Source organism: Dipteris shenzhenensis, chromosome 18 (assembly GCF_047967505.1).
Source record: "Dipteris shenzhenensis isolate YYH24624 ecotype China chromosome 18, Dip_SZ_1.0, whole genome shotgun sequence".
NCBI classification, from domain to species: Eukaryota; Viridiplantae; Streptophyta; class Polypodiopsida; order Gleicheniales; family Dipteridaceae; genus Dipteris; species Dipteris shenzhenensis.
The window spans coordinates 15,918,356-15,990,444 of NC_141613.1; the positions used below are offsets into that span (position 1 = coordinate 15,918,356).

The 72,089-nt window shown below is 41.7% G+C and overlaps 2 protein-coding genes across 2 annotated transcripts in view; both read right to left on the reverse strand.

Annotated features, from left to right (window-relative positions):
• Positions 1-25,154: 25,154 nt before the first annotated feature.
• LOC147890855 (uncharacterized) lies at positions 25,155-27,381 on the reverse strand. Its single transcript, XM_087389425.1, has one exon. It carries the CDS (start codon positions 27,284-27,286, stop codon positions 25,544-25,546), a length of 1,743 nt encoding a protein of 580 aa, XP_087245551.1. The 5' UTR covers positions 27,287-27,381; the 3' UTR covers positions 25,155-25,543.
• Positions 27,382-64,722: 37,341 nt separating this feature from the next.
• The window catches only part of LOC147890856 (O-glucosyltransferase rumi-like protein (DUF821)), a 17,286-nt gene continuing 9,919 nt past the window's right edge, over positions 64,723-72,089 (reverse strand). Inside the window, exon 7 of the mRNA XM_087389620.1 lies at positions 64,723-65,476. Coding sequence (XP_087245746.1) covers positions 65,123-65,476 — 354 coding nt within the window. The 3' untranslated portion in view covers positions 64,723-65,122. The remainder of the gene's footprint in view (positions 65,477-72,089) is intronic.

Here is a 72,089-nt window from a genome sequence, read left to right on the forward strand (position 1 = left end):
GCAAAGGAAACTCCCATCAGTATTTCCAACTGGTTCAAACACTGCAATTTTGAAGTAATTGATGTTTTGCTACCTCCATACCATAACAAGTATGTGGGTGACTACTTCTTTTAAGTTTCTTCTTTAAGATTGAGAACTCTTGTAGCCTTTGATTTCCTAATGCTTTTTTCCTTATGCAGTGACCACTGGAGTTTTGTTTCTATTGACATCTAGTAGAAGCAATGCTTTATTTTCAACTCTCTTAAAAACACACATAGAGAGCTGAAATTGTAAGTGCTGTGTGTGCTTTTTGAACTTAAAACTTCATTATTTTGATATCATACTAACTAAATTATATATATTGAAGTTGTATTAAAAGGCTTCTAGATGCATTGGATCACTGTCCTCCTAATGTCTCTCTTTTGGATTCAATAGAGCCAATAAATTTAGAGGTAAAAAGTCGTTCCCTCTACTGATGTCTATTTCATGCTATGCCTTTGAACTTATTGAATAATTTTGTTTTGTTCAAATGTTAACAGTTTCTAACATATCTTTCCAACTGTACAGACACCACAATAAGATGATTCAAGTAGCTGCGGATGGAGAGTGCTGATCAGTGCCAAATATCTACTTTCAAGCTATTTTAAGAAAGAACAGCCAGACCTTGTAAGAAAAAATAATTTTCATTTAGCTTGAAGATAATTCATAATGATACAAAGTGTTCTAAATCATTATATGCCATTGCAGATGAAAGAAGATAGCTTCAGCTCAAACTATGTATATAATTTTAGAGCTCATAAAATTTGGAGGTTTTTGAGCTATGCCTCCCCCAAACTTATTGTACCAGCTACTGTCGAGTTGGGTGAGAGCTCTAAAGTACAAGAAGGTGTCATACACCTTGATGCCACAGATGAAGCTGATGTGGTGCCATAGGAACAAGCACCTAGTGCTGAGGAGGAGAAGCCACAAGAGCAAGGACCTGCTGCTGATGTTGTTGAGGAGAAGATGGAGCAGCAGCAAACAGATGCTCTTGGGGCAGTAGAGGAGACAATGGAGCAGCACCAACATACTGTACAGGATAGGCTGGAGCAGCAGAAAATAGATTCTCCAAAAAATGATGATAGGGAGATCTTGGACCATGTAGAGCAGCCTCTGGATCAAGCTGTACATATATAGAAAATGGATGTCAAAAATATGTTCTACATGTACAACTAAATACTTTTGTACAAAATTTTACTTGATTGAATACAAAACCTTTGTTTATGGAGTCTGTGTTATCTCAATTTTCAAATTTTCAATGTCTTTGCATTTTATTGAGCTCTCTCTTCTTTTGAGCAACTGCAAAAAAGCAATATGAATCAGAATGGTAAAGTAAACTAATAGCAATGCTTAATGAGACTAGGATAAATCAGATGGTGTACCTTTTTATTGTTGTAGATAAATAAAAGTTCGTTTGAAATAGAACCTTCTGTCTCAAACAGAATGTCATTGCGCAATTGAGCTAGGAAGCAATATTCTCTTAATGACATATTGACTAGCACATCACCATTCTCAACAACATCAATATCAAGAAGTTTATTTTCTGCACCAAAAGAATTTTCATCTTGATCCATTGGGACTAGTTTTGTGCCTAGCATTCGACTGCGCTTATAATAAAAAGAAAAAATAAAATTTTGTGATGCAACCATGTACTTCAGTTGTATAGAAGGTTGGACAACCTCACAAAACACTGAACTACATGTCTTCTTATCCCAACCTTTATCCAAAAATTGTGGCATGCATGCTAACTTGTTGCTTTAACTGTGAACATTGTTTTTGAAACCTTCACTGGAAAGGTATTAAACAAGTCCACAAAAACTGTGAGAGGCATGCATAAAGAAATTTTTATTATCCTTGTGGCAATATTGGGCCTCAGAGCTTTCTGTACTTCTTTGAAAAGCTTGACCCTATATGCCTCTGTAACACTAGAATGTGGGTGAGGCCAATCCACTGAATTCCATGCCGAAAGGTCTTGTTTTATTAACACACCATGTGTGTTAGCATTGTCCAGCAATTGATAAAAATGATCAATAAAAAATATATGCGATTGAGCTAGCTTTGTTGCACATCAACCTTGGTATTGTTGTTCTCCTATCGATCCATGCAGAACATCTATAAATCCCAAAATACAATCGATGTTTTGCCATGTCTCATACGATGAAGGATATAAATATGAAATAAAACAACACAAGAATGTCAATAAGCAAAGAAAGAAAGCTTCATCTTAAAAATCCATACACCTCGTAAAGAAAAAGCCCACAATAGAAAAATATACAATTAGGCCTATGTTGCAGAATATCTTTTGGATAGTCTCGCAAGACAAGTTCTTTATGCATGTACACATGCTGAATCAAAACTTCTTTCACCGATATCTTCCCTCTGGTGATTTTAAAATCTCGTACTCTTCCCCTCCATGCCAAGAAAATGTTTTTTCTCTGGGGTCTTTTTCTTTTGCTAGGTTGCATGAGCAACCATGCTCCTTTCGAAAAACTAAACCTTTCCCAAGTTCCTTCCGTTTTGACTGTACTTGAATTCTCTACCAAAGAAATAGAAGAAGCAGGTCGATGGGGTAAGGATGTGTGGTATAATTCTACCTTCATAGCATTATCATCCATAGAGCGTCTTCCACAAGAACGGCCATGGTTTTTCTTCACCATGGAGATTTTTTGAATCTGTAACAATAGCAAAGTAATGTAAATAAGATAACAAATTGAAGTTTCAAGAAAGAGAAAGTGGGCAAACAGACAGTTGACAAGAAACATCTTACTCTACGCCAAACAGGATCAAGGGAGTAGTTTTGGAAAAGAAGAGGCTGCTGCACAATGAGGCAGTGGTGTAGAATGGTAGACCTTTCGAAGGAAAGGTGGCACAACATTTCAAAGTTCAAAGGAAGGTGGAAGCGGGAAGGCCCTTGTCAGATAAAATGTCAGTTTAAATTCTATCTTCTTGTCCAAATATCTTGTGAGAATAAAAAACCAATCTCCACATTAATGTAGCACGCTTGTACCTACATAAAGTATTGTTTCTTTTTTCTATTTTCTCTTATTTTCGTGAATTTCCAACGTTACATTGGCCCTCTATTGATTGGTTGAGAGCTTATTTTTCCAAGCTGTAAAAGGGCCCAAAATGAGCTCCCTTTTTTCCTAATGTGTAGCCCATGCTCGTGTTGCTACTCGAAGCTCTGGTGCTTGCCTTCCGTGTCGATGTTCATCTGTTTGGAGCTACTGTTGTGGTCGTCCCTTTGAAGAGGTTGCCTGGAGCCTGCAAGGCATTCGTTGAAGGCAGTTGAGGATTGTGTGCAGTCTCACCATAGAGGTGCTATTGTTGTGTGGCTTAGTTGCCACCAATCGAGGTTGCTAAAGATTTTAAGGGACTCGCCACTTGCCCTTGCACATTAAAAAAGTTGTGCCTGCAGTCGTTTGTGTGGCTCACTTTTGTTAGAGAGCCGGGCTAGAGCTAGGGAGCCATTCTGCTTGCCTTAGGTCACTCGCCCATAGATATAGGAGCCTTCAAGCAAGGCGTTGTCATCTAATCACTTGCTTTTGGAGGTGTAGTCCTAGATGCTGTCACCTTTGGATGTTGTCACCTTTGGTTGCTGCTGTAGAGGCTTTTTAGTCAACCTTGCATCAAGCAAAGACAACCAAGAAAAGCAAAACTCCTCACAAAGAACCTTACAGAAACGACAAACTCAGAAACCTTATAAGAAATCTCTCATGAGATGAACCTCTCACGAAAATGACCATATCTCACTCTCCATGGCTTGGAATGATGAGCTTGGAACCTCTTTAATGCTAGAGGCAAGAGTGGTATCATTCTTTCTATGGAGAGCACCTCCCCCATTAGCTCTCTTCCTTTTGATGAGCTTGAAAGTCTCCTTTGTTGGCTTGTCAATCCTTCTCTGGTCTCATTAAGTCTGATTTGTTTTTAGAACATGAGCTCTCTTCTTGCATTGATGAGATTCTCTTGAAGCAAGGGTAGTAATTTGGGGTCTCCTATGAACAAGGAAGAACATTTCTTCCCCAATCACAAAGCAAAAAAACAACCTTATGGTCTAAGAGAGTGACAAAGAGTGAGTCTGGGTAGTTAAAGAGCTTGCCCTGCTCATCAAACCCTGAGATAAATAGATTCTATCCAATGTGGCGTCTCTTGTATTGATGCCAACTTAGCTATTACACCAAGTGAACTCCCTAGAGATGAAGAGAGTCCTTGACTTAATTCCAAGATTGTAAAAGCTCCCCCTTGATTATAGCTCCTCTTTCCAACCATCTATCACAGTTGTCCTCTGTCTCCCCATAAAAAATGTTACCTTGAATTCGTATTAAAGAGTCCCATGTGAATGGAGACCACCAAAAACTTTATCCAGCAACTTCACACTACATTGAGACCCATTTAGAAAGAGGATCATGACTCACTTGTGTAATCATGTAATGACCTCATTGTAGTTAGATAGCACCCCAATGGTAGTTCCTCCTTTTCCTTCCTCATGATTAGTACTTCTTCTATCAACAGATTGCAGTCTGGCTTCTAATAAGGATCCAATGGTCTTGACCTCTTGTAAGGCCAAAAATGTGGGGGAAAGAGCTTTGGCTCTCAACTAGGGAGTCAACTCTTCACCGCTACCAAGGTCAATGAGTCCCCTAACATTAAGTGTAAAAAAAGAGATGGGCTTGCTTACCATTCTATTTTTAAACCTTTTTTAGCCCTTGGATTGGGGCTATTAGTATGAGCTTACCTTGAGATTGTCTTCTTTTTATAGAGAAGGGCTGTAGCCTTCCCTTGTAAAGAGAAGTCTTTCTCACTTGGATCAAAGGGAGAGAGTTCTTCTTTGGACTTAGTCTTTTTTTTGAAGAAGATCAATGACGATGTCATCCCTTCAATTGACTTTGTTCTCAAGTTCTTTTGACCACCCTAGATCTACCATAGTATCTTCCATGCTATCTTGGTTCTCTTGGATCCACTCCTTAGTCTTTTTCACTGAGGCCTCAAAAGCATTCTTAGCAACAAAAGATATATGTCTTTTTCCCTTGTCCATAGACTTTGAAGCATTAAGTGGGTTACCTCTTCTTTGTTTAGTGAACTTGATCCTACTTTTATGTGGGGCCCACAAGAGGCTTGGGAGTAGGAGCTAGCTATTTGGGCCTACCCTTCTTCTAGGTAAAATATTATACAACATTAGAGAGCCCACAGAGAAAGCAAGAGTTAGGAATGTTCTTGTAAATAAGCTACTACTCCTTAAACACAATTTATTTTTTGTTAAGGATGACGAGGGAAGTTGGTAGTTCCTCTTATAAACTCATTTGAAGGCATACCTAGGGGTTTCCCTTGGTGTCTCAAAACCAAGAACTTTACCCAAACTACTACACAAAGAAGGGACTTGATTGCATAGAGACAAGTTGAGATTAGGGAGGGAGCTCAACCCAAACCTAGGGTCTTAGTTGAACTTTGGTTATTTCTTGGGACTACCGTTCCAGGTAGAGAGAATGGTTTTCAAAATTCCAAAGGCCTTGTTGTAGTGCCATGACTACCATATCTCGCCTCTCAAAGAGAAATAAAAATAGCCCTTCCTCAGGAATTAAACATTTGTTGAATTCATTCCTTTCCTCACATTGTCAGTTCTCAGCCATGTTTCTATCACAATTGCTAGGGGATGGGAGTTGGGCAAGGATACTACCAACGCATGGGTTCTAATCCAGTTGATGGAAACCTAAAGAGGTCAATGTGAAGAGATGCAGTTACATGCGTACCTAGTTGGGGAGGCGCCAGCCTGTCTACATATTCAACACCCTCTAAGGCAAATTCTCGTGCTTTTGCTTGAGCTTCTCTTCTATCGTCAAAGACAAAGGTACCTTCTTGGGGACCCGATGATACATTTTCTTTGGTTTATCTCTTTTCCAAAGGCCTCTCTTGCTTGTTCAGCATGGTCAACAGGTTGATGTCTTGTGCTAGTTCATGCTTGGCTACAATGATCTTCACAATGTTGTCATGAGAGCAGTCTTGGATCTCTGGTTTGATGTTTGTATTCTCCCCTCAAGCTACTAAAGCTAGCACCCCGTTTGGATCTTGTAATGCTAGCACCACCCTTGGATTGACGAGCGGAAATGGAAAATAACCCTCCTCTAAAGGTCTTAATCATCGTCAAGTACCTAGGCTTGGAGGTAGAAGGAGAGGCCCCATTCTTGCCTCCTTGGGCTACAAGTCCTCGTCAATGAATAGTTTGAAGTTGAGGCATTTGGAGTAGCCCCTCTATCAATGTTACTTATTTGTCCTTGGAAAGAATTGGGCCCATTGCATTTTGGTAGAGTAGTAGCAGCTATCTTGTCCATAAGAGACAACAAACTCATCCTCCCAAGAAATAGGAGCATGGGGAAGCCTGAGGCTATTGGGGGGTTGCTGCCACATGTGACATCACTCTTAACACTATTGTTGCAAGCTCATAAGGCTTAAAGGTGTTCAGGAATGTGGGAGGAGGAGGGGAGAAAATGGGCTTTCCCATCCAGGTTGCCTCCATCTCCATCTCATCTCCCATCTCTCCCTCTGCATAGTAGATTTTTCTTAGATTTTTGCATAAAGTAATCAACTTCTGATAATAATCCTATAGTGAGCCATATAGTAATTTGTAAATTTTTTTGTGTCGTCAAAGTAATCTATGTTTGAAAATAATTTACTAAGCCATGTAGGCTCACATGCACTTACTATGAGTGCTCTATATCCTCTTTTTGGATAAGACAAAGAAGCAGTTGGTTGCTTGTTTGGAAACCATGATATAGAACCTTGACAATGGAAAAATGCATATCCTTGTGTGGATCTTCTACCCATGAGCTCTCGCATAATTACTATCATAGTATCCATGCAACCTTATATGAATTCCTCTATGCTCTATTCAAATGTCTTGTACCTTTGATATATCTTAAGCCTCCATTGGCTATTCTAATGAGACTATTTGGATTTGCATACCAAATATTGGGCATTGGCATAGTGAAATATATAAAAGATATGATGAGCTACCAATGGTACCTGTCGTTGACTAGGCCTTCTTGGATCTTTAGTAAGTTCCAAATTCTACTCCATGGGATTGGTTGCAATCTTACAATCTGAGACATGAAATTTCTTTAGGAGACTATCCTGCTATTCAAGACTCTACAAAATGCAATGTTGAGACTATAATGCATATGTCCAAGATCTTTCATGTTAAACTCTACAAACATGTCTTGTTTAGATTTATGATGATGCTCTCATTGCTTCCTACACCAATTAAATCATCTACATAAAAAAATGCAATAATGATGTCTTCCCCATACACATTGTGGTACAGTGCATGGTCTACATTGGAGCTGATGTAATTGAAAATAGAAAAACACTTGTTGATTATGTTGCTTCTATCTGATGCTTGAACATGTGAAGAATGATATTTTGAAATGCCATTAATAACGTGGAATTTCATTAAGCTTTTTAGTTCAGATCATTATTGAATATAGGTAATCCAAATATGCATGAAATTAAGGGTGGTAGCTAGCCACCACCCTGCCACCCCCACTTTTCCCTCCTCTCGATTGATTTCCTTCAAACCGCTTTGTTTTTACTTTGTACTCAAACTCCACAACCCTTGGCAAGAGCCTTATTTTGAAAGATAATTTTTATTTGGCTATTGACACAATGCGGTTGCTAAAGTACATCAACTTTGTCTCGACGCAACTCTCTCTCTCTCTCTCTCTCTCTCTCTCTCTCTCTCTCTCTTTCTCTCTCTTTGCATCACTCTATCTCCGTGTCTCTCCCTCTTTCTATCACTGGCTTGCTCTTTCTTGTTTAGGTATTTTGTGGTTGGTGTTGTATTCATCTTTACAATGAATAAATTGTGAACATTTGCTCTCCTTATTTTGTTGTCTATGGCAAGCATTTGTTAGAGATGCATGACTTATCCTTATGGTAGATTGATGTACATGCACCCTTAAGCTTTTTCACATGTTAGTTTGACGTGGATGTTCTTATTGAGGAATGGCTTCATTGGTATTTGACATTCCTCCAAGACCTCGGCTTGATCAGTGGTTGGATATGAATTGGTGGCAAACTATTCTTTGTATAGAAGGAACTCCTTTTGAGCTCCTCAATGCAAAAAGTGCATCCTTGTACAAGTTCCTCCATGTGCTGACTAAGGTTAAGTGGTCATTGGCAGTTTGTAGAATTGTTGTAGCATGAACTTCTATGCTGACAGTTGTATTTGGCTTTGTTGGAGCTCTCTCTCTCTCTCTCTCTCTCTCTCTCTCTCTCTCTCTCTCTCTCTCTCTCTCTCTCCCCCCCCCTCTCCCCCCCCCCCCCCCCCCTCTCTCTCTCTCTCTCTCTCTCTCTCTCTCTCTCTCTCTCTCTCTCTCTCTCTCTCTCTCAATCTATCTATCTATCTATCTATCTATGTATCTAATCAATCCATCTATCTACACACACACACACACACACACACACACACACACACACACGCACGCACGTGCATGCACACACACATACACACATATCTTTCCCCTTCGCTGAGGTGTGTGATATTGGCAACATCTATGCTTGCAAGCACAAATGTTATATATATATATATATATATATTCCCCTTCATCGAGGTGTGTGATGTTGGCAACATTTGTGCTTGCAAGCACCCTCAACAATTCGTATTTTTCCCTCTCACATATGAATCCCCTTGTTGGTACACATCTCTCTCTCTCTCTCTCTCTCTCTCTCTCTCTCTCTCTCTCTCTCTCTCTCTCTCTCTCTCTCTCTCTCTCTCTCTCTCTCTCTCTGTGTGTGTGTGTATGGCTCTCTCCTTGTTTTGCATGAATTCCTACCAATTTTTGAGTTCATTGCTCGATTTGTCTCTCTGCATATTTTGTGATGTTGTGTGTGGTTTTTTGTTTGTACATTTAGGCAAGCAAAGCAGCATGTTTTCTTCATGACACTAAGTCAAAAACGGAGTTTTATGCTTGATCGATAATGCAAAGCATATCCGATGGGCACAATACTTTGCACACACCTTCAACTAGCTGGAATTGACTTACATGCAAAGTAGCACGCCCATCCCATAAGTTCTTGATCGGATAACATACCTAGCAGCGTGTTTTTTTACGGATGTGCATGACACTAGAGCAAAAATAGTATTTAATGCTCGATCGACCATGCAAAAGATATCCGATGGGCACAACACTTTTCGTATGCCTCAACCTAGGTGGTATTAAAATCTTTTCAAAGAGGCACACCCATCCGATAAGTACTTGGTCAGATAGCACTCCTAAGGGCGTGTTTCTCTGTGGATGTAAATATCACTAGGGAAAAAATGGTGTATAAGGCATGATCGACCATGCAAAGCATATCCGATGGTGACAATATTTTGCATGCACCTCAACGTAGTTGAAAGGGACTTGCATGCTAAGTGGAGCCCCCATCCGATAAGTACTTATTCGAATAACAGTCCTACGGCCGTGTTTTTATATGGTTGTGCATGACACAAAGGATAAAAAGGTGTTTTATGCTTGATCCGATGGGCACAATACTTTGCACACACCTTCAACTAGCTGGAATTGACTTACATGCAAAGTGGCATTCCCATCGCATTACTACTTGATTGGATAACACACCTAGTAGCGTGTTTTTTTCGGGATGTGCATGACACTAAGACAAAAATGGTATTTAATGCTCGATCGACAAATAGAAACATATCCGATCGGCACAATACTTTTCCTATACCTTAACCTACGTGGTATTGAAATTTTCTCAAAGAGGCACACCCATCCGATAAGTACTTGGTCAGATAACATACCTAAGGGCATGTTTTTTTGCGGATGTGCATATCACTACAGGAAAAATGTTGTATAATGCGTAATCGACGATGCAAAGCATAACCGATGGTGACAATACTTTGCACGCATCTAACCGTAGTTGAAAGGGACTTGTGTGCAAAGTGGATCCCCTATCCAATAAGTACTTGTTTAATTAACACACTTAGGACCGTGTTTTTTCATGGTTGTGCATGACACTAAGGCAAAAACGGTGTTTTATGCTTGAACGACAATGCAAAGCATATCTGATGGGCACAATACTTTGCAGAAACCTTGAACTAGGTGGAATTGACTTACATGCAAAGTGGCACACCCATCCCATAAGTGCTTGATCGGATAACATACCTAGCAGCGTGTTTTTTTTACAGATGTGCATGACACTAGAGCAAAAATAGTATTTAATGCTCGATCGACCATGTAAAGGATATCTGATGGGCACAACACGTTTCCTACACCACAACGTGGGTGGTATTGAAATGTTCTCAAAGAGGCACACCCATCTGATAAGTACTTGGTCAGATAACACACCTAAGGGCATGTTTTTTTACGGACGTGCATATCACTAGGAAAAAAACGGTGTATAATGCATGTTTGACCATGCAAATCATATCCGATGGAGACAATACTTTGCGCGCACCTCAATGTAGTTGAAACAAAGTTGTGTGTAAAGTGGGGCCCCCATCCGATAAGTACTTGTTTAATTAACACACTTAGGACCATGTTTTTTCATGGTTGTGCATGACACAGGCAAAAACGGCATTTTATGCTTGATCGACAATGCAAAGCATATCCAATGGGCACGATACTTTGCAAACACCTTCAATTAGGTGGAATTGACTTATATGCAAAGTGGCACTCCCATCCCATAAGTGCTTGATCGGATAACATACCTAGCAGTGTGTTTTTTTACGGATGTGCATGACACTAGAGCAAAAATAGTATTTATTGCTCGATCGATCATGCAAAGGATATTCGATGGGCACAACACTTTTTGTATGCCTCAATCTAGGTGGTATTGGAATGTTCTCAAAGAGGCACACCCATCCGATAGGTAGTTGGTCAGATAACATACCTAAGGGCGTGTCTTTTTGCGGATGTGCATATCACTCGAGAAAAAATGGTGTATAATGCATGATCGACCATGCAAAGCATATCTGATGGTGACAATACTTTGCACGCACCTCAACATAATTGCAACGGACTTGCGTGCAAAGTGGAGCCCCCATCCGATAAGTACTTGTTTGAATAACACACCTAGGACCGTGTTTTTTCATGGTTGTGCATGACACTACGGCAAAAACGGTGTTTTATGCTTGATCGACAATGCAAAGCATATCCGATGGGCACAATACTTTGCACACACCTTCAACTAGTGGAATTCACTTACATCCAAAGTGGCACGCCCATCCCATAAGTGCTTGATCAGATAACATACCTAGCAGCATGGTTTTTTTACGGATGTGCATGACACTAGAGCAAAAATAGTATTTAATGCTCGATTGACCATGCAAAGGATATCCGATGGGCACAACACTTTTCGTATGCCTCAACCTAGGTGGTATTGACATTTTCTCAATGAGGCACACCCATCCGATAAGTACTTGGTCAGATAACACACCTAATGGCGTGTTTTTTTGTGGATGTTCATATCACTAGGGAAAAAATGGTGTATAATGGGTGATTGACCATGCAAAGCATATCCGATGGTGACAATACTTTTGACGCAACTCAACGTAGTTTTAACAGACTTGCGTGCAAAGTGGAGCCCCCATCCGATAAGTACTTTTTTGAATAACACACCTACGGCCGTGTTTTTATATGGTTGTGCATGACACAAAGCCAAAAACGGGGTTTTATGCTTGATCGACAATGCAAAGCATATCCAATGGGCATAATACTTTGCACACACCTTCAACTAGGTGGAATGGACTTGCATGCAAAGTGGCATTCCCATCGCATAAGTACTTGATCGGATAACACACCTAGCAACGTGTTTTTTTACGGATGTGCATGACACTAAGGCAAAAATGGTATTTAATGCATATTGACATGTTCTCAAAGAAACACAGCCATCCGATAAGTACTTAGTTAGATAACATACCTAAGGGCATGTTTTTTGCGGATGTGCATAACACTACGGGAAAAACGTTGTATAATGCGTAATCGACCATGTAGAGCATATCCGATGGTGACAATACTTTGCACGCATCTAACCCTAGTTGAAACGCACTTGCGTGCAAACTGGAGCCCCCATCCGATAAGTAGTTGTTTGATTAACACACTTAGGACCGTGTTTTTTCATGGTTGTGCATGACACTAAGGCAAAAACGGTGTTTTATGCTTGATCGACAATGCAAAGCATATCAGATGGGCACAATACTTTGCACACACCTTCCACTAGGTGGAATTGACTTACATGCAAAGTGGCACTCCCATCCCATAAGTGCTTGATTGGATAACATACTTAGTAGCGTGTTTTTTTATGGATAAGCATGACACTAGAGCAAAAATAGTATTTAATGCTCGATCGACCATGCAAAGGATATCCGATGGGCACAACACTTTTTGTACACCTCAACCTACGTGGTATTGAAATTTTCTCAAAGAGGCACACCCATCCGATAAGTACATGGTCAGATAACACACCTAAGGGCGTGTTTTTTTGCGGATGTGCATATCACTAGAGAAAAAATGGTGTATAAGGCGTGATCGACCATGCAAAGCATATCCGATGGTGATAATACTTTGCACACACCTCAACATAGTTGAAAGGGACTTGCGTGCAAAGTGGAGCCCCCATCCGATAAGTACTTGTTTGAATAACATACCTAGGACCGTGTTTTTTCATGGTTGTGCATGACACTAAGGCAAAAACGGTGTTTTATGCTTGATCGACAATGCAAAGCATATCCGATGGGCACAATACTTTTCACACACCTTCAACTAGGTGGAATTGACTTACATGCAAAGTGGCACGCCCATCCCATAAGTGCTTGATCTGATAACATACCTAGCAGCGTGTTTTTTTACGGATGTGCATGACACTAGAGCAAAATTAGTATTTATTGCTCGATCGATCATTCAAAGGATATCCGATGGGCACAACACTTTTCATACACCTCAACCTAGGTGGTATTGGAATGTTCTCAAAGAGGCACACCCATCCGATAAGTACTTGGTCAGATAACACACCTAAGGGCATGTTTTTTTGGGGATGTGCATATCACTCGGGAAAAAATGGTGTATAATGCGTGATCGACCATGCAAAGCATATCCAATGGTGAAAATACTTTGCACGCACCTCAATGTAGTTGAAACGGACTTGCATGAAAAGTGGAGCCCGGGCTATGTTTTTATATGGTTGTGCATGACACTAAGGCAAAAACGATGTTTTATGCTTGATCCACAATGCAAAGCATATCCGATGGGCACAATACTTTGCACACACCTTCAACCAGGTGGAATTGACTTACATGCAAAGTGGCATTGCCATCGCATAAGTACTTGATCGGATAACACACCTAGCAGCGTGTTTTTTTACGGATGTGCATGACACTAAGGCAAAAATGGTATTTAATGCTCGATAGACCATGCAAAGCATATCCGATGGGAACAATACTTTTCCCACGCCTTAACCTAGGTGGTATTGAAATTTTCTCAAAGAGCCACACCCATCCGATAAGTACTTGGTCAGATAACATACCTAAGGGTGTGTTTTTTTGCAGATGTGCATATCACTACGGGAAGAACGTTGTATAATGCGTAATCGACCATGCAGAGCATATCCGATGGTGACAATACTTTGCACGCATCTCAACCTAGTTGAAACGCACTTACGTGAAAAGTGGATCCCCCATCCAATAAGTACTTGTTTGATTAACACACTTAGGACCGTGTTTTTTCATGGTTGTGCATGACACTAAGCCAAAAACGGTGTTTTATGCTTGATTGACAATGCAAAGCATATCCGATGGGCACAATACTTTGCACACACCTTCAACTAGGTGGAATTGACTTACATGAAAAGTGGCACTCCCATCCCATAAGTGCTTGATTGGATAACATACCTAGCAGCGTGTTTTTTTACAGATGTTCATGACACTAGAGCAAAAATAGTATTTAATGCTCGATCGACCATGCAAAGGATAACTTGGCGTGTCCATCTGATGAGTACTTGATCGGATAACTTCTCCCACCAATAAATTAAATACTAATTAAAAATTATAATAAATGAGTAGATTATTAAAGAGAGACTAATATTTATGTAATTGTTGCTACTGCAGCTTGCTTGGGAAGGACGCTCACAAAGGAAATGGCTATAGATTTTGTTCCAGGGTTGGATGTGATTTTATGTAGCAAAAGAGAAGTAGCTGCATTTGCTACAATCCATGATAGTGATCTCAATTCAGTTTGCCACTTTCGAAGACTTGGCGAAGATAAGGTGGCAGTTACTGTATCAAAGATTCTTAGTGCACATGTTGAGCTAAAGTATAAATGTAGATATATAGAAACACTTAGAGATGTTATGCCCTACAATACATCCAACAAATCATTTATAGCATGGGACAAAGATGAGACTTATGCAACAGACATTATCAAGAATACAAAGTGCACCACCTTGGATTTTACTATAGGGGACATTTTACAAATGAGATCATTTGCAAATAAGACTGTAGCAGCAGGTGAAGTATTGGGATTTGAACAACTGGAGCAATGGTCATTTGCACAGATGAGGATTTTGAAAGTCACTGATGATGGTATGGTTGATAACATAACATCCTTATGTGATCCCTACTATGAGGTAGGCAAGAATATGAGATGGAGCATGCAATTTTTAAACATGAGAAAGAGGCACGTGGTTTTCAATGATAAAGACAAGGTATACTACAATATCAAAGGACCTAAAAAGCGTGCCCATGTGCCAGGCTCTATCACTTCAAATGTGGATGATTTCAATATACTCAATTATAGAAGTGACATCTTATCTGGAGTGGATGAGTTCATTGGTTCTGAGAAAAAAAATGATTTTAGAAGCGAAGCCTTATCTGGGGTGGATGAATTCTTGCACAGTGAGAAGGGCAAAGGTTTCAATAGCGATGTCTTGTCAAGTGTGGATGAGTTCATGCATATTAACAAACCTGGTGTCAATCAAGCTTGTGGATTTGTGAAAGCCATGCAAGATGTCCCAATGAGTGATGTTCTCTCAGGAGTGGAAGAGTTTCAAGGTTCTCAATACTCTCATAGAATATTGAATTCATTGAATGGTCCTAAGAGTATGTTAAAAACGAGGATGAGATCAACAGAGGATTATTCAATATTTAACTTTGATTGTGATATGGCCAAGGATGCAATGACCAATCATGGATGCTTGGTTACAAACAAATGTGAGGAGAAGAAGTGCATAAATACAGATAACAACGTGCACAAGGAACAAAAACGGTCATACATATGCATGAAGAGAAAGCGAATCCAGGCAGATCCACAAAAGCAACCAAGAGGAAGAGAGTAATGAAGGAGGAGAACATGTAAAATGCATTGGGATATCTATGTTGCAAGCGAAGATGTATGCGCTTCATTGATCTTGCAGACATCAGGGAATGTAGAGGACACGTGTGGCAAAGAAGAGGAAGCGAAAGAAATGAATACCTTCTCACAAGTCTCTCTTGCTTTCTTTAGAATGGCAATAAAAGGCTAAGTTCAAGACAAAAGGTAAAACCTCTCGTAAATGGAAAAAGGATTTGCAATAAGGCATATCGCAATATTATTGGATTATCCCATGGTACATATTGGGATTTAGTCACCAAGGCAAAGGGCGGCAACAAATTTAGCATTCACGGTAATAGAGGAAGGTCCAAATCAAGAATCTCAACTGTCAGGGCAGCAGCAATTTTGCAAGACTTCATACATGAAAATGCTTTACCTCAACCCCATATATCTACCAAACTCCCTAACAGTGACGCGATCACTGAAATGCACCTTCCAATGGGCTTGACAAAGCTCAAAGTATTTGACTCTATTGCAGAAAAGCAAAGGCAAAGAGGGGATGCCGTAGCTTCTTCTCATACTTTGTATACTCTTTGGAAGAAGAACTTTGGATATGCTAAAATCCCAAGGAGGCAAAAAATGTCAAAGTGCAATGTCTGTGATGATTTAAAGCGAGCGATTGAGAGTGTAACATGTCCAAATCAAAGGGAATTATACAAAAAAAACCGAAAATCTCATCATGACCTTATTCGACATTCCAGACAAAAATATGCATTTGGAAGGAGCAAGCTATTTCGCATCCCGATGACTATATGTACCTTATTGTAGATGGCATGGATCAAAATACAACAACATTGCCTCGTTTTGTTGCCACTCCAAGCACTTTCTAAAGACACATCTAGGTGGAGTTTAGTGCATGGAATTAAGTTCTTTGCAAATATATGGATTGATTCCTTGCATCTACATGATAGCAATCAAGTTGTAACATCTATTATGAAGGCAACTCGCAATGTACATGCAGAAAAAGGTTGCCTACCACCGACTTTGAGAATACAAGCTGATAATTGATGGCGAGAAAATAAGAATGTACTCATGTTTGCATTCTGCTCCATGCTAGTTGCTCATCAAATCTTCAATGAGGTCGAATGTGGATTTTTGTATGTTGGGCATACACATGAGGATATCGATCAGGTTTTTAGCACAGTCTCAAGGGAGCTTAAATGCAAGGATGTGGAGACAATAGATGATTTGGTAAGAAGATGTGGCAGGCAAGTTGGTGGTCACAAGGAAAGTACAGTATGTGAGAGGCTCGAAAGAATGTATGATTGGAAGAGCTTCATTTTGCCTTTCATACAAACGGGTGGTGATGCATTGACAGGTCATACCAATCCACACTACTTTCGTTTTTTTTTTTAAGATGAAAAACCCGTAATGCAATGGTAACAGTATTCTCATGATACAAAATGGGAACCTGAAGAACCTTACAGTCTCTTAACTTCAATTCCCAGCAAGGAAAGGTATCCAACATGGGTTCCTATACAAGAATTCAATGAGAGGTCTAACTGTGAAATAGAAGGATTAAAAGCATTTATTACATACAAAGAGGAAATGCTCCGGAGATATCATGATTCGAAGCCTACTTGGAGAGAACACACTACCACTGTAATTAACAAGACACGAAATTTAATAAAGGACCTTGAGAGAATGCGAGGCTCAAAGGATGTCAAGGAAGAATACAATATGTTTTGGCCAAATGCTCATAACGATTTGCGCCTAGCTCCAGTCTTTGAAAATGAATTTATATCATTACTCCCACGTCCATATTGTGGACCGAAGAAGAGAAAGTTTATGCCACAAGTAGATATAGAGGTCGATTGTTTTGTTGTGGTTCGGCCATCGGATGATGAATATGAGAATGTGAAGTTTTCGGTTGCAAAAGTAGTTGATGTGCAAAGAGATGACCAAGGGAGAGCTACAACATTTACAGCGGTATGGTATGAGCCAAAGGGCAGGAAGAAGAATATGGATAACAACACATTGTATACTAATTGTATAATGAAGGAGTGGGTCCCAAATGATGAAGCGGTCTCTCAAGTTTTGACGGAGACAATCATAGTGTCTTGGCATTCAAGGGCAAAGAAATCAAAGAAGCGCATGGGATATGAGGTAGAAGGAAAAATAAAAATACCATAGCAAACTATTTTGCATATACACGAATTTTCAAGGATGCTCGCCATGGAGGAAGTAGAAGGAAACAGCGCAAATGAAGAATGTCCATGATTAAAGCTTTGTATTGAAGTCCATTGAAGGATTTTATTTAGGTACTAGGCAAGAAGCCAATCCAAGACAATTATAATCAGAGTCATCACCTCCTATGTCAAATGAGAGTCAAAATATGCACTGGATGTCACCCAAGGATCAAGGCTTACCAAGACAATAGGGAGTTAATGTAGATGGCACCTGGCAAGGGACTATCACATTGAGCAATAAGACAATGGGGAGTCAATGCACCCAAGGGGCAAGGCTTGGCAAGATAACTTGTGGAAGTTAATGCAGATGGCACCTATATTTTGCACTGGATGTCACCCAAGGGTCAAGGCTTGGCAAGACAATAGGGAGTTAATGCAGATGGCACCTGGCAAGGGACTATCGCATTGAGCAATAAGACAATGGGGAGTCAATGCACCCAAGGGGCAAGGCTTGGCAAGACAAGTGGGAGTCAAATTATGTAGATGGCACCTGGCAAGGGACTGTCATGACATTGAGCAATAAGACAATGGGGAGTCAAATTATGCAGATGGCATGCATTGAGGCTCTTTAAGAGCAACAATTTAAATTGTAAACATATGTTCAATCTATATCATTTTGGATATAAAGACTCTAGCTGAGAGCAACGTCTCTCAATGTAATCATATAATAATAGCTATAATTGCTATTATACCTCTTTGGTTCAATACAAAACTTGGGTCTTATGGCATCATGTCTTTTTTCTATTTATTAAAAGTTTTAAAAATTTTGTGCATATTGCAAGTGACAATGTTATTTTCATGAAATATTTAAGTCTCCTTTCATGGATTTATAAATTTATCACGTCAAGGAAAAATATTAAAAATAATTAAATTAACATATAACTTAGATATAGCTAGAATTTCTAATATAGGATTATTTCAATTTCTTGCATGTTGGTGCAAAAGTATAGATTGAAAAAATAATATTTTTATGTGAATATGATAGTGCCACAAAGTGAACTTTTGATTTGGGAAGAATATTTTTAGAAAGTAAAATTTTGATTTGGGAAGGATATTTTCACAAAGTAAGTTTTCATTTGGGAAGGATTTTTGGGCTTCGTCCAAAAACAACACAAAAAGTCCAAAATTAATGAAATAGGTGTTAGCATATATGTATATAAATGGAACCAGTTTTAGAATATCTATACTATTTCATTAAAAAATAAAATGTGTGCATACACCAAGCACAATGAATCTTAAAGTGTTCACACTATTCCATCATGAAATAGAATGTACACACTAAGCTATATTCATATGTTAAGCAGAACCATAATAAAGGTTAAAGTGTGTATATCATGTTTAGAAATGATATATTACACATATAGTACTCACATAAATGAAACAAGTCTTAGAATGTTCACATTGTTTTAGTATAGAACAAAATGTACACACTAAGTACAATATTTCTTAGAATGTTCACACTATCCCGTTCTAGGATAGAATGTACACACTAAGTTCCTACATAAATGAAACAAGTCTTACAATATTTACTATTTCAATATAAAATTAAATACAAGACGAAATGTATACGCTAAGTTTTCACATAAATGAAACGAGTCTTAGAATGCTCACATTGTCCCAATATAGAACAAAATGTAGACACTAAGTGTAATAACTCTTAGAATGTTCACATTATTCCATGAAGAGATAGAGTGCACACACTAAGTTATGTCAACATGTTAACTGGAGCCAAAAAAGTGTGTATATCATGTTTAGAAAAGATATATTACACATATAGTATTCACACAAACGAAACAAGTCTTAGAATGTTCACATTGTTCTAGTATAGGACAAAATGTACGCAGTACGTACAAGAATTCTTAGAATGTTCACACTATCCCATTCTAGGATAGAATGTACACAATAAGTTCTCACATAAATGAAACAAGTCTTACAATATCTATTGTTTCAGTATAGAATAAAAAACAAGATCAAATGTATACACTAAGTTTTCATATAAATGAAACGAGTCTTAGAATGCTCACAATGTCCCAATATAGAAAAGAATGTGCACACTAAGTGCAGTTACTCTTAGAATGTTCACACGATCCCATGAAGGGATAGAGTGCGTGCACACACTAAGTTATGTCAACATGTTAATTGAAGCCAAAATAAACCTTAAAGTATACACATCCACTTTAAAAGATATAAGATATGCATAATACGTACATAAATGTAAACAATCTTAGAGTGCTCACACTGTTTCATTATAAAACAGAATATGCACACTAAGTATATTGAGTCTTTGAATGTTTACAGAATAGAGTGTACACACTAAGACATACTTTTAGAATGTTCACACTATCCCATTCTAGGATAGAATGTACACACTAAGTTCTCACATAAATGAAACAAGTCTTACAATATTTATTGTTTTAGTACAGAATAAAAAACAAGACGAAATGTATACACTGAGTTTCTACATAAATGAAACGAGTCTTAGAATGCTCACGTGACTGTTCCAATACAAAACAAAATGTGCACACTAAGTGCAGTAACTCTTAGAATGTTCGCACTATTCCATGAAGGGATAGAGTGCACATACTAAGTTATGTCAACATGTTAATCAGAGTCAAAATAAACCTTTAAGTATACACATCTACTTTAAAAGATATAAGATATGCATAATATCTATGTAAATGAAAACAATCTTAGAATGCTCATTCTGTTTCATTACAAAACAGAATGTGCACACTAAGTATAACAAGCCTTTGACTGTTCACACTATTCCATTTCAGAATAGAGTGTACACACTAAGATATATTAATATACAAAGAATAATAACATTAAAAATTTAAAATAAAAATTAAAAGCACAGTTTTAATTATAAATATTGTCATTTTAAAGAATATCACATGTTTACACTTCTAAAGGGAAATTTTATTTCAAAAAATCATGTTATGTTATTGTTTCCAATTCTTTTTATCTTGAAACAGAAGCAACCAAATGCTTGCCTCTCTACTCAACTAATCATAATACTGCGCAATAATCTTTGCCCGACCATAGCAACATAGACAAAGCACCCCTTCTTAGTCTTAGCGAGAAAATGGACAAACGTGACTGCAATTATACTGAAACTCTATGTTCTAAACTTGTACTTTGAGAGCAACTATGAACACCTTTCGCAAGTTCTCTGGAACGAACGATCTACGCTTCAACACCTCATATTGAAGGTGGGTAAGGGGATAGAGGTTCTAGCGAATGCCTTGGGTAGGGCTACTTGCCCATTGATCTCATTGGAATTCTCAAGAACTAGCTTGTTGGGTATCAGGTGATTGCTCTAATGATAGAAGGAATTGCTGTTTCCACCCACTTCTAAGAGCACGGGTAATGTCCACCTGCTTGCCCGGCCTACAATTTCCTATTGCTTCTCAGTGTACCACGCTTGCTCATAAACATCTATGGACATGGAAAACATATGTTCGTGGAAAATGCTGTTTTGACCCACTTCTAAGTGCACGGGTAATGTCCACTTGCTTGCTTGGCCTACAATTCCCTGCTGCTTCTCAGTATACCCCACTTACTCATAAACATCTATGGACATGGACAACATCTGTTCATGGAAAAAGTATTGATCTAACGCCTGCCTTCTTTTCATGCTAAATTCACTTTTGTGCAAATACGTTGAAGAAATAATCGTGCACCTCGTCTAAGGAAGAAGGGATGTGGGAAATCCCCTGCACAAATCCTCTTAGCTTACAATTTTGACCGATCGTAATTTTCAATCGACGTAAAGATAATAAAAATTGAGAATTTCAATTCGATCGAATTCTCTAAGCTGAGGGTGTCACCTGATCACGCGGAGCGATCTTAATATATGTTTCTAGCATATTCAAAACTATCATAGGCTTCACGAATGTGAGCTTGTGGGAAACGTTAGCACCCGTAACCTCATTTGTTTCCCTTACAATTGCCTTGTCCACGGGTGAGTAGATTCTGGACAGAGCATCCAACCACTCTTCTTCCCCTGACAAGTCCCATAATGTTTGATTTCCTTTGTCATATGTTTGCTTGTCCGCTGAGAATTTGTGCATCTTTCTCAATGTTTGAATCGTGCCAGGTAGACGTTTGATTCACATTCACCTCCTTGATCTCTTTAGAAATTATGGGAATCATAATAGAGGGTAGATTCTCGGACAAGCGCTTTGATTTGTTCCTTGAACTTAGCTCCGATCACTACCTAGAGTCAAAGTCCGAAGACTGAAATTTTCGTAGACGACTAAGTTTCAAGAGAGGAGCGGTCCATCGCAAACTTGAGGACCCTCCTAAACTCCAATCTACTACAAGGATGAAACTCAAAAAATGTAGTGACTGAGCGAATGAAAGTGTATGAGCTCAAACTCAGCTGCACTTCATGTGCAAATCCAATCCTCTTATAGTGCAAACAATGCTTGCGACTAATGCTATCTGCGGTTGTCTTCCCGTGTGAAACATTAGTTGTTGAGATCAATGTGAACACTCAACTTGCTCCACCCAAACAATGCGTTTATGGGAATTTAAATAGCAAGCCTTCTCACTCACAAAATCAAGTTCTCGGAGAACTTGAGATCAAAAAGTCTTGATCTAAGAAGGTAGCTCAGAGCTGGGAACATGAATTTAGCTCACGAGATTGAAAATTTGTGGTACACCAGCTACGGCATCGTCTCCCTCAAATAAAGAAAGGTCGGAATCACTTTCACAATGTTCTCAATAGAAGCCTCAACTTCTGCCTCGCAAAGGTGCAACAAGTGAGCACTCATCACTCTTCATCCTGGCGAACTCTGCTCCGAGACCATAGGGATTGACCACGAAGCTGATGAGCTTAACTTCGTGCGAAGAAGCCATGGCAGAGCAGAGACGTGTAAAGCTTGGGAGTTCGAGGTGCGACTTTTTCCTGATAGCACTGTCTAGCTAGGCAATGATATAACCATCGCGACATGTCTTCTCACCACGCTTGCAGACGCAAGAGAAATGGGAAGCAAGGATCGACTTGCAAATGATTAGGCTCATACTATTGAAGAATAATTCAGCCGCAGTTGCCGATGCAATAGAGCATCGAGCTATGCCCACTGTAGAAGCTTTGCATCTTGCTCGTGTCTACAAGCCTCCCCAATCTTGGATTCTATCTTTTGTGCTTTCTCTCTCTCTCTCTTTTTGAAGTTCTTTCATCGCTACCTTTTAAGCTAATTTATGACAAACAAACATTCTTAACGCCTAACGACAAACAGAAGAACACTAGGGATGGCGGTCATGGGTTCATCGCCGTGACTGTAATCTTATTTGCAAAACGGGTAATTCTGGCATGTCTCTTGTTCAATCTCTACTTCTGCATTCAATCCAGCTTCTCTCTCTTACCATGTCTGTAATTTTCTTACGAACTCGAGCCTCTGGAATGCACCATTCATTTTTCAGCAGTCCTTTGACCGTTGCCCATCACCTCTAATGAATGCATCTCAGCACAAGATCACAACCCATATATCAACTCAACATGTTGCTTTGATTCATGCGACTATTCAGAGAAATTATAGACAAAGACAGAGACAGAGATAAAAACAAGCACCGAGACACAGATGGCAGTTACAGAGACAGATACCAAATGCTATACCTTGCTCAAGATGCCTTGTTCCGAATCTTCACTAGAATCACTGATAGAGACAATTCGGCTTCCAATAAATATAACAATCAACCCCCTCGCCAGGTGACTATTAAACTTTTGGTTCTCGCCAGGTGACTATTAAACTTTTGGTTCTGAACAACCACGTTCGCTGTGTCATCGGGAAAGGTTGTAAAATCATTTACCTAGATGAATCCAGGAACATTCCCAAACTCATCCTCTAAAAACACAACATAGTGCAGTTTCAATCTCATGAGAGTCACTCACAAGGTTGAAAACCATAAACTCCATCATGCATAGCAGGGACTAGCTACTATGACATCCCCACTGCCGTCATTCAGCAAATGACAAAACATAGATAGATACGTGTACCACCAAAACAATCTTCCGCTCTATCAACGACGAGCTGACAGTTTCCGATTTTCCTCTATGTCCACGAAAACAAACATATGAACACCTCGGATACACTGAACTAGCATCTCCACGCACACTTACCGCATGCCTAAGAGACCCTTGAAGGCCACACAAACGTAACTATTTAACAGAAACCACCAGCTCGAGTCGTGATACTTCCAGCCACAACAAACCTTGAAGTAACAATCATGAACAGAACGACAGATACCATGAAGAACGCTTCAAATACGCGATAAACACGACCAAAATAGAAATACAAGGCACGCATGGAACAGGCAGGAAAGTAGGCCACGTGGCAAAAAATGGTCTGGGACGCTTTTCTAAGAAAGCGTAACGATAGCACTGCCAACAAATGCATAGCCAAACAGCATCGATCAATACACAGGTCTTCATACTGAGTTTCTGTCAACACTCCGGAGGTGAGGGGCAGAGTCAGCAGTGACAAAGGCTAGCACTAAAGGAGAAGGCTAATCAAAAACTAGTCCGGATTCTCTTCATTTCAAGCTACAATAGTCTTTCCCAAATGGTAATCAAGGAGTACCAAGCTGCCGTTCAATAATAGAAGAGGACTCAAATTGGAAGCTTCAATGCCTTATTCCGAGCCCAACACAAGAATGACTGCAGGAGGCTTGCATGTATGCTAATTATATTATTGCTTATGGCCCTGGCAATCACCAAGTATTGGAAGATCATCCTTGGGCCACTGTCTTGTGAAGAGGCTCGACTGCTACAGGCTGAAGGCTGCTTGCTGGAGCTGACCAACTGGAGGCAAGAACTAGCTCACAGTAGGGCAGCAGCTGACAGCTGTTCTAAAAGGCTGACCCATCAGGTCCACCTTGTGGTAGACTACCACAGGTCCAACAGCAGCTGACTACTGTTCTAAAAGGCTGACCCATCAGGTCCACCTTGTGGTATACTACCAAGTGGCAGCTCAGCCAGCTGGACTGTTGTTGCTTCTGGTTATATATACCAGGGTCTACTATACCTATTGCTTCTACATCTGGATAAATGGCTGACTAGAATTATAGCAACCCTAGAATAGAGCTACGAAAGCTGATCCATGACAATGCAGGTCACATCACCCAACCCACAGGCAAGCACATGGGCACAAACTTTACGTGCAACTGTGTTGCTTCATGCCCACATCTTCAATGATAGACTGAGTGCTCATTAGCAAATAGCAGAGGAATGCAATTTCACATGATTAGGTTCTAAAATTTCAACATCCCTAGACCTTGAAAAGACCAGACATAAATCAGTTTAGGATGGAGAAGAACTAACTTCTCTGCGAAAGCACAACTCAGAGGAAAAATGTTACAATGCACATTGTAATAAACCTTTCCTTGCAAAAAGTAATATATTTCTCTGACCCGCATCTGTAGCTTACTCCAGTCATATAAAAAGCTTAATCACGTACTGATGAGATTTAATAGAAGGATCACAAAGTAAAGACTCGTCCACAACTTTAAGTGCTCGTTAACAAGACCAAAATAGAAATGAAACCCAACTCAAAGTAGCATTTAGAGCCAACATAGTATCTACCGAATCAACGAGGTCTATATACGAGATAGGTGAAACAACCCAACTGCAACTGCAATGATTAAAGGGCCAGACAACAGTCAAAACATTATAGATCTTGTCGAATTTTCTCCCATCAGCCAGTCCCCGTGCCTTAATAACAGGGGAAGAAGCAGCCACCAAGACAACACGTATTTACAATCATGGATGAATTCAACCCCTTGAATAAATCCAAAGAATTCCTGCACAACTAATCAGGAACCAGAGGCTGCAAGACAATCCTCCAGCAGGATAGTGCAGAACCCAGAATTGACAATTAAACGGATCCAAAGAATACACATGTTGGCGAGTCCTACAGGAGGACGAGGACAAATGAAAGTTGTTGACAAAAGACCTACTTGGCAATCCACAGTCCAATATCAACCAAACAAGCGCATCCACCAAGGCTTGCGACCCTGCACCTCTTTAAGCCTTCCAGGCTGGCCTTGTACTCCAATCCTTTCTCGCTTTTGAATGTTGTTACCTACAAAGAAATTTCCCAGACATGAGACAACCACCAAACCAACAATACTGAATAAAGGTCCAGCTATTGCCTCGAGCAGAGAACTTCTCTCAGCTGCAAATTTCACGTTGCCTTCTGGTTGTTCAGCTTCAATCTCCTCTTTATTTGTTTCTAGAACAGCTTCAGTGGAATCGGTAGGAGCCGACTCATTAGCATCTCCATCTCGAGCTGATGTTCCCCCTCCGTCTCCAGTCGATGAAGGGGAGCTACTGCTACTTTCATTAGTTTCCAAACTAGAGCCCGTGATATTTTGATAAGAGCTGCGACTCTGTTTTTGTTCCTCATAATCAGGATCATCAGTGGGAAGCTCATATCTACACACGGGACAAGAATTCCTAGAACTAAGCCAGGGAAGAATGCAAACACTATGATAAAGATGCAGACATGGAAGCTGCTTTGCAGGCTCATCGAGCGCAACCACATCTTTACAGATGGCACACAAAGCAGAGCCATCGTCCAGATTCTCTTGCCGGATAAGGACCGAGGGAAGGCCTTCAATTGCTGATATGGCAGCAGGAGGAGCACCCCTACGAGAATTATCCGTATCAATCAGCTGCTGGAGGAGCTCTTCAAAACCTCGAGCATCCACATAGTCTCCCGGATCTCCAACGTAAGTGTCGACTTCAGTGTTCTCAAATCGGACCTCAGAGTTATAGTTCTCTATATTTCGACGAATCTCCTGCAAACGACGACGCATATTGCGAGGGAGAAGGTTTCTGGAGCGTGACGTGTTTTGCTGAGGTTGCGCATGGCTTTGGGATCCTTCGGCCTCGGCTGCCTGTACCTCTTCGTGTTCGCTCAGCTCCCTTTCTTCACGGGGATTTTCAACACCTCCCTCATAGCCGTCGTCCACAGCTTCCAAGAACCGAACTACTAGATCAACTTCATCGTATTCAACTTCTTCCCACTCGTCCTCCTCATCTTCATCTAAAGAATCCCAATCGCTAAGCTCGATAAGCCCTGCCTCAGCCTCGGAATCACTATCATCCTCCTCCTCGTCCACATCGTCCTCCTGCGAGAGCGAACCCTCTCCCACCGACAAGACGTCCTCTGCACCTTCACCGACGTCATCAGTACCTGCTGCAGTGTTATCCACCTCCAAATGAGTCGAAAGCTCCGGTTCCTGCGAGTTCTGCTCGTCAACCACGTCCTCTACAACGGACGAGGAAGAGGCAGGAGAAGGGCGACCCAAGCCATGACTTTGCAGCACATCATCCGACTCCTGGCCGGAACCATGGCTTCGGTCACTGGTGTGCAAATCGGAAGATCTGGACGAAGCCGTGGGCGGGGCGTTACGGGTGCTACGAGCGAGGAAACGGAGGAGGCGCAAGATCTGGCGAGGGGAGGCATCATCGAGGGGGTCATCGTAGGAAGGATCGGCGGAGAGGCGGGAGGGGGGACGAGGTCGGGAGGAGCTACGACGCTGGTGGCGACGGAGGGCACGACGGACATCACCGAGGGAGCGGGCAGAGTCGAGGGCTTCGAGGAAGCCACCGCCACAGTCAGGGCAAAGCAATTGGTCGTCGAAAGAAGGGGAGGGGAGGACCTGGGAGTTACACTGGTAGCACCAATGGGGGGAGGGGGGGAGGGGATCCGCCATAGCCAGGAGCTTCAAGGGGAACAAGCAGAGGCTATGGCTATGGCTTTGGCTATGGCGAAGCAAACCCTAAAAGGCTATGGCGCTTTAACAGAAAAATGAAGACGACGAAGAAGATGATCATGTTGATGAAGAAGACGACCTTCATTAATACAAAGAAATTCCTAATTATCATTAACTCTAATTTTCCCCCCTAATCCTATCTTATCCTCCTTAACCCTGTACACTGGCGTTTGCGTCCGTGGCCCCCTGACGTGTCCCCCTCGTCCGTCCTTTTTCGGCCCTACCCCCCTTAGCACCCCTGTACCTAACGGGCCACGTGTATTTCATTTTATTTTTTTACCCCTTTTTCTTTACGAAAAAGGAAGAGCGCACATTACGATACCCATCGTATTTGATCCCTCCGTTCCACCAACCCCAAACGCTTATAACCTTTTTCATACCCTCCCATATCGCGGATCAGTTCGTTCGTTCAACCCTAGCCCTTGCTGCTACAAAAATAAATTGGCTACTCGCTTCAAATTGCTTTGTTAGCACTCAGGCCCCGCTTAGCAGCAGCCTATAGCACAACGAGGAAGTTGCTTTTTCAGGTGCCCGTCTAAAGGAGACGTATTTCACTTTTAGAAAAGTGAATTTAACATTCCTAAGTCCCCTCGTCTCCCTCTCACCCCGTCTCCCTCTTTTTGAGAGATGTGAGCAAGAAAACCTATTTGTTCTAATTTTGCTAATGCACCCGACACCCTGTGCCTCTTGCTTATTCAAGTTTCCATGCACCCTCGCTAAATTACCCAGTCAATGTGCCATCATTCATGCTTCAATGTTTCACATGCTGCACGGTTTTTGCCCAATCTTCTTCCTCCTTGGTTTATTGCATGCTCTTCTTTTTTAGGATATAGGACTCTTGATCCTCCAACTTCTCAACCTCAACCTATAACTTTTCCCTTTCCTTAGTCCCCTTTTTGGGATAGAGTACACTTAATCCTACAGCTTTGCAACCTCAACCTTACCTATATCTCCCCCTTTCCTTGTAGAAGTATCCTTAAAGATCTCTCCTTAACCAACTTGCTTTGAGTTGTCTTGTTTCATAAGCTGTGGTGGCATTTCTTGTGGATTAATGTAAAGTAGAAATGACAACCATCTTCATCGTCCAAGTTCATGAAGCTATAAAATCTTTTTTTTAGAGCTCACGACTAAATTTACCAACCATGGTGAATTATTGCTAAGTAGAATTAACATCCACCATCACCTTGCAAGTTCATGACCCTTTCGTTACCATCAAGCTCTTTACTCAACACACTTTGTGCTCCCTTCCCTTTTGTTCTGTCTTGTACACCCACATTTACAAATGACAAAGCGATCTTCCTCAACCATTGATTCTAGATCCCTTTAACCTTGATGTAACAAGTAAACACCTCATTGGTCTACTTTTGCACATTTATAGGATCTCAAGGAAAATAAGTATGATAAGTGGATGTGTACCCATATGATTGTGATGATGATTGTTTAATTACACATCGTGAGAATGCACATGCATGGATGGCACTCTCGCATGCACATATCATGTGTGTATTTGCATTTAAAAATTCCTTCAAGAATGAACCATACAATCAGATTTAGACTAGAGATTGCTGAATCTAATAATAAATTGCTAATTGGAAAATATAATAGAATTGATTGCATCCTTCCATTTCAATGATTTATCAAATGGTATCAATAATAGTTTTGCTAGAGTAGCTAAGCCTTTACGCCAATTAATCGAGGAGTAGGGATTTATACCTACCAACCAATCAGACAAAAATCATAGTTAGAAAATTATGATATTTGTGTGGGTGCCAGGTATCCCCCACACTCTTGTTATCAATGTCACAATTAATTTGCAAATAAAGCATTAACTATCCAGGCCAACAAATGATCAAATAAAAGATTGACAGACCACATCCATCTTGAGTAAGTGCTCCCCATTGAGCATTGAAGTGGGGGGATCCGCATTCCTTGTCATACCAAGACTTGGTGCATCTATATATCTAGATGCAAAAGAGAAACCTTTATCCATCATATTACCCATGCTCTTAGAGACATGGGAAGTAGCAGCAACAAGTTAAGTGCACATGAAGACCTATAATTGATAGCAAAAGGTCCAAAATAAAAATATATAAACATTATTTCTGCAAAAGTTCTAACATAAGATTATCATTAACTATTCAAAATATCCAACTAACATCAGAGGTCTGATCACAATACAAAGGGCTTTAAGAGGGATTAAAACAGGCTAAGTGCTAATAAAATGGATAATGAAAAGAAAATTTTACAACAAATTATTAAAAAAATAAAGCTAAGCAACTAAAAGGAAGTCATAAATTAAATGGAAATTTAAACATCTATATAATATATATATATATATGTATGGCTTTTAAAAAAAGAAGTAATGAAGGCTAACAATACACAAAGGAAAAGCAATAGAGCACCTACAATGATGGAAAAGCTTACATATAAACAATCATTATATATATATATATATATATATATATAACAAAAAGAGAGTTGGTAAAAGAATCCTAAAAGCAAGGTCAACATCAAATTGACCCATAAGAGAGACAGCCAAGAGGACCGCGCTCCAAACCAGTCGCATATCTAGAAGGTGGTGCCTTGCAGAAAGTCTCAAAGTCGAAGCTCAACCTCAGTGGGGCTGAAACAAAGAGGCGAAACCATAAGGATGGCTGGCGAGGAGGCCATGGTCCAAGAGGCAAAGTAAAGACTATTCTAAAGAAGGAAGTCCTAAGAGAGACAAAGGGAAGCTAGAGCGAGGGAGCAAGGAAGGTAAAAGCTAAAAGGAGATCACCGTCGAAGAAGGCACGAACGTGGAGGCGAAGCCTGTCAACAAATTAAACTTTACATAAGATATTGGAGCAACAAGCAACCTTCACGAATTAAAAAGTCTCAACACAGTACGTCACCTTCTGAACCAAGGGTAATCAAGTCCTAAACAAGAGCAAAACACGATCAGCACATGAAGACCACCATCGACGGCTTAAGCGACAGGGCAAGGGAGCTACTATAGAATGAAGTAGCACAAGGTAGTGAGCTGAGGCAACCACTAGTACACCTTACAAAATCAAGAGTAGAGGAAGAACTTGAGAGAATTTGTAGAATGCGCTAGCTGGTCGAACACAGAGGAGTGACATGCAAGCAACTGAAGCATGGCGCAACCGAACTACTAAAAAGATACCATAGCCAAGGAACCGAATGCAATCACACAGGCAAATGATAAAACAAACCTTCTGGGTTGGCAAAAGTTGAAAGAAGGCGGAAAAACATGCCAACATTAAACAAAGCGACATAATGTGCAAGAGCAAGAGTAAGGGGAAATCGTGGGGTGTGCAAGAAGAGAGATAGCTCGGGAAAGCACCTGAGCCAAAGCTATCACGTAGAGGTAGGTTGAGAAGAAGGTTGAGCATAGAGGGATTAAAGGCAAGGCTAAGGAAGATAGATGATAAAGGTAGAGCATAGAGGTAGCCATAGAAGTCACAGCCAAAGGAGGATAGAGGCAGAGTAGGGGGTATTTAGATAGTTAGCTCAAGAATTAGTAAAAGCACAGCCAAGTAGTTCCATCAACCATATCCCAAACTTAAATTGAGGAGGTAGAACTATTAGTGGTAGGTATAAAAGTAAAGGAGAGCAGAGAGAGAACAAGAGAAAGAGAGAGAGAGAGAGAGGAAAAGTGAGAGAGAGATAGAAAGCGAGAGAGAGAGAGAGAGAGAGAGAGAGAGAGAGAGTAAATGCTTAAACAAATCTAACCAATTAAGGTAAATTAAGAAGACAGATTTAAAAAAAGAAAGGAGAAAGAGAGAGAGAGAGAGAGAGAGAGAGAGAGAGAGAATGTGTGTGTGTGCACAAATGCATGCATGCATGCGTGAGCCATGTGCAGATATATGTGTGCATGCGACTAAATGTGTATGTGTATATGTGCACATGAACATTCATGTGTGTTAGAGGATATGCACATAATGAAGTTGCACATTTGCATGAGCACAAGTATCTTTGGGATGAGGTATCAAGGCGAGTGTGTGGATGCACATATAGAAACACATGCTCACATTTCTCTCTCTCTCTCTCTCTCACACACACACACACATGTGTGCATGCTTGAGCTCATGTGTGCATGTGCACATACATGCATGCAACCCCCCCAAACAAGAACTACCGATTCCTCCTTTTTTTATATCTAACAATAATGATACATTGGCTCTAGCGAATGGAACCCAAGAGTTCCAGCTACTTGTCCCCCGTGCAACCTTTGTAAAGAAACACATTCTCATCTACTATGGGATTGTTCCTTTGTGCACCAAGTGTGGAGCAATCTAATTAGAAGACTGAACAAATCCCCGATTCAAAATAAAAGCCAAATGGAAAGTTGCTCTTTTGGGAGATAGGGGTACATTGCCGGATATGGTTTATGATGCTTGGCAAGTGGTAAAACGATTTGCCGGATATGGTTTATGATGCTTGGCAAGTGGTAAAACAATTTGTCATACTGTAGACATGGAAGTTTCGATGTGATCTTCTAGAGACCCTATAGTAGGGTAGTGATGGAAACAGTCATATTCGAGGAGATAAAGAGAACTTTACAGTTCTGGGGTGAAGAGAACGAAGCCTTCAGGATCATTAGTGGAGTATGGGGATAGAATATGCTTTTTTGTAGTCTTAGGATAGTTAAGTAAAGTTACTCAATTGTAATTATCTTTTTTCTTGTTAATATATTCTTGTCTTTTTAGCACAAAAAAAAACATTAATGATATAACGAGTAACTAATAATTGCATAAATCAAGATGAATTGTAGTCGTTTACAATAGTTCAATGAATCCCTCAAATCATACCATACCCCAATGGGTGAGCTATTTGCTGAATCCAACCATTCCACAATGTCATTATGCTAACTAAAGTTTATACCTTTTCTTGCGAATTGGCAATAATATCAAGGCGATCAAACATTCTGATTATAATCAAATTTTTTGTCACATGTTTTAAGGACCAAGCTAAAGAAAGATTGCTTGTAAGTGAAATAAAGTGATGTGTGTCATGTCATAGCAATGAAACGTGTGTACTTGAATGGAATGATATTTTATCAACGTTACTTTTTTAAGGTGAAACTTTAGTAGTATGTTTTCACAGAGACCATGTAAAATGGAATACATCAACACCTAAGACATCACCTATGGAATCTTTCTCATATTCTCCTTCTATGAACTCCTGGTGGATTACCCTTATTCTCCTTTTCCACATACATATTACTATAACAATGTGATCCCAAAGCTTTGTGATCCACAATCAAAAAATATTCTTATGGAACTCCTGGTGGATTACCCTTATTCTCCTTTTCCACATACATATTACTATAACAATGTGATCCCAAAGCTTTGTGATCCACAATCAAAAAATATTCTTATGGAATGAACCATAAGCTCATTCAATATAATTCAAAAGGAGAAATCCTATAACAATGCTTCTCTCCTTTTTAGGGTACCTTCTATTCTAATCCAAGCAAAACTTTCCTATGTCCTTTGAACACATAAAGTCATCCACATGTGTTATGGATGAAGAAAGGATTGATTTTGGCAAACCACACACATGAGTCCTAGAGACTAATGCGAGATGAAAATAAGATTAAATTGCTTAGGATGTTCATGGTCATGTACTCTTTTCTTTGCACAATGAAAAGAGATTATATTAAAAAGTAAAAAGGAAATACATAAAGAGAGAAAATTACAAAGCTCCTTCTAATGCTTTGTAGGCCAACTTGTACTCCATGTGTTGATGGCCAAAATATTGGAGAGTCCCAAGTAGTTCATTCTACAAGGCTTGAAAGGCTCCACAAGGTAGTCTAATGTGTCAAAAGACCAAAGAGCTACGCAACTTTCCACACACTATTCATCCCAACAGTCCACATCACTTGTTGTCAAATTTTCTCTCATTTCCTAGTCCAAGGGTGTTGGTCACCTATAGTTATGTCATTTCTCATTGTAGTATAAGTGTTCACAAACTTAGCATAGGTCCTCGGGTCATAGTCTGATGGTGTTGTAGGACTAAGTCTAGAAAGTAGTCCTAGTGTGTGCTTAGGTAAAAAAGAAGGATTGATGACAAGGATTAATAAATTAAGGGTTTAGGACAGGTTTGTAGGACTTAGAAGGGCGTAGGGTTGAGAAATCTAACAAGGAGTTCTACAGTTTAGAAAGATTTCAGGGTTGAGGAGTGGATGTGGGGGTTAAAGGTCACTGTGCCTTTACCCCGGTTATGTACAATACTCAAACACATATATAAATGAATGAAAAAGAAGATTAGTGTCGTTCTGCACCCACCAAAACTTGTGTGGCTCTCTGTCTCTCTCTCTCCTTCTTCCGTTCTTGCTTCCGTTGAGAGCACTCTCAACTGGTATCAGAGCCCGGGTGATCTAGCTGAGCGTGCGTGAATGCTTTGAAGCTCAGTAGCTCTGTGGGAGGAAGGAGAAGCTTTGTGGGAAGCTTTGTGGGTGACTTTACTTGCATCCGAGTGTGCAGAGACCTTGGAGGAACCTTTGGAAAAGTCACTTTGGCTTTGCGAAGTGGTTTTGAGAGCCTGTTAAGAGCTTTCAAAGAAAAAGTCGTTTTTTGAGCTTTTTCCCGTTCCGTTCGATGACAAAGACTCCATATTGACTTGTAGAGGCAACTATTGCTTCCTTTTGGTGTCCACATTACTTCAGGAGCTTGGAAACACCTTCATTCTTGAATCTGGGATCATTTCAGTGGATTTCTGACTCACTGTGTCAGTTCCTGCGTTTTTTGCCCGGGTGTTGGAACTCAAGTTTGGAGCAACCATTTGCAGATCTGTAAGTTCCGGTGGACTCAGGAGGTCCTAAAACTTCTATGTTGCTCATCATTTGCACTCCGGTGGAGTTTACAAATAGCTCTGTTTCCAAAAACGTTTTTCAGTCCGTGTGTTGGACCCAGTGATTGAGACCACGGTTTCCAAAACCGTCTGTCCCATTGCGTTCCGGACGCCCCAAAACCCCTACCTATCAGTTGTTGCGTGATTCGGTGGAGGATTTTCAGAGTTATAAATCTCTGTGTATTCGATTTCGTCTCTGTGTTATGCATTTTTCATACTAAGGTTTTGAAACCTTAGATTTATGCCACATGGCAGTGGATAAGTGTTGACTCCCATTTCTCACTCATCGGTTGGGATTTTGGAGTTCTAGCAGAAGAGAGATATTTGCAGATTTTCTTGCTGAGTCCGATTATGCAATGGCACCCATATTTTGAAGCATCTCAAGTTCTATTTTCAGTTGCGCTCATTACCGTGGGACTATGATTTCTTGAGCATACCTTATGCAGATCACTCTGGTTGCAGTTTGAGCAGTGTACGCTCATTTGTGGCATGCATTGGGTTGCAATGGATGATTTATAGGCCATTTGGATGCATTGCGGTCCTTGTTGGATGCGCTGATAGGCCCAAATTGCCTTGTGGGATGCTATTTTTTATGGACGCTTTGCACATGGATGCTATTTTATGCTAAGGGACAGCTTTGACACATTGTTGGTGATGCACTGATAGTGCTATGCTCTCTTGGATGAGATATAATTGATGCATATGCCAGTGGACGGTGTTTATGCTTGAGTCATTTGGCACTTATTGGCATTTTCTTTTGGGCCAGATTTGCTCATATGGATGCATAGTATATGCACATGAGTCAGATGCATCTTTTGATGCTTTGAGCTTTGAGTTTTTTGTGATATTTCAGTCTATTGTGGCATACACATTTGGGTGCACCTAGTATTTGGTGTGATTCTCTCTTGCAGCGACTAGCATTTGGGATTTTGTTTCATTTGCATTATGGCATCCTCTTCCATGCCTGAAAAGGAGTTTTTCAGCATTAAAAAGTTTGATGGGACAAACTTTTCTTTGTGGAAAGAACAAATAAGGGATGTGCTTATTCAAAAGAAGCAGATTAAACCCTTGGCAGGGATTGAAGCTAAGCCTGCAAATATGTCTGAGGATGATTGGAATGAGTTGGATGCATTAGCAAAGTCTACTATTAGACTTCATCTTGCAGAGTCAGTTTATTTCACAGTAGTAAATGAGCAGACTACGGAAGATTTGTGGAAGAAACTGTGTGCCACTTATGAGAAGGAAACTGCCTCTAATAAAGTTTACCTCATGAAGAGGTTGTTTGAGTTGCAAATGAAGGAAGGGGTCTCCATTGCTTCTCACTTGAATGAATTCAATATTATTTTCAGCCAGCTTCAGGCTCAGAAAATGAATTTTGATGCGGAGACTAAGGCAATATTTCTCTTATGTTCATTGCCATCCTCATGGGATACCTTCCGTACAGCTGTCAGTAACTCTGCACCTGGTGGAGTACTAAAATTTGATGATGTTGTGGGTAGCTTGTTGGCCGAGGAGATTAGACGGAAGTCTATGGATGGCAACAAGCAGGATGCAGCCTTAAATGTGCAAAGGGGCAGATCACAGTTCAGGGGGAAGTCCCAAGAAAGAGGGAAGTCTCGTAGCAAATCCAGGGCACGAAACATTGAGTGTTACCATTGTGGCAAGAAGGGCCATATGAAAAAGGATTGCTACAAGCTGAAAAGAGAGCAAAAGGATAAGAAAAAGAATGCAAATTGGGGTGCAAATCAAAAGGAAGAGAGTCCAAGGGAGGACAAAGGAAAAGTGAAGATCGAGGAGATCAATGCAGTCACAGATGATAGTGACAATGACGTTCTCTTCATGTCTAGTTTATCTGCAGAGTTGCTTACCACTTCAGATGATGCATATTCCCAGGATTGGATTTTGGATTCTGGTGCTTCATTCCATGTTACTCCCCATAGGGAATGGTTCTCCACTTATGATAGTGGAAAGACAGGTTGTGTGCATCTTGGAAATGACTATGCATGTGACATAGTGGGAGCAGGTGACATAAAGTTTTCTTTTGCAAATGGGTCTGCATTTGTTTTGAAACATGTGAGACATGTGCCTAAGCTGACCAAGAGTCTTCTTTCAGTGGGTCAGCTAGATGATGCTGGTTTTCACACCACTTTTGGCTTTCAGAGTTGGAAAATTCAGAAGGGCTCTATGCTTTTGGCCAGGGATGCAAAGTGTGGGACTTTGTATCCCTTACATGTATCAAGGGTATTTGATCATGTTGTTGCAATAACCGAGCAGCCAAGCACTTCTTTGTGGCATTGCAGGTTGGGGCACATGAGCCAAAATGGAATGAAACTCTTATGCCATTTGGGTTATGTACCGCATTTGAGTTTCTCTGATTTTGAATTTTGTGAGCATTGTCTCTATGGGAAGCAGACTAAATCAGCCCATAAAAGAAGGGGAAAGAAAGAGTTTGAAATGCTTGATTTGGTGCATTCAGACGTATGTGGTCCCATGCCTACACGGTCATTAGGCAGGGCTGAATACTATGTGACATTCATTGATGATGCAACTAGGAAAGTGTGGGCTTATGCTATAGCTCGGAAGAGTGATGTGTTCCAGGTATTTCAGAAATGGCTAGCCTTGGTTGAGAATCAGTTAGGTAGAATGCTTAAATGCCTACGGACTGACAATGGTGGAGAGTATCTCTCTCATGACTTTCAGCACTTCTGTGATACACGTGGGATTAAGAGGGAGCTCACATCCCCTCGTACTCCAAAGCAAAATCCAATTGCAGAAAAGATGAACCGTACCATTCAAGAAAGGTTGCAATGCATGCTTTCCAATGCAAGTCTTTCTGGTGGTTTTTGGGCTGAGGCAATGAAGACTGCAGTGCATGTGATCAATAGATCACCTAGTAAGAGTTTGGATGGTGGTATTCCTGAAGAGGCATGGAGTGGAAAGAAGCCCTCTTACTCTCATTTTCATATATTTGGGTGTGAGGCATATGCACATGTGCCAAAACAGCTTCGAAAGAAGCTAGATCCTAAGTCTAGGAAATGCATCTTTCTAGGTTATGGTGAAAGTGGAGAGATGGGCTATCGTCTCTGGGATCCAGAAGCAAAGAAGATCATACGCAGCCATGATGTGGTCTTCAATGAGAAGAAGATGCATAAGGCATCCATGAGGGATGTGGAAATGAGGAGAATCACTTTCGAGGATGTGAATCCACCTGCCTATGTTGATAGACAGCAAGCTGTCCATGCACCAAATGTGCAAGAAATGGTACCACCAAGTACTCCCACAGGTATACAATCAAGGGTAGATGATGGATCATCTATTGGTGGAAATGATGAGCCAAATGTGGCTGATATGCAAATGGGACAGCAAGCTAAAATGCCCTTGAGAAGATCATCTAGAGTGTCTAGACCGCCTGATAGGTTTGTTCTAGGGGTAGACTATGTGATGCTTACTGATTGCGGGGAGCATTCTTGCTACAAAGAAGCTATGATGCGTGAGGATCAACGCAAGTGGGAGTATGCTATGCAATCAGAGATGAGTTCACTTATGAAGAATAAGACTTGGGACTTGGTTTCTTTGCCACATGGAAAGAAAGCATTGCCATGTAAATGGGTCTACAAGATGAAGGTCACAGGTGATGATGTGCCTAGGTACAAGGCCCGTTTGGTTGCTAAAGGGTTCAAGCAAGAGAAGGGTGTGGACTTTGATGAGATATTCTCTCCGGTTGTGAAGATGACCACACTTAGATGCATGCTTGGACTAGTGGCATCAGAGGATATGGAGCTTATGCAGATGGATGTCAAGACAGCTTTCTTGCATGGGGATTTGCATGAGGAAATTTACATGGTGCAGCCGGAAGGCTTTGAAGAAAAGGGCAAAGAGCATTTAGTTTGCAAGCTGAAGAAGAGTCTCTATGGTCTTAAGCAAGCGCCTAGAGAATGGTATCAGAAGTTTGATGCTTTCATTCGGTCCCAGGGTTTTAGAAGGAGTGAAATTGATCACTGCCTCTACACTAAAAGGGCTAAGGATAGTAGCCTGATAATCCTGGCACTATATGTGGATGATATGCTATTGGCTAGCAAGAATACTTATGAGCTAGATGCATTAAAGGCCAAGTTGCATGAGGCCTTTGATATGAAGGATTTGGGATTTGCAGGTCATATTCTTGGTATGCGCATCACGCGTGATCGGAGTAGGAAACTCCTTTGGCTTTCACAAAAAGAGTATGTTACAAAAGTATTGCAGCGTTTCAATATGGAGGGGGGGAAGGTAGTGAGTACTCCATTGCCTCCATATGTGAAACTGAGTCATACAGATAGTCCCAAATTAGATGAGGAGAGGGCCATGATGGCCAAGGTTCCTTATGCATCAGCAGTTGGGAGTCTTATGTATGCTATGATAGCTACTAGACCAGACATTGCATTTGCAGTGGGAGTTGTTAGCCGGTATATGGCTAATCCAGGAAAGAGGCATTGGGAGGCAGTTAAGTGCATCATGAGGTACATGAAGGGTACCAAGGAGATGTGCATCTGCTTTGGTAGAGGAGACATGCGTGTACTTGGGTACACAGATTCAGACTATGCAGGGCATGTGGATAGTAGGAGATCCACTTCTGGTTATGTGTTCCCCTTTGTAGGTGGTGCAGTGTCGTGGATGTCTCGTGCACAGAAGTGCGTGGCTTTGTCTACCACAGAGGCTAAGTATGTTGCAGCCACAGAGGGTTGCAAGGAGGCTATATGGCTTGATCGGCTAGTGGGAGATTCGGGGATTCATACAGGTGTACCGACATTGCATAGTGATTCCATGAGTGCTATTCAACTAGCATGGAATCCGGTCTTTCATGCAAAGACCAAACACATTGAGGTCAGGTACCATTTCATCAGGGAGGTACTTGAGGACAAGCGCATAGAGCTTGTCAAGGTTCATACAGATGATAACCCTGCAGATATGCTGACGAAGACTCTACCTAGTCAGCGGTTTGAGTATTGTCGTGTATTGATGGGCATTGGATAGTATGCTCACTAGTTGTTCTCTCTTAAAGGCACATTGTCCTTTAAGTGGGAGGTTGTGGGGGTTAAAGGTCACTGTGCCTTTACCTCGGTTATGTACAATACTCAAACACATATATAAATGAATGAAAAAGAAGATTAGGGTGGTTCTGCACCCACCAAAACTTGTGTGGCTCTCTGTCTCTCTCTCTCCTTCTTCCGTTCTTGCTTTCGTTGAGAGCACTCTCAGTGGAGAGCTAGTCTCTTTCACGTACTCATGGGGTTCAAGGTTGAGAAAAGTTGAACAAGCAGGAGGAGGATGAAGGAGGAGGAGGAGGGAGGAGGAGGAGGGGGAGGGAGGAGGAGGAGGAGGGAGGAGGAGGAGGAAAAGGGCCAAGGAGGAAGGAGGAGAAGGGAGGAAGACGGGAGGTTACAAGATGCTATCACACGTTGATAGTGTTGAGGAAGCATGGACCCAAGGAGGCACATGAGCACCGAAATGAAATGAACGTTGAACCCCAAAGGAGGGAAGCTTCTTTCCATTGGGACATGGCAGTCTCTACAGAATTTCTAGGAGACCTCTTGAGGTTTCTAGACAATTTGTAGGGAACTTCTAGGTGAGACCTCTTTGGTAGGTCTCTATATTTTTTGTAGGGAACCTCAAGGGTTGGACCTCTATTAAGGAGACCTCTTTGGTAGGAGTCCTCTACACTTTTGTAGGGAACCTCAAGGGTGGGACCTCTTTTGTAATGAACCTGTCTCTGAGGGACCTCAAAAAGTGTAAGCTTTCAGTCTCTCTCTCTCTCTAGTTTTAGTATTCCATTCATCCTCCACAAAGATTGTTCTAGATCCTAGCTTGATGGAATTAGGGAATGAAAAAAAAGACTTGGATTTTCATTTTATTCCTATACTCCATCAAGGTTTGTTTCAAAATCAATCTTGGTGGGGGACAAATTTCATCCTCATCAGCCATTCATCCTCCAACAAGATTGGTTTTAGAACTAATCTTATTGGAGGATGAAAGGCCATGGTGGATGAAATACTTATCCATTCATCCTCCACAAAGATTGATTCTAAAATCAAGCTTGATGGAACTTGGGAATGAAATGAAAGACTTAAAATTGATCTTGTTGGAGGATGAATGCCCTTTCATCCTGCAACAAGATGGATTTAAAAACCAATCTTGTTGGATGATGAATGGCTAAGGCCCCTTCATCCATCATGGCCTGTCATCCTCCAACAAGATCGGTTTTAGAATTGATCATGTTGCAAAATGAAAGGCCATGGTGGATGAAAGCCTTAGCCATTCAACATCCAAATATCAATTTTATGGAGCTAGGGAATAAAATAAAATAATTATCCTTTCATCTCATTTCCCAGCTCCATCAAGATCGATTTCAAGACCAATCTTAGTGGTGGAGGATGAATGGATAAGGATTTCCCCTTAGCCTTTCATTGTCCATCAAGATTGGTTTTAGAACTTATCTTGTTGGAGGATGAAAGGCCATGGTGGATGAAATCCTTAGCTATTCATCCTCCACAAAGATTGGATTTAAAACCGATCTTGACGAAATCAAGGAATTTCACAATGCAATCCTTTGTTGGATATATGTACGTTAAAAGCCTCTATAAACCAAAGTTTTTTCTATTAGAAGGTGTTGAATCCCAAACTTTCCTCATTGATATTACACGAGGGAGCAAGGTCCCAAATGGATAATTGGGCAAGATTCTTACCCTATAAAGTAGCACTCTATTTTGATCCCATAGGTCCTCCCAAATAGACAATCCTCTATCAGGTAATTTCTTAGCTAGTTGTGGGCTTATCTATACAGGAGCTATCAGATTGACAAAGGGCCATTTATTAAGCTAAATGTCAAGCCCTAAAGAGCCATCTCCACCTAAACTTTGGCTACCCATCCAAAAGCATTCTCCACTGTGCTTCCTCCAAATGGCAATAATCTTGGAAAGTAATTCAAATTGTGACCCTTATAGGAAAGTTGGAGAGAAGCAGTTCTTGCCACCTAGCACTGCCTCTTGAAAATTTGAGAACCCCTACAACTCAATCAAAAAGTGGGAGATTGTCCCCTCAACTGGTTATAATGAAACCTTAAGACCCATTTGGTACATGGGTGTTCACATTTGTCATGAAATGCCTCTAACCCAAGTCCTCCATCGTGTTTGGAGGTAGTAGCCACTCCCCATGAGAACACATGCCATTGGCTCCTCCAAACAAAATCCCTGGCTAGTTTGTCGATTATGGAGAAGTAGTTGTGAGAAAGGGGCAGAGCCATAGAAACATAAACAAGGGAGGGTACCAACATGCATTTAAGTATAGTAATCCTCCCTAGTAGGATATAACTTTCCATATATGGAATTTAGATCGGGCCTTTTGCATAGCCCACCACTAAGTTCTTTGCTGGATTGTAATTCTAAGACCAAGAGGGCATCCTAGATAACTATAAACTATTCCTGTACGAATGTACCAAAATTGAAAATGAGAAAGCCACTCAAGAAGTGTATCCGATGTAAGTATAGCAAGGCTGATTTAGCTGCATTGGTTATTGACTCAAAAACTTTGGCAAAGGAAAACACTGTAGTGAGGAACTGTTTGATATTGTCTCTGTCAGTAACCATGATACTAGAGTTGTGTTCAGTAAACAATTGTTAAGTTAAGGAGGATCCATCAAGAAGAGTTGGACCTTGAACATAACCACATTGCACATGATAGTCAATCAACCAAAGTAACGGCTCAGTAAACCATGGCAAAAAGTAGTGGCACCAATGGGCATCCTTGGCACATTGATGATAAGGAACACACAGAGTTGACTATAAAAAATGTACACTCAATCATACCAAAAAGATGAACATGATACAATATATACTGAACCCTAAGTGGGTTTCCCTAAGTCCATAAGGACTATTCACACAATAACTTAGGATCCTTTCCAGAGTCCTCTATCCTCATATCCATCTACCCATATATACAACATATGTTACACCATTTGTACATGGATGATGACCAACCCAATGACCCATATACTTCAACACTCCCACATTGTTGGATGCTCTCTATATCACAAAGAGATAGGCAAGATTTGAACTTTTCAAACTTCTCATGAGGCAAGCATTTTGTGAACAAGTCTAGTCCCCTAGTGCATCCGTTCAGTTTCAGCCGTTAGCCGTTAGCTGTTAGCCACCTAGGTTCAGTCATACAGTGCCTGATCCTTGGAGAAACAATGAACTGGCTAAATAGTTCCGTCCTCACTTGATCTCAAATGAAATGGTAGCCGATATCAATGTGCTTTGACCTCTCATGATCTTTTGGATTCTTCGCCAATGCAATGGCATGCTGATTATCACAAAAGATCTAGGTGGCACCATCTTAGACTGCACCAAGATCCTCCTAGAGCCAAAGCCATATTGCTTACATGCACATCATGCAATGGATATGTACTCAGTCTCTATTGTACACATGTCATGATTTCTTGCTTCTTGCTAGACCAAGATAAGTAATGAGCATTTAGCATGAATGTGTATCCTAAAATAGACTTGCATTTGGGGCCACCTCCCTGATCTGCATCACAGAAGCTTGGGTTTTGCATATGAGCTCTCTTTCAAATATGCTAGCCTATGATTGGATATCCCACTAAGGTATCTAAAAATTTACTTCACCCCATTCCAATGGTGGACACATGGATTTTCCATGAACTATCTCAATAGCCCTAGTACATAGCAAATATTAAGATGTGTCGATGTCATCAAGCAGATCAGCTTACCAACTGCATGTCAGAAAAGTGTGGAACTTGAAAATATTGCACTCTGCAACTTTAACGTGTTATGCTAGGTCTGAATAAGTGTAATAAAGGGTATGGGATCAAACATTCCAACTTGCTTGAACATAGAGTCAATGTATTATTTGGCTATGAAAAGGCCTCCCAAGGCTAAAATGGGGACAAATGAGAATGGTAAGTAAGCTATTATCTTTATTTACACTCAATGTGTGTGGTTTGATTGACCCTGATAGAGGGTTAGAATTAGCCATACAGTTGAGGACCAGGTCTCTATCCCCAACTTTTATAGATTTACAAGAGATAAAGGCTATTGACAAGACTTTAGACAGAGACTGAGCTTAGTAGATAGAATAAGATTGTGGCTTTATATAGGAGGCCCATTTGTCCTACTGCAGATCGTGTTGTTTTTGTTAGGCATAGTGTAGCTTTATTTTTGTTCTCAGACACACGATCCAATCCTCTCCATAGTATCATAACTATTCCAGGGCTAGTTGGCATTACAGATCCCAAGGCTATAGAGGATGAAATTGTGCAACCCTCTCTACTTCAGCAAGCAAAAAAGGGATCTAAGCCAGGCAGGAAGAAGCGTACACTAGAGTAGCTTGTGCGTTCAAGTGGGTGCTCTTTGTAATACTACTCTATGTCAATAAAGAATACCATTTTCAAATTATTTTCTCTTCCCACTTCGGAACATTGTTTCCTTTTCCATGTTAAGTAAAATTAAGTATTATTTCCTTTTGCATGTCCTACTGAGATTTTATGTTTATTATTTCATCTTGATGTTGTGGATGTCATTTGAAAGTCTTTCGTAAGTAAATTGAGATTGCATGTAAGTAAATTAATAGATTGCAAATACAATGAAAATAAATTTGAGATTGCACATACAAAGACAATTCAAAAAAAGACATTTTATTATATTGAAAAGAGGCTAATACAAGACAGATGCTCGTAGGCAGAATACATGAACTCTAGCTATCGTCCAAGGCAGACCATATAACATCCCTAAGTGCCCTTGGGCTTCCTAAGATGGACAATAAACTGCATGCCTTTGGCGGTCACCGTGACCCTTTTTTTATGGATGGTAGTTAGCTGGGGTCATCCATGAGGTCTACTAGGTAGGCCTCAGTTGCATGCTGCATGGCAAGCAAGGCATCTCTAGAAATATTCCAGGGAGCTCCACAACTCCGCGCCTGTAAAGCCGGGACATTGAGCTATTACTGAGGTCCTGTACCACCCTTGCGAAGCTCGCCATCGGGATGAGCAGATCAATGGACTTTTGAAACTTTTTGATCTCCTAAAGTGCCACCATCCCCATCAAGGGCTAAGAGGCCCTCCTCCAGTGAGGCGATACAGATTCAAGCCGTGTGGATGTTGAGGGCCTCTTTGCCTTGGACCTGGAACTCGGTGTCCTCTCCCCCGATTGGCATGGATCCTGATTGTTTGTTTTGTTCTTAGAACAGTGCTATAGATTCAATCAAATTTTTGTGCTCTATAGGAGCTAAAAATGGGACCTCACTCTATTGAGGGTGTGCAGCTCTACAATCATGTCACTTTCTTAAATTGCCATATTCAAGGAAGGGGAGATACTGCTTTCCTCATCCGTTTGGAATAGAGGCAACACTTAGTTATAATTGATGAGCTCGGGTATTATCTAGCTTGTGGAGTCTTTTATGGAGAAACCATCATTATTTTTGTGTGTCAGTGTATGCACTTAAATATCCTCAAGTGCACATGTAGCTTTGGAATTAAGTGGTAAGAAAGTAGTAGTTTCAGGTGATTTGAACATGACCACATGAGCTTCAAATGGAATTAAGTGGTAAGCAAGTAGTAGTTTTAGGTGATTAGAACATGACCACATCAAGATTGAATTGATATCATAATAGGTTAGCCATTTCATTGCTTGAGGCGAATGCATGGGATAAATTTGTGAGCATGTGTTTATTGGTGGATTGGTTGTCATTTGACTACATAAAGACTTTACAAATATTTACCTGGCATAATTGGCATGAAGGTAGCACATTGTAGGGTCCTAGGTTGTGATTCTACCTATCTAACCATCCATAGTGTGTTGAAGTAAATGGGTCATTGGTCTGGTCATCATCCATGTGCATACGATGTCACATATGTCACCTACATTCTATGTATCGGTAGATGTATAAGAGGATAGAGGACTCTAGCACATTTTCTCCACAGCCCAATCCAAGGTATTTTCCAAGGCCGTACCCCTTCCAAGTTCTCTTTTGCAGTAGAAAGAGAGTTTTGCAGTTTCTACAAACTCCGCAAGCGCAAAAGGATGCCTTTGAGGAGATAAATGCCAAAGTAGTGAATCTGTTCACCATATGCCTCAAGAAGGCATTGTTTGCCCAAGTGATGCATTTGACAGATGCATGTGGTATGGACTACATTCAATGAGAGCAAGACATTGGTCACTCATCTCATGGTCTGAGAGATGGCATTTTCTATAAATTTGGTAGTCACATCCCTGGTGAGAGAGTATGCATGGTTGCACGTACAAAATCTTAGTTATGGCACCAAAGGTATGGGCATCTTAACTTTAAATCCATGCAGTTGCTTGAATGTAAGAACATGGTGAAAGCACTCCCATCAATCAAAGAAGGAGATTTGTGTGAAGGATGACTTTATGGGAAATGGCATACAGAATCTTTTTCCAAGGGTCGGCCAGAAGAGCCAAGATACCATTAGAGTTGGTGTACATATTGTAGGGTATATGACCAATACGCCATCACTTGGTGGTAGAAAATACTTTTCCACATTTGTTGATGACTATATCAAAGAGATATTTGTCTACACCATGAAGAAAATATATTTGAACTACTTGCAAAGTTCAAAGAGTTCAAGACTATGGCAAAAGCTTAGACTAGTTGTCAAATCAAATTCCTTAGATCCGACAATGGAGAGAATATGTCTCCAAAGAGTTTACTAGATTTTGCAAGAAATGGGAAATATACAAAGAGTTTCCTTACCTAAAACACCACACCTAAATGGAGTAGTGGAAAGGAAAAACCACGTGATTGTTGACTATGCAAAGAGCATGATGCCAACAAAGGATATGCTTGACAAGTTTTGGGCAAGAGCAGTTCGCACAATGATTTATTTGTTGAACTGGTCCCTCCCAAGATCTACTACCTATGCTCATGTGTCAAAGTACAAGAGCGGTAAGTTTGATGCCAAGAGTGAGAATGCATTTTGGTTGGGTATACAAAGGAACACAAAGCTTATAAGCTATACAACCCTGCAACTCATGGTTATGTAGAATCAAATGGAAGAAAAGAGAACTTATTGGTTGATAATGCTAGAGATGTAGATTTGCAGACATCCATTTAGGCAAAGGGGATGCTCCCTTTGATTGAGAAAGACGTTTCATATTTTGAATGGTTGCTAGAGTTCACCTTAAAGGGAAATATTTTTCACCTCCCTTGGGAGAGGGAAGCTCCTCCTTAGAGTATTCATCATCTCCCAAGTCAGTGACCATTGCATCTCCTTAATTTAAGTCTTTAGACCACCCCGGCTTGACAACAACTATGTCTTCGTTGTGCTCATTGATCCAATCATTTGTCTCCTTGTTAATGAGTGCATCAAAGGAATATTTCCTAACACAACTTTTTGTTGGTTGATTAAGAGTATGTCATTTGGCAAATAGAGGATTACCATAAAGCAAGCAAGGAGAATTGAGCAAAATATAAATAAGTCAGCAAGAAAAAGTGATCAAACATTAGAAAAGTCCTCCATTAAGAAAGGGTTAAGGCTAACAAAAATTTCTAAAGAATCAATCCAAGGCATGAAGGGTTCCTTTTTCTTTTCTCTAGATACCTATGAAGTTATGATATGTGCATCATAGATATTGTGAATAATGTGAAATGGTTTAGGATTTAACAATTAGCATGAAATGTAGTTTCACTTTTTTTAATTGAAAAGGTCTTGTATCTTTTAGAGACAACAAATATCCAATGGAAATCTTGAATACGAAAGAACTTTAACCTTTCTAGATAACAAAAAAGCTATGTAACTAGAATCAAAGATGCAATTTTGTGTAAAAAGCTGTGCAAATAGCTTTGAAAATGTCATTATATTGGTAGCTCTATAAGTATGTGTCATACAAAATATTTGCAACCTTATGCAAAGAAAAACTTATCCTTGGCTCCATGGCTTTTTCGGCATACTAAGTGCAATGTCACCATAGTTGCATCTTTTGCAAGAGCATACAACACCTTCAACGAGTTCTTGGACTACTAAAAGATTGATACAACTCAAGCTTAGTGAGAGACTCTTGCTGTATAAATTGGTGAACAACATCACTCAACATAAGCACAATAATAAAAATAAAATTTATATGTTTGCAAGGCTTTATTGCTCTCCCTATGAAGTCATGACGTGTGCATCGTGGATACTGTAAAATGGTGACAAAATATGTGCGACCTCTTACAATTGATGCTGTTGTTGTGACATTAAATACATGCGATTCATCAGGGATTATGACATCCTCACTAACGGGTTACATGTGCATCTAATGCTTTTTCCTTCTCTATTTTTTGTTTGAATTTCTTGTTGAGCTGTGACCTCCATTTGACTACTCATCCATCACAATGAGAAGGTCTCGTCGTACTACTTTTAATAATCAACTTTGGCTAAGCATTGCAACCTTATTTCTTTCCTCATTCCCTTCAATGATTCTGTTTTCTTGAAGTACAAAACCACGCTTCTCTAATTGAATCTGCTCCTCCATTGCAACACATTCACCAACATCAATTTTCCATTTTCTTGGAGACATTCTTGGTACACCATGAACGGACTTGTCTACAACCCATGTGTGCCTACAATTAGATTGCAAAACCTGTAGAGTCCTTAATGGTAGAAGAAAGGGTCTTTTCTCTCGTAAGTTTCATGCAAACATATTCTTGCACTTTTAGTTGCAAAAACCTTGAAGAGGGTGGTTGGATCAAAGATATGCACAAAAAGGAAACCCCTTTAAACTTAGCTCTATGGTACAACTTGGTTGAGAATATAATATGAGTAATGGTTTACGTGGTAAATTTATGCGAAGTGAATTGGACATGAAATCTGAAGAGTGAAGTGTAGAGACCTAGACTCACCAAGGATCCATGATCAAAGTTGTAAAGAGTGCAAGCATTTTTCAGTAATGTGCATTCACAATGTGAAACATGAAATTGTGCATTGTGCAAGAAACAAATAACGAGTGCATAGCTCTCCTTTTTGTTTCCCCTTTCATTTCTACTATTGCAAAACATTGTGGCCACCAGTTTCTGAAATTGTAATTTAAAAAATTTGGTCATGATTCTTTTTTATTTGGGCCTCCGCCCTTGCTGCCTCTCGCTGCCTTCCCCTGCCCCCCTCTCCTCACCTGCTTCCCTTCCTTGCTGCCTACCTCTCTGCACCCGCTGCTTGCCTCTCTGCCCCTCTCCTCACCTGCTTCCCTCCCCTTCTGCCTGTGCCCCCGCCACCTACTGCCTGCCCTCTCCCGTTCCCTTCTCTCCTCTCAGTCCCTCCCCTCCCTTCTCTCCTCTCCAGTCCCTCCGCCCCCCCCTCCCTTCTTTCCTCTTAGTGACGGTTGGATCTATCATTGTTTGAGTTGGCCCTCCACACTTGATTGACGAATGGCCACCCATTCAGGCAATCCTCGACACTTCCACCGGCTGGTAGAATGTGCATTTTTTCAAAAGATGAGTTATTGCAGCTTCAAAAGGATGTGGATTTTGAGAGCTACACCATTGTTTTTCCACTCAGTCCTGGGCCCAATCCTTCCGGATCACAAGCTAGGGACTGTGGATGCTTGTTGTCTTACCTCCTCACCTCATCCTCGTCCTTTTTCATGTTTGATAATTGGGATGAGGTTTCTTTCTGGTGGCTTTTGGCTCTCTTGGAGTGGCGAGTGCAATGCTCAAGGCTAGCCCCTTCGCACTTGGTATTAAGAAGGTATTTTTCAATACGTTCTCTTTAGGTTTTCAACCGTATAGAGAAGTAGTGGTGGGTGACTTTACTCTTACATCAGATTCCTGGGTTTGCGCACATCTTCCCTTGAAGCATGGTGCAGGAACTCCAAATTGTGCTTGTTTATCTAATGCATTTTTAAATCCCCGCATCTTTTGTTTATGCCTAGTAAGATCCTAACGCATGTGACAACAATATGGGGACTAGTTCTTCTTATTGCCTAATTACCTTCATTAACTTTTGTCTCTCTACAATAGATTTGTAGTCCTTACCCCAATAAAGTGGGTTGTCTCTTTATACCCACAACCCTCTATGTTGTCACAATTATATAGTTTTGTTGATGACTACCATGCTTATTATCTTTAGAGGGGATGCCCATACCCCTTTCCCGTCTTGCACTAACTAGCTCAATCAATGGTCTTTCCATCTTTAAGGATTTTATACCTGCTTCTTCTTATGCAGCCTTTGTCAAGTCAAGCACTTTGTTTCTATGTGCTCTTCCAGAACCACCATCCATAAATCTTTTTCTCAAAGCTTCAAGTCAAGACCAGTACCTAGAATTCTTCCTTTGATGTAGGCACAATAATGTCCACATTCCAACACACTCAATGCAAGGTCTGTTGCACTAGCTTCATATGAGGATATATATTTGTTGTATTCTCATGGCATTGTGCTTATTCTCAAAGAGATTCACCATAGAAATAAAACCTCTATCATCATATTGCACCCCAGAAACATGGAGCCCCATTGACTAACACGCATGTCCCAAAAGGCCAACCATGTTTAGAGAAATGGCAACTCAAGATCTTTTACATGTCGTATAGTCCAAAAGTCCATAACCTTTTTCTTGCAAGCCTTAGCATCATTGTCAATCCTTGTGTTCTTCCAATTGCAACACAAAATCTTGTCCTCCTCATGAAATTGTGGCTTGATGCATCGACGAGTGTGCTCTGCCATACTCATCTCCCAATGAAAGCTACATGTTCTTTCCTTACCCACCACCATTTTATTTTTGGGCCCTCCATTAAACACTGTCCACATAGCCAACCAATTTGGTCATGTTGAGTCTACAATAAAACCAAAATCATACATGTGCTTTAGTATCTTGGACCTTAAGCTCACAAGTGGCTATTGCTAATAGCTCATGAATGTAAGGGTCATAGACATAAGCATCCATAGTGACCCACCTTTCACATGATGAATATGACTAAGGGTCATAGAATACATGTGGTTGACTATCGTCTCACAGCTGGCCTGAGAACATTATGCTTTGCAAAAATGGTATCCTGCGGCTTCTCTTTAAATCTTGTAAGAGTCCATCCCCCCATGGCTCTCTTTCTTGGCATTCTCGATCCTTTCCTACTACAACTTCAATATTCTTGCATGATGTGCTTACATCTAATTGAGCTCTCATGGAAGCCATTTCTTCAACATGCATATTTGAAACATGACTTTCTTCTCTTTTAATTGGATGGTCAGGCATGCCTAAGTGAATAGCACATCATGTGGTATTGACCCTCTCATGTGGCAAACAATAGTAAACTGACTTTGTAGTCCATTAGCATCAGTCAGGCATCCGGTAGGTATTCAATTGCCTTTTTTGCTTGATCTTGCTTGAAACTTGCCAAAAGTCCTCCATGTGCCTAGGGTGAGAGAGAGCGAGACACAAAGATAGAGATAGATACCCTATATCTCATGTGAGAGACAAAATAGGTTTGAGGTACCCTTAACAGATCCATGAAAAATTCAATTCTTTTAACTAGCTGTGAGTAAACAAAAACAACTAGTTTACAATCAAGTAGTGTATAGTTGTCTTTCTCTACTTTAACATAGTAGTATCCTTGAAGAACCTATATGGAGGAAAGTTGAGGCTAGCTTTGAGAAATAAATATTTAAAAAAAAAGAGTACAAGTTCCTTTCACAAAAAATGTTTTATGTTTGTTGGGAGGGGAACCATCGCACTATGGCCTGGATGTCGCTGATACGTGAAGCACCAGGTCCAGGCACATTAGAGTTGTTTGCACTGTGATTAAGCCTAGAAAAACAAGTCAGATATCACTCTTGTCTGGGCTATTGAGAATGAATTCGTAAGTCTCTTCTCTAGTGAAAGGAGTCTTTCTCTTAGGTACAAGCATGATTTGGTGGTTCATTAAGCAAACTAGAAAATACAAGTGATTGTAATTGGGGATATGATAACTATATATTTTTTGTAGGCTAAATGAACATGCCATCATCAAGCCTAGGTTGAGAAACACACTTACAAATGCTAACAACATTAGTGAGTGTGATCCTCAACTCTTCATGGAATCATGAACTCATGAGGAAGTCCAAGTGATAGAGAAATGGAGAACAATGGAATCCAAGGGGAAGAAACCATTATCTCCTTTGACCCGCGATTATTTGGCACAACTTGTATTCCAGCTACCTAAGTGTGGTTATGTTCAAGAGGACTTCAAGGCCTTGTTTTTTAGAATACGTTTCATGACATTATGCTTCTCATGTAGGTTGAATACAACTCTGAACTAAAGCAATGGATAGAATATCAAATAAGTCCCAAAAGAGCAAATAGGTGAAATCAAAGGCAAACAACGGGTAGCTATCCAAAAAAGAATTTCGAATAGAATGGGAAAGGTGGGAGTTGCTTTGGAATTGGAATCCAAGGTTTCTCTCTTTTATTTTATTTTGACTTGGTTGATTTGTTCGAGTTTTGTGTAGGTGTTGAATTGCATTGATCTAGACATGGGGATGTGTGAAAGTTAAGGTTGTTTTCATTACATTATGATGGGCATGACTCTTGTGTCACTTTGGAAAAATTGAGGTCACTTGCTAATGCTAACTTGAGAATGGAGAAAAAATTAGTGTTTTTGTCACTAGACTAGAATCTAACAAAGTCATGAAGGACATGTACTTCATGCCCGTTGGAGATATAGAATACAAAGTGCATGTTTAGTATAACATAATTGTAATGAAAAAAACTTATTGATGTTCATTGCTATCTTTGGCTTATCCTTGTTCTTATATGTTTTACAGATGGATCTCTAGAGGTATTTCTGGAGAAAGTTGAGAAGGAATTCATGGCTCTTAGAGGATTTACTTGCTGTTGTAAGCATTGTTCAACCTCTCCAAACCCCTCAAGAGTATTCCCTTCAATAGTACCTTGAGGACATCAAGCTGGAGGGGAGGAAGCACATGTTTTTTTCCCTTAGAGCTACGGAGGGTAAGTTGGACAAAAAGGGGATTAATAAAGGAGATGGGCCCCTATCAAAAAACTTGACAAAGCTAGAACAAGCAACCCATGTTTTCACGTAGTAATACACTTTCAATTATTTGTTCTATCTATCTAAAATCATCTCTATCAAGCTATTCATTGAATGGAATTATATAAAGAGAGGTGTTGTGGTGAAAGGAGTTTTGACTCATTTCTATGAGTGTGCTTTTTCTTTTAGGAACGTTCTTCATTTCGTGAATCAGCCAGAATTTTTTGAGGTGCCCAAGCTAGAGGGTGGATTGAGATTGGAAACCCTTCATCATGCATGTACCCACCATCCATGCATTCCTTGTCCCAATGGGAGCTGAACAATTGTCCATGGTGGATTCATTTTCCATCTAGGCAAGTCCTCAATAGGGAGAGGAATATGTTCAAAATGCATTCTTCAAAACCAAAAGTGGATGTGGGCAAAGATCCAATCCAAGGGGAAGTAGGATCACAAAACAAAAAATACAGCAAGTGAGGCTTTTTTATTTGCTTCCACATAAAAATTTATAGGGAAGGATGTTATGCATGTAGAGATTATTGTGGATAGCCCACCTTTGGAGGTGCAGGATTATGTTCAACAAGATGTTGAAGAAAGCCAACATGATGGTATGCAAAATTTCCTCCTATTCATCGTGACCTGGTCATGAAGGGTTTTGGAAATGTTTGTTTTGTGTTAGATACAAAGCGAGTGGCTAAGGTGATCATGACCTACATGTACTATGGATCACCAGCCTACATCACTGCTATGACTACAATAGCCTCACCATTGTATGGATGCTTGGTGGGAGATTACATCTCCATGGGGGCTAATTTGTGCTATGGCGAATAAGGATGACAAGTACTCACAAATCCATGATTTTTTCTTGTTGTTGCGAGTAGTGAGAGAACCTACATGAAAATGGGTAAGAAGGTATGGTGGGTTGCCTATTTCATTCTGCTAGACTTACCTTTTAAGGATGGAGGTGGTGTTCCTATGTGGAACATATTGACTGAGGATCGCGTCAGACATGGACTAGGAGTGGCTGCTACTAGCTTAGCATACATTGGATGGATGGCAGTCATATGTCCCATCTGAGGTTTCTTTGTTATGTCTTTTTGTGTTGCATTTAGAGCAACATCCTCAAGTTACCTCAAGTTATGGGGATCAAGTGTCAGTTTTTGCAATGCCGTGATTGTTGTTAGCATGAGTGTGGTTTCCTACCTTGTATTTGCAAGACCTTGCTTGACTTGGTTGGAATGTTATGTTCAGGTGCAAGGCTTGGAGGTTGCAAGGCGTGTTGTTATTCATGACAAGATACAATATCGATTTACTACATAACATGGAGAGCATATCCCTATGAGTGTGTTTGACTTGGAGTGTACTACAAAATATGTAATCGATCGTCCTTAAGTTCTAAATCTATTTCTTGTCTTGAATGTAGATGCATTCCTCCCTATTGATGTTCATGCATAGGATGAGCAAGATACCTACTTTGTTCTTCTCAGCAAGTAGGTCATTGTTTCAAAAGCTTTTTGCTATACAACTAGAGGATGACATGTGGATAGTATGTTCCGAAAGCAGAGAAGACAATCTTGCCTTTGTCTTCTCATTTGGCTCGAGGAGGGATGCAAAGATGCTTGCACTTTGTTTCTTGTATCTTAAATTTGTTGTGTGTTCTAGGAGGGTTGTCGCTGTGTGGTACTGCGCCTCTAATGTGAGCATGCTATGCCTCCAATCGACCTTGCTTTTCTTTTTATGTTGATGATAATGTAGGATGTACCTATTGGTGGAGGTGATTATGTCATAAGCCCTACCAATAACCCTTTTGATGACTAGTGAGATATTGGCTTTGGACTATAGTCATTCCATTGTATCAATTGAACTTCCTCATTGTCTTTGAATGATGCAAACATCATCAGTTTTGCTTTTATCAAAGTTAGAATCATGCTACCATGTTAACATGTATGCTTTAGGATTCATTCTTTAACTCATTATACTTTGAATTTGATGTTTTAATGTAGTGTTTTACCATGTTATGCAAAAGCGATGGCAACATCGATGTCATCAAATACCATGTACGATGGATCAATAGCAAATCATCCACATGTTTGCAATCACTTTATTGATGATGAGGGTTGCAAGAAGTAAATGGTAATTTGGCATCAAATGGGCTATGTGGGTGGACATGCATACTTTTTGTTATAGTTTCTTAGTGAATTAGTTCTTGGAATGAGCTTGGCGACAATGTGCTGTGAACTCGTTAATTTCCTTCTAGCGTTTAGCAAATGTTTTAAGACGGTACATGTAAATTTTATTTTTCTAAGTTAGATAACACTATGTTAACATGCTGCCCAAATGGTCCAAAAGGCCTTTTTTTAAATGGTCTATCACCTTGAAAACTATGGTTTGAGACATAGGTTTGGTGATTATTCAATAGGTTTGAGTCAATGTGTGTGAACTTTTTTTAAAAGCACCGTGATAAGTGCCATGCACTCTTTCATACTAGGTACATCATGCATGGTTTGCTAACAATTCTTTGCTCACTTTATTGGATCACTCACTTTTCTTTGCTCGCTTGATCAACTACCTCTAGCAAATATATGTGAAAATACTTGTAATATCTCATGATTTGCAGGAAAAGACATGTAATACCATTGATTAGATGAGCCATGTAAGTTGTTCCCTCCACTAGGACTAGCAAAGAATAGAGCCATTGGGTCACATTGACCTAAAAGAGTGAGAATAGAGGCTAGTGGAGAATTAGGTTAGAATTAGGGTTTGAACAAGGGTCATGTATAGAAGCCAACTTTTTGGGTTTGGAGCTCATTATGCATTGTAAGAAATACAAGATCTCTTGCTTCCAAGCATTGGTGTCTTCTGTCTACTCCCTCCTTATTGCTTCCACACCTATGTTTCCTTTCCCATTCACCAAGCTCACACTCTCACCTCTTCTCTCTCTCTCTCTCTCTCTCTCTCTCTCTCTCTCTCTCTCTCTCTCTCTCTCTCTTCCCAGTGCTCTTTCCTTGTGGAGCAACTCATGAGATGCGATCTAGACAATGCCGAACACGTGGGATCACCTCATGTAGCTCAATATTGTGAGTGCTCGTCACGTAACGGGCGAAGTCAATCTTACGCACATGGGAAGGAGGCGATACTGCGGGCGATGAGGAGTGGGAAGCCGGAGATGGAAGCTGCAGTGGATGTGATGAGGGCAGTTCCAGAGTGGGTGAACACGCTCCTAAGCAAGGACATGGGGTACTTGGAACGGCTAGTGCAACGATATGACACCGAGGGTGAGACAACCAGGTGGCACCGTGAGTTCATGGTCGTGTTCAAGCTGGTGATGGAGCTCTATGTGAAGGAGTTGGAGAATGGCGCAGAGAAGTCCGAGAGCGAAACAGAGGATGAAACGGCGAGTGAGTCGAAGAGCGGCTCGGAGAGTGAAAGTGAAGATGAGGACTCGAAGAAGGAAAAACGGCACCGGTGGAGTGAGAGATGGTGGACGGCCAGAGCAGAAAGGGAAAAGGCATGCCTAGTGGATCGCGACAAATCAGACGGGGAGGACTCGGATGGGTTGTACTCGGACGACACGTCGAAAGTCTCAAGTGGGGAAGATGTGGATACGTCCTTCCCATTAACCAGGAGAAACCGGTGTTCCTTGGGAGAGGCTTTGAAGCTAGGTGTGCATGGATCTGGAACGGCGGCCAAAGAGACAAAAGGGATGACTAGTGGAGGCAGGGAAGCGAAACCGTGTCGTGGGAGTGCAAGGTGCATCCCGAGTGAGACGACCGACAAACGGGTGACTTGGCGTCCAACCGAGGTGATGGGTGGCACAAAAGACACGAGACCCAAGATGGTGCGAAGCACAAGGTGGACACAGCTCATGAGGAGTGCGGGTGTGAACAGCGCAGAAGGCGCGAGGCCTCAAGCGGGTGGCACGAAAGGTACGAAGCACCGAGTGAACGACGCAGGAGGCACGAGGTGCATAGTGAACAACACGGGAGGTGTGAGATGCATAGCAAACGGCGCGGAAGGTGCGAGGTGTGGAGGTAGTGGCGCAGGAGGTGCATTGGTGAAGACAGGTGGCACGAGAGGTGCAGTATCAGAGTCCAGAGGCACGAGAGGCGCGATGATGGGACGAGAGGCGCTGAAGAAAAGAAGAGCAGTGTCGTACCAAAGTCAAATCAAATAAACGCTCAAGGTGAGGAGGTTGTGATGAGCACAAGAGGTGTGGGTCCAAGACCAAGTGGCACGGTAGGCGGGAAGGCGAAGGCAAAAAACGCACAAGGCATGGAGGTGACCAAGGCGCGAGAGTGAAACAGGTAGGTGCACAAGGCGCAAACAGTGGTAAGGAAGCACAGGTGACAGGGTTAGGCGACAAGGCGCGTGCAGTGGACAGGTGACCAAAAACGACGGACAAGTGACAGGACAGGGAGGCGCACAAGGCACGGGAAACATCAAACATGTTCAAGAGAGGCGCACAAGGTGCAGTGGAGTGGCAAGTGGAGCCGTGGGATGAAGAGGAATGGCACTGGGGCAAGGTCAAGAGAGCAATCAGAAGCCCGTGGCAACGCAGAGGCATGTGCAGAAGAGATGTCCAGGTGGAAAGGGAAAACGGCGAGGTGGAGGAGCATGGGGTGAAGACAAGAATAGGTGCAGGTCTAGGTAGACGGAGAGGCGTGATGCAAGTGAGGCCATAGTGCAAAGTTGAAGTTGTAAGGAGGAAGAAGAGAAGAAGGTGGTGACGACCAAGGGGATGAAGGGACGTGTGATGAGGCCAAGGCGTGAAGAGGAAACGGTGGAAGGAGAAGAGGAAACGGCAGAAGGAAAAGAGGTCAAAGGAAGGTAAGGTAGAACGACGGGAAGGATGAAGAGATGCATGCAAAGGCTAAGGTTTCAGGGTGAAACGGTCGATGAAGAAGGGCAAGGTGAGGCAAACAGGTGGAAGGTGGATGCATAAGTGCAGGGTGAGACGTAGGCTAAGGGAGCAAAACAAGATGCAGGGTGAGGTCAAGAAGGGCCAAGATGAAGAGACGACGAGGAGAAGGGTCTAGGTTGGGGAGCTGAAAGAAGATGCACGCCAAAAGGTCCAAGGTGCAATGAGGTGCGGTGTTCAAGAGAAGAACGTGATGAGAAGAAGCCGCAGCGAGGTAGAAGGACTTGTGTAGAATGGGTGAGGATGATACGAAGAGGGATAGGAAGAGAAGTGGCGCGAAGGGTGAAGAAAACGGCAAAGCGCACAAGTCATGTTCTCCCAAAACACAAAATTCTCTCTTGGGTTATGCATGAATATTCCAAGTCAGCGTGGCAAGACGCATGGAAAGAATGGAAGCGGTGCATTAACGTCATGATCCAACTAGAAGAGTCAAAGACGAGTCTAAGCATGGGCTCGAAATCTTTTCCTCCTTGTTACTTGGGCTTATTGCCTAAGCCAATGGAGATGACAGGTGCAGAAAGAAAGACCAAGCCGTCAGGGCATATCTTGCTATGGGCAGGTTGGAAGTTCTTGCCAGGTGAGCAGGTTGGTTCACTTGGACAGGTGGCAAGTGGTCAGTTGATGCTGTGTGCGGGGTGGAAAGATTGGCCCGACGCAATCATTTCATGATATCATGTTGAAAGCGGGGTGGGAATTATGGCCAGGTGATGCTTGGCTTATTCATCTCATACGTGGGCTTCCAAGGCAAATCCGGCCAAGGGGGCCTCTTCCAAATTTGATGTTGCTTGTGGGTTGGAAACATTGGCCCGGAGCAACGTCACGTCTTGACTTCACCATTTTGGCAGGTTGAAAATTTTGACTGGGGAATTTATGCAAACGGCTAAATTTTCATTTTTTTGAAGCAATATGTATATGCGGTGACCTCTTAAAACGTTGAAGCTTGAGGCACCGTTTTCTTTGTAAAATGTGTTGTAACAAAGTGTTGTAAGAAGACGTTATTCTTTACATTGTTCGCCCCCCGTTATGAGGAGAAGGCAAATTTTGACGTCCACTTAAGAGTCCATACTAGCACGTGTGTGGCCACTCATTCAAGATGTTCTCGGATCGAGGTTAGGCTTTTGTGTGTGTGTGTGGCCACTCACTCAAGTCACCTTAGTGAGGCTAGGCTTTTGTGTATAGTCCACAACTACGCTCTCCCTTTAATTGATGAGGACATCAATTATTTTGAATAGGGGAGTGTGTAAGAAAAGTCAACGTTAGGGTTGACCTATCGTGAGTGTTCGGAGTGTTCTATGGCAAAGGGAGGCGCCACGATGCCTAGCAGCTAGCGACTACTAAATGGAGGATAGTGCTCTCTCATGCGAGGTTGATTTCGATGACGAAAACGTCAACGGCCATTTATGCTCCCTCTTACTTGTATATATTTTCTATTGCAATCAAGCGCGTTCTAGCGACCGTTTGGCACTCCATTTAGTACCGTCTTGCAAGTAACATCATGATGCCATCTTGTGGGTTGTGATCTTGTGGTGCACGTTGAAGCACATGCACGAGAAAGCAAAATGTGACGGGTTGAGTGCACATGAAAGTGAGTGAGGAACAATGAGGGCCATGTTTGTTCTCCATACCATTGTATAAACCGTGAACCGTTGGGTACCGAGCCGAGACTCGTGGTGAGTCCGAAGGGGAGCGTGCCGACCCACGTAAAGGCTGCTAACCAAGAAGGAAACGTGGGCTGATCAGGATGTTGCACGGTGGACATTCCTGGGGTCTTGGTGACCCGTGTGACTCTGTGGACCGAAGACCGTGAAGCCTAAGGGCTTGCCCAGTGGGGCGTGGTTCAATGGGATACTCAACGGTCGGCCCGTGCCATGGTCGTGTTTGGCTAATGCTGCGCATAAGGGGATTATGGTATCAGAACCGAGACATTAAGGGAGGTTGGGACTCAACAACGGGTCCCACGTGAGGTGCCACGACTTGGAGACTAAGTCCGAGATGATGTAGGCGAGGAGACCTCATCAATGTGGAATGCATGGCCTTGTTCTGTCAACTAGACCACCATGCCCAACGTGAAGACCCACTTGAATCCTATGCATCCGTGCCACAATCCAAAGGAATCCCAACCAAATCCTCTGACCACTAGGGCAACTCCATATGCAGTGCGGGATCATCTCCAGAACTCTCCATGCAGCGGTGGCATCACCCATCCACCGCATCTGCATCTGCTCTAGTTAAGGACCTATGGGTAAACCCTCGTGGGCGACCAACCAAAAGAAATAAGAGATCTTTAGTGGCCGTAGGCTAGACCATAATGTTGTCCAAAATCTAGATCTAACCTCTGGAGGCACCTGTTGCTCAGCCCAATGTCTCTCTCTTGAAGGAGTCCACGCCGATGCCTACACCTGGAGCCGTCGTGTTATCGATGTCGTTTAAGAGACAGTGGCCATGTCCTCCACTCTCTCTGTGTAGTATACTCTAGATGGCCAAAGCCACTCACCCGGACACACTGGACCTCTCGAACGGACCGGCCCTCCTTGAGCCAAAGACGCACTAGGGGCGTCCGAATTAGAGAAGCTAGGAGAGTCGATGAATCAATCCTTGTCAAAATGGCCCACTATCCTAACCATCTACCAATGAAGCAAATCTCGGCTCCCATCAAAAATATATCTATTGTATGGCATATATTTTTGATGGTATCTACTTGCATATATTTTAAGTCCCAACGATAAGACTCTTGCCACTAACCTCATGTGCGTGGCCCCCGCTAAAGGAGGAGCTTCCAGGACTTTGCGCTTGGGGTGAGACCACGCACAAAGGCATCTCAAAGAAAGAAGCACCTCCCTACTCATCCTCTACAAACTCCAAGTTGTTAAAGTCTCCTCCAACGATCCAAGAGTCAACATCTGGAAGGCACTCGGTCAACAGTCTCCAAAAACGCAAGGCGGTGGTGTCTACATGCACGTGCACACATATTCAAGATCCCAATTCTGAACTCACCCACTCCAAGGCCCATCCAAACTGCTCGTCCTATGAGATAAGCTCGCCCCTGCCATTGCTTGGGGAACTAAAATGCAAACCCCTCCACTGTGGCCTACCTCGGGGGACCGCACCTCTGGGCCTCGTCCCGGGAGCAAGTGGCGGCGAAGACTGATGTATGATGCTGAGAACATATGCTCCTAAATTAAAAGAAAATCCAATGCCCGTCCTACCACTACCCTCTGTAACTCCTGACACATGTCGCATGATGAGACTAACTACATGCATAATCGTGAAGTCCGTGCCCATTCCAACTTGACATGACCCCACATGATCTCACCCTATCATTGGCCTAGAATCTCGTCCCCAAAATCATAGTGCAGTTGCCTCGATCCTCCCAACCACCCTCGAGCATGTGGGCTATAGCTCGACTCATCCATAGCCCCGTATCTAACCCACCTGAGCCCGTCCAAAGGACCTTTTGATACACCACCTATGATCCGCCATGTACATGGCCAGAGTCCCAGCCTGGGTCCAAGCCCCATCCATCAGTTGAGGAGCACTCAACTGATCTACACAATAGCACTGGCCCTCCCTCTATATAGAAGGAAACCTACTATAGATAGCACAATGCTATGAATAACTCCCTCCATATAAAGTGAGCACTATATATGAATCAATCTCTATATATAGCAATCTCAGCTAAAAATAGCCATCCAGCCCTATGCTATCCCGTAACCCACATTCACTTGCTATCCAACCCTAGGTACACCATGCACATGACATACTCACCTTCCTCTAAGAACTCACTCATAAGTCACCAGAAAGCCCGAAAACTCGCTGTGAAGATGAGTCAATGCCAATAACTATACTCTGACTATCAGTTTGAGTGTGCCATACTTTCTATGAGATTCAAATCAAAGAGAATCTAAGGGCAAAGCCACAATCTTTGATAATCAACCCAAGGAAAGTAAATGTCTCAATCTAAACAAGGTTACATATCGTCAAGTATTCTCCTTGAGAAATCAAGTAACGCCTGAATCCAGAAAGCTAGTTTCGTTGACATATCCATACACAAGCATTGTAAAATTTGTACCTAAAGGTAAATGATTCTATCAACCTTATCTATTGAGTTCTAGCTGGGAATTCGCAAAAAAATATTCATCATGCTGAATACCCTTGAACTCAAAATCTTAGGTTGAGATTAAGGAATCATTGTTCGAACAACCCCATCAATTAAACCCCTTGAGGTCAATTTCTGGGTTGCAATTTCTATCGACCCTAATTTCTCAAATTACTTAGTATTCAAAAAATCCCTGAACAAAATACCCTTGTAATTCAAATTCTTGGGTTGAAATACATGATAGACTTTCTGTCGCCGAACAATTAGGTATCAGTTCATAACTCATGATGGAAGAATCTTCATGGAAGTATCAATGGGCAAAATCCTGACCAAAAATATGGTCCCCTAATCTATCCTCAGAATGCCCCTACATGAGGATAATCAATAAAAATTCAGTTGGCTATATCCAGTCAATGGTACTGTTCTAGACATGTATATAGTCAACCAAACATCCTATGTGATCCAAAGACTACGGAACCATACAATCCGAAATCTCTTAAAACAAGATCCACTATCGAATACCATGTATGAACTTGTGCACAATAAACTGCTCCGATCACAAGATCATCCCGTTCTTAGGATCTCTTATCTAGGAACACCAAGTTCCAAACAAGGCACTAACAGACCATCATCAGAAGAGATGTGGTAACCCTCCCTGAGATTGAGTCTAGACTATGGAGCTCCAGGGTTGAACCCAAAAATTACATGGCTTCTCTCAAGGTAAAGAATCTTAGTCAGCCCTCATAAAAAATCTAATAAGTTGCCCCCAATTCAATTCAGCCTACTTGTACTTCACCCTAGAGGTCCTTGGGTATTATTTCACGCTAGATTATACCGCCACATCAGAGAATCTTAAATGTATCATACCTTAGTGTCCCATACCACCAAAGTATATTGCAAATAAAAAACTCAATGGACAATATGAATGAATCAAGGTAGCAAATCCCTCTTCAACTCAAATGATCCCAGATTGAGTTAGAGTGGCAAATCCGTTCTCAATCCTTTTCTTAATGTGATTATATCACCCCCTTGTGTTACAATACCCTAACCAATAGGTCAAAGAAGAAAACCCAATAGGTAGCATCCCTAACAACTCTTGAATCCCGACTATCCATGACATCAACTAAAAGAGTGAGAATCAGAATGACCCCGCCTTTGGACATGATTCAAAGAAGGTATCGAACAAGACTCATCCTGGTCTAATCAATAAGAACCTTCATATGTCCAAACGGTAACTCGAAGAAACATCATAACTCACAATCACATCGAGATTAAAACTTCAAATAGAAACCAAACACGAATCTATTCACCAAGATTTGAGAAAGGGAAATCCAATTGTCTTAGTTAAGTCCAATTTAAGATGTAACAAAGACTCAAGCATCCTCAATGTACCATATATCTAAAAAATTGCAAGATATATGGAACAAAAGTACACGTTATTTGAAAAAACCAATCAAATTATAAATGCCACTTAGTTACAAATCAAAACCAAATTAACCAAAATGCTATCAATTTAATAACAAGACAATTGAGAACATAATTCATACAAAATTGGGGAGCTTCTTGAACCAAGAGTGGTTCAAAAAATCCAATCGAGCTAAAAATAATTAGGTGTCGGTCAAAACTGAGGATTTCAACCTCTTCATCACTTCTCAATAACTCGGAAGCGGTATAAAGACTCTAAAACAAGCTGTGTACATTTAGAACAGCACGAGCCTTCGTCAATATATTTCTGGTACTAAGGGGTTTTATAGTAATGAAGAGCTGGCCTAAGTATATCCATTAAGGAATCCATTTCTCGTAGTAGGTCATGAGGTCTATGAGGAATAATCTCCGATGTAGCCTCGTCCTCCATCTCCATAAAACAATAGTCCAAGGATGGAGTTTAATTGCTTTGATGGCCTTCCATAGGAACAGCAAGCAAGGTATGAACAGTAGACGATTGAGGAAGGACAACAAAGAGGGTGAAGGGGAAATCGGGGAAATAGAGCAAGGGCTGGAGTCTTATAAAGGTGGGGATCCCAAAATCCTTATGCTTTGAACCAAAAACACAAATAGCCTTTAGGAAAAGCTCATCCATGCTTTTCCAAAAGCATGCTGCCTAAAAATAGCATTGCTTTCTATTCTTGGCCGAATCAAAAAAATAGTGAAGCGTTGTGCAATGATCTCAAAGGTAGCGGTCCCCTAAATGCCAGGCTCACATCAACCATCTCCTACGCAATAGTCTACGCAGGCCCACACATGTCCATGCTGTTGCGCTAATGCATCGAAGAAGAAAGGCGCTCCTGGCACATCAGATAGAGACGATCAAAACATGGCATTTGGACGAGATTTGCACCATGCAGTTATTGTTGGAAAGCGTTGCTTTTCGTACCCAATCCTTGTGTACAAGGAAATCAAAGCTAAGGTTGTGGTAGATCGTCAGAAAAGCATCGCAGCCCGCAACAATCAGCAGCGAGCTACTCCTTCGTCCTAATTCATAAGCCCAATCCAGCCCTAGATAATTGCACCCGGCCTCTCCAATCCTATACGGCCTAATCCTACCCTTTTTATCATCCCCATCGCAAGAGCTCGCCAAGCGCTCATGCAATCGCATCATTCATCAACCTCATCGAATCTCCTACATTATGTTCCTTCCTCAAACAACTAACTGATCAACGATTCCGAATTCTCATATGATAATCCAACGTCAAATTCCTTCTCTAAAGGCGTTCCCACATAGGAATCCCAACTAGTCAAAGAAATCCAACGATTTCACTAGTTACCAATGCAACTGCCAACCCCATATGTTCGTCTTGAACAGAAGACAATCTGGAAAATCCTAAGTAGATATGAGAATCGTACCTAGAAACCTCCTGCACTACTTCACCTTTCTACTTGTCGTGAGAATCGTACCTGGAAATCTCCTACACTATTTCACCTTTCTACCTGTCGTGAGAGGGCGGCTCTGATACCAAATGGCACGACCCCGCAAGATCTCACCCTATCACTGACCTAGAATCTCGTCCTCGATCCAACAAGAATCATAGCGCAAGCACCTCGATCCTCCCGACCACCCCCGAGCACGTGGGCTACAACTCAACTCAAGCGTCCCATATCTAACCCAGGCGTCCCATACCACCTGAGCCCGTCCAAAGGACCTTCAATACACCACCTATGATTCGCCATGTAGATGGCCAGAGTCCCAGCCTAGGTCCAAGCCCCATCCATCAGTTAAGGTTTCCACTTTACTTTCTTAGTAAAATTTCACATCGTTTTCTGCCTCTTTTCTTCACCCTTATATGCATGCAATAGTAACACGAGGATCTAGAAAAAGCATAGTTCTTGTCCTTTGATCTAGACTGCACCCTCCGTCCTTATTTATTCAGTTCAGCTTGCATTTCAAATGCGATATGCATCTTGTGATCCCAACATTAGCAGTTCCATTCTCATGATCATGACTTAGGTAAGGCTCTCTTGAAAACAGATCCCGCAGATCTATATCGTGACAACATACGTCTTTACATTGGAATCAGCTGGTAAGAAAGAGCCTTCGCTCCAATTAACATTGAATTGTCATAGGTGATTACAAGCAGCAAGTACAAGCTTCAACATGATGCATAATTTTCCAAACATATAGCTGCCTGAGAGAATAACAATGGATCTCATACCTGAATCATCCAATTTGGGAGCTTTTCAGCAGCTGCTAAGAGTAATTGCCGTGTCCCCATAGGCCATACCACAATTCAAGGGATCTGCTGTAAGGACATTATATACTGGTGATAATAACTTCTGGTTGAGCATCTTCACAATGGAACACCTGCCAAATTGAACTGTGGAAAAAAATAACCCAACATAGAGTAAAACATTTGAGTGAACTCTCTCCATCAGTCTTGTGGAAGTTGAAATCCTTAGACTGCCAAGCACCCGACTAGCTTTTGCTTTCCTTCTGAGCCATGTCTTCCCAGGTCCATATCTCTCTTGTGTTGTTCTGCTTCAGGTCCTCCAGGTCCACAATAAAATTGTCATCTGGCTGTGCCATGCCACAGGGTGGCACCTTTGAGACTTTCAATTCAGTTTGCTGAAGAAAATTTTTGCTTTTTGGGTCGTCAATGAAGCATAGAATAGCATTCTTGCAGAGTATTTGCCCATTTGAAGGAACCACTGGCTGGAAATTTTGCAACTTTGCGTACTCACTAAGCAAATGGAACATATAATCATACACATGATCAATTTTGAGATTCCTCCATACAAAGTCCTGACCAGCCTTCCCTATTGTCTTTGCCTGGCTCACAAACATGCAGAGAGTCATTCTCTAAGCACATCAAACTACCATGTGTCACACTTGTATTGAGCTTCACTTTATGTATAATCTACATAGTTGTTGCCTAGAACTTTCACGATACCTGAATAAACATGACTAAAAGAACAGAACATGCTAAGAGATGATTAACAAGGAAAAAGAGACAAGTGAAAGAGAAAGCAGAAAGAGATCTTCTGAACTCCATTCCCTATACTCAATCCATAATCTATTCAGCTAAAGAGTACAAGAGCAGACATACATCGTTATGTATGTTTCATGCAGCCAGACCAAGTAAATACTACTTGTGAGATGGATCTAATAAAATGATCATTGATCCTATCTACTAGAGAGGAGAAGTAGGTAGGGTCTAAGAAAAGACATAAATGCTTGTGCATATTTCATGCAGTCAGAGATAGTAAATGTTGATCATGAGATGGGTCTGATCTACTAGAGAGGAAAAGTAGACAAACTTCTCTCTAGAAGTAGACTAAAATTCTCATAAAATTTTGTGGCAGTGAACATGTTACGTCCCTAGGACTTGACCATGATTGGAAGATCTAGGGTTAAAGACACCACAGCTATGTAGGCTTGTTCCATCACCCTGCATATAGTTACCTCTTCCATTAGTATACTGAACTGTCAGGGCATCATCCGGAGCAATGTATTGCTTCTGAAAACTGATATAACAGCCCTTCTCTTGCTTTCCATCAAGTGAGCAGCTATCCCCACAAAACCCTTTTGCATTTGCAGCTGTAATCACCTGAAAATAACCAGATGTTTGTCTGCATTACCAGCATGGGCATATCTACATTTTCCTCAGATGTTGGGTGTCTACTTTTATAGGCTTGCATAGCCCTTGGCATAACTCCCCTAGGTGGCTGCTCTATGGAGTTTGTATCTCCATATTGAGCATAGGACATCTCTCTCAAAGCTAACAGCTGAATGTGTAAGGTACAACAACCGTCATAAACATCCCGACCATGCAAGCTGTTTCGTGCTCGCAATGCACTAGCCCGTGAGGTAAATTGCATTTTAGCTTGAAGACCAGCTGAAGACGGATGCAGGACAATCCTCTCAATAAACCCAAAGGGAGAAAATACCTGATGCAACACATCCAATGTAAGGGGATACAACAGATTGCGGATGGTAATCCGAAGGATTCCACTGGGCTGTGAGTCTTCCTCACGTTGAAGCTTCCCTAAGCTTGTTGCATGCTACTTAAAGCCCTTTATAAGCTGCCCCAAACTAGAGGCATGTTGCCCCATGTTCCATCCATTTGCATCTCGCTGTCCCATGGTGTGTAATGAATGTGTCCCCTGTGCCAAATGTATGCACTTGTGAACTTCTGCCTATCTTATACCTATGGAGGGGCTCAAAAGAAGGTGGGTGAAGAGGTTGCAATGCACTCGGCCAGCTCCCTAATACAATGTGTAGTAACACTGGCGGCAAAGCTCGAGAGGAAGATTGATGAAGAGGCTTCAAAATAGAGCCCAAACGAGCCAAATGGGGCTGTGGAAGGTCTTGGAGAGAGGTTGGCAAAACTGTCCTTCTTGCTCTCTTTTTTTTTTGGGGGGGGGGGGGCGGGGCGGCAAGGGTGGGGGATTCCTAGGTCACCTAAGACAGTTAGGACACCACCTAACCTAGGACTTCGAAGACAACTAAGACGCTCAGTTAGTCTAACCTAACCTAACCACTACTTTACTTACCCCTAGTTAGCTTGGCGTAACCTAACCCAAACTAACCAAACCTGACCCAAACTAACTACCCTAACCCAAGCTAACTCAACCTAACTAGACCTACTAACCTAGCCCAACTAACCTAGAGTTAGACTAACCTTAGAAAAATTGACCTGATTTGTTTGCAAGGCATCGGCGAGGGCAGAGGCAAGCTCATGAGCACGGCATACTGGGCGGCGCATGGGCATGGCTACGCAGACGGACAACGCGACATGAGGCGTGTTGGGACTGTTGGGATAGCAGGTCAGGGTCATAATTACTTCTAAAAGGCTTGGGGTTGTACAATGATGGCGGTACGACGACTGTTGTGATAACAATCGGGGCTGTGAAATTGGGGCCCTTGGTAATGTTTACTTGCAGCTGGGCATAAGGGTTAGGCGGCAACAAAGTGGGTGGCGCTCTCAGCTGAGAGCAGAGGCACAAACACGATTCGGCTTCAATGAGTCCTCAACTGAGTCTGTTGTTTCCTACCAGAGGTCCAAACAGCACCAGACGCCTGAACAACGAACAATCCATGACACCAGGATGGGAACAGCATCGCGTTGTTCGATCGTCAGCATCTAAATCCCCATCGACGGCTATTGAGCCCTTTCTATTGTCAAAAAGATAGCAAGAGCACCATTTTGCGCTGTGGTTGGTTGTCATGGAAATTCTTGCCTTCTATGTTGTTGTCACTAGTAGAGTCATTGTGCTTGGCCTGGCACTTTTACTCATTGTTGTAGCTCAAACGGAGGAAAATAAGGCTGGACGCTGCTAGTTGTTGTCCGTTGCTGCTAGGCTGAAGCACCTGTTGGCCCTGTTCAGTGCTTGCTTGAGCGTTCGGCGCTTGCTCTACCTTTGGGATCATGCTCCCTCTGAGCTTGAGTGGCCCTTTGCATCGAGGTTGGCATAGTCAATGGCATTGCCCTGTGTTGGGCACCTGATGTGCATTAGCCTGTTGTTGTAATTTGGAATGAAGGTGAGGGGAAAGTAAAGGTCAGGGTCGGAGCTCTGATACCAATGCAATGAAGGAGGCCGGGGCAGATTGGAGAAAGAGAGAGACAGAGAGAGAGAGAGAGAGAGAGAGAGAGAGAGAGATGTTGGGAGAGAGAGTATAGACAGCACATGGGAGGAAGGAGGGGGGAGTAGATAGGATTAGATGTCACATCAAAAAGTGTTACAAGAGTGGAGGGCTTGGACTTATACAGTCCCCTCCATTATCCCCTCTAACCCTCACTAAACCATCCCTAAATTAACCACTTTTTCCCATTCATTACAGAAGAAGTGTATGTTAAGCAGCTTCCGACAGCCAGGAGAAGGCAAGAAGTGCTAGAAAATCAGGGTGTTGGAGGTTGCTTGCTAGAACCAATGCTCCTCGTGGAAGATAGATAAAACAAGATAGTGCCCAAGAATCCCAAGAATCACACAACGTTAATTTCAAATCCAAATTCTGTGTACTAGTGTAGAGAGATATAGAGGTGCAGACAGTAAATAAACAATGCTGTAGAGAGAGAAAATTCTCGTCCAAGGATGGACCATCGCACACGAATCTTTCCTATCCAAGGATATATTCTGCTCTACAGACTGCCCCAACCTGATCTGTAGACCCAAAGTGCTCTAACTGATGCACAATCTGGCAACGTGTCCAGGTGCCATTGCTGCACCTGCCAGTGCACTCCAAACAGGCCTTGGATGCTGCAGTCTGCTGCGCATACTGCAGATTTGCTTGCAGACTTCTGAACTGGACCTGACAGCTCCGTTTTGCTGACCTACCAAACTCCAACAAGCAGGTATGCAGGCTCCGCAGAGCACTTTATGGGCTGAAACGGGCCCCTAGAGGCTAGGACGTGGCACTAGAGGATGGATGACTACTTCTATAGATCGGCCTATCTCGTAGTCCATCTGATCCTAACCTCTTCCTCTTCACAGGAGGAGGTAAGACCATGATCATTATCCTTTATGTTGATGATCTAATTATCCAGGAGGAAGATCCAAGAGGTCTAAGGACTCTTAATGCAGGAGTTCAAAATGACAAATTTAGGACTTCTTCATTATTTCCCTGGTATAAAACTAGGGCAAAAGAATGACAGCATCTTCATTTGTCAAGAGAAGTACTGTCCGGAGGTGCTGAAAAGATTTCAGATTGAGGAATGCAAAGAAGCACCAATCCCAATGGAGGTCAGGACAAAGCTGAGCAACGAACACACGTCTCAATTCTGTATTTAACTAATACCAGGACAGATATTGCTTTTGCAGTAACAGTGCTGAAGCAACCTATGGTTGCGATGTCTTCCACGGAGGCAGAATACAGGGCAGCTTGTTTAGCAGCATGTGAGTCCATTTGGCTCAAATGGATACTGGAGGACATGGGAGTCCTTCAAGAGGAGGTGATGGTGATCGTGTGCAACAACATTAGTTGCATAGCAATTGCAAAGAACCCGGTATTCCATGCTCATACAAAGCATACCACTTCATTTGACTCAGGATGAGATCGTGAAGCTGCTTTACTATCCAACAGTGGATAACATCTCTGACATTTTTACCAAGTCCCTTCCTAGAGAGCAATTGGAGAATCTCATTAGATGCATGGGCGTTGGCCCATAGTTGAGTCATTGAGAGGGTGTTTTACAAGTGTCACTGACCCACCTGTCAGCCCCCATATGATGAGGATAAGGGATCAGGGCACTGAGGAAGGAAGGAGTACCTAGGTTGGAACTGATGCACACAGGGTGGAGCTGTTTTGGAATACTGTCTGCACCTGAAAATGGATCAGTCTTGATGAAGGACAGCAGGTCTGCATGGCAGAGGGCTGGAGAAACAGCAGTTGAACTGCACTGCTAAGGCCTATTTATAAGCCTTGCAGTAGGCGCCTTAAGCAGCAACAGAATCTACAACCAACAGGTCGGCAATTCCAGTCAGGCATGTTCCAGACCCAATCAGGTATCACCTATAGATTAGTCAGCTATTTTGGCAGGGCCCACGCCCCCTTGTTACCTATAAATAGGCGGCTATTTCTGGACATTCTTCACAGCAACTTTGAGCCTCTGAAGGGCCCCCAGTCTGAAGGAGTATTCTCACATCTATCTCTTCTGTAGTTCTCAGTAGGAAGCAATCATCCTGGATTGCTATTCTGCCAAGCATCTCTGGCTGAATGTTTCTGGCTCATCCTTGGGCAGTTTCCCACAATTGTGGATGAATCTACTGAGTTCTTCTTCTCCTTCTACATGCTTTATTGTCTGTGTAAAATATCATTGAGTGCTTCTGTTCTGAGAGAGATCACTGAGGATTTGACTTCATTCTGTGCACAGGGTTTTTGTCCAAACAGTCCCTATGTTGTAACACTGTGAAGCTCAGCTGCTACAGAGATCACTGCCTTTCCCACCAGGCTACACACGGATCCACCTCCCCCACTCTTCGAGAATTTTCTCAGGCAGTTCTGTGTTTCCTCGCACCAATTATGCATTGAGACTGGACGGGCTGAGGGCATGTTCGAATGCATACAATCAACCCCTTTTGACTTTACCTGGAATGATCCATGATTGTCACCATGGAGGAATCCTCTGACACTGCATCATAACTATCCATCTCAAAGGGCATCCTTGCCTGCATACAGTCTACAGGGTCTCTTGGCCTCTTTTCTACAGCAGGTCGCTGACCTAAGGACTGACCAATGTTGTCACCATCCTCTTCATCCAATAGGCCATTTAAACCATCAAAGACATCCACAAACTCAAAGCATGCACCCAAAAAATTGCTCCCAAAAATGTCCTTTATATCCTACGAATTCACGGCTACTATGCAAGTGGACGATTCACAGCTACTATGCAAGTGTACGATTCTGTGCTATCCTCCTCGGTGACTATGATCTCTTCAACATTCTTCTTGATAGACTGTATTCACCTGTTCCAACCGACCTTCTCTACTTCCAAAAACGTCGCACGTGCCATTTCCTCATGCTTCTCATGCTGCTTCTTCCTCTATATAGACCTAGATTCTCATCAAAGTGTATAGTGTACAGCTTTCGTATATGTCGACAACCATGTTAAAAAATCCTCTTCGGCCACTTCAACAACAAAGCATCCATATAGCATTTGTATTGAAGCCAATCATGCACAATATCCACACTATCAAACAGCTTAACAGAGTCAAACCAAGCATCTCCACACTCATCTGAAAGTCAGATATCGACGCCCGATTCTGTCTCCTTGAAAACCTTTGAATCAAGGTCCTACACAGCAACTTCCAACTATCCTACACATCATCTGGCAATGTGCGGAACAAAGAGCTGCAAAACTTGTCAGTCCTTGTGCAAGAGAGTCTCCTTTATCCATATCATCTATGATCCCTGAATGTCTCATTCCCTCCTATCATGGCAAACAAATGAATGAACATCCTTGAATCCAAAGAGTCGTGGCCCCTCCATCAGTAAAGCAAGACACATCCTAAAGGTACTCGAGCTCCCTTGCTCTTGGCTGTGACTTTTTCACCGTTTTCCCATGTGGAACTTTGCAAGTCAGCTCCCACCTATAACCTGTACAGATCATTAATCAGCACCTTTGCATCCTGCATCAAAATTTATGCCAAAGAGACTTGTTGCCCAATGCTGGTCATCTCATGTTGCCATACATCACTCATCAGAATCTTGCAAACTTCTTCCGTTCACCCAACCAGTTCATGCTTTGTTCTGCCTCACCCAAATTCCATCACCTAGCTGCCAAAACCTCTCCTCATTGCCATTATCAATCAAGCTACATTACCAATAGCGCCATCTCAATCATGCTATATAATGCTCGTCACATTGCCTGCATCGCTATCCAAGTGTAGCTTCAAATAGTCTCTCTCATCGCTTCCCAATTGCATTCATCATTACCATACCGCGT

Coding starts and splice junctions, on each gene's coding strand:
- LOC147890855 (XM_087389425.1), bottom strand. CDS start 27,286: ATGGCGGATCCCCTCCCCCCCTCCCCCCATTGGTGCTACCAGTGTAAC.